The sequence below is a fragment of the Lampetra planeri genome, chromosome 1, assembly GCF_965212315.1.
Source record: "Lampetra planeri chromosome 1, kcLamPlan1.2.h2, whole genome shotgun sequence".
NCBI classification, from domain to species: domain Eukaryota; kingdom Metazoa; phylum Chordata; class Hyperoartia; order Petromyzontiformes; family Petromyzontidae; genus Lampetra; species Lampetra planeri.
The window spans coordinates 17,354,068-17,426,156 of NC_136107.1; the positions used below are offsets into that span (position 1 = coordinate 17,354,068).

The 72,089-nt window shown below is 50.7% G+C and overlaps 1 long non-coding RNA gene across 1 annotated transcript; it reads left to right on the forward strand.

Annotated features, from left to right (window-relative positions):
* Positions 1-10,179: 10,179 nt before the first annotated feature.
* LOC144719284 (uncharacterized) lies at positions 10,180-58,556 on the forward strand. The gene is made up of 2 exons (XR_013585578.1): positions 10,180-10,306; positions 58,209-58,556. It is a non-coding gene; the product is annotated as an uncharacterized LOC144719284 (long non-coding RNA).
* Positions 58,557-72,089: the final 13,533 nt, after the last annotated feature.

The window sequence follows — 72,089 nt, forward strand, 5'->3', positions numbered from 1 at the left end:
TACATGATCGAAGTGCACATTGATTCATCAACTTGAAGCGCCGGCTCAGTGGTCCCCGAGTGTTTTGTGACCGCTTGACCCCCCAGCCCTGCAATGAATCTTCCTCATCTGGGCATTCTCCCCTTGGAGCATCGCTCTCGCCTCCGGAAAGAGTTGATGGGTCACGGACGAGGGTGGTACAAGGGAAAGTGTCCGGGAATTACTTGAACCACCTTCGAGGTTGTTCGAGTTATGCCGTGGTGAAGAATTGAATTCAGGTCACTGAGTTCATCATCCAAATGTACAAAGCGTGGCGCCAACACTCTCCAAATTAATGATATGGCCTACAATACATCTGACCAGCGTGGTGACGAATTATGAAACAAACGATCACGTCCGGATACAACGTGAGATTAACAACGTGAGATTGAAAAAGCAGTAGATTGACAAAGGGCTGTACATGATTATTATTATTTTCAAACTCTTCTCAGCCCTGCAGATTTCCTCCAACTCAATGTCCACACGTCCGATATTTGGATGACATCTTGATTACATCTTGAGAGGTTTGCGGCTCGACTCCAGAAAGCCACCCTGGTTAACATTGCAGGCGTGTTTACAATAAGGTTCGCGATGTCTGCTTCACAGTGGACTTCAAAGATCCTGTGATGTTATTTGGAGTATAGTAGGCCTCTGTTCGCCAGCGTCATAGCGCAAATTTGAAGAAAGAAATGATCACAGAGCGATCGTTTTCCCCTATTGTGTAAATTTTGCAGGAACCTCCTGAAAAAAATCTATTGAGTCTTATTGAGAGGCTTCGCTGGCCAATCTATTGTAAGCATGTGTTGTGTTGTGTTGCGTGATGCTGAACGTTACACAGAGTAACCCAGGACCGCGTTCTCGTGTCCAGGGAAATGATTGCTGATTGAGGCTCCTCTGGTTGAATTTGGGACTCCCGCGATTCAGCACAGAGCACCTCCGATTGGCACGGTTGGCTACGTACAGTGCCAAAAAAGTTCCACATACATTTCATTGTTGATAGCTGCCCTTTCCGACGCAGTCACGGTCAACACTGCCACTGCTACGCATCAGCGGAGGCGCGCACATGCACGCGCTCGCTGACTTACACATAGCCAACAAGCTTCACACGCTGTTGACCTCCCATTAATAACGTTTTTTGTGGCGGGCATTTAAGCATACTTCAGCACGCTGGTCAGTGCGTGTTGGCGAATGTCGAAGCGTGGGCGTAAAGGCATAGAAGTAGATTACAACAATGGCTTTCACAGAGCGATGCATCATCCACACCTTTCATGTGCCCTGCAAAGAGTATGATAATAATAATAATTTACAGCCATTATTAAATACAGTACTGGATGAAAGTCTCCCTATGTCGTGCCAGTCTTTGTTTTTTTTTTATCATACTTCATTGGTCATCGCGGTGTGGTGAAGACAGCGTTCAGGATTAGTTCAGCATCACTTGCCACTGATGTTAGCTGTGGTCTGAAATCGAACTCAGGTGGGAGAGTGAAAAGCGCAAACCACTACACCAGCATTCCACCCCTTGAGTGGATATCAAATACACAAATACCAAATGTTTAAACAAATGATTAGGCTGATGAAAATGTTTTTGCAACAAATTAAATTAAACTCATGGGCTCTAACCACCGTTCTATGTTACTAATTTTGTTTGTGCCTACGGGTTAATCCCTGCAAGTAACGGCCAATACGACATTTTGGATCCAATGCACATTATCGTTGCATCAAAAAGAATACTATATAAAATATAAAACATCCAGTGTCATTCTTCTTGAATGTCAGCATATATAATAGGATTCCATTACGTTGAGTAGAACAGCACATGTATGATTGACTCTGTGGCATTTATTCACGTGACCATTATAACTTATCCAACAGGTTGATCTTCTGCTAAGCCCCATGATCGCATGGGGTCGGCAGCACGGATTTTCTTTCTCCGTGTACTTCTACTCTGCACCTCTACTCTAGTCATATCCACCGTCCTATTATCTCGTTCCACCTCGTCCTTCCATTTCAGCCTCGGTCTCTCTCTACTCCTTCTGGCCTGCACCGGTGGCATCTCCAGAGCCCTTCTAAATGCATCTTTTTTGTCTCGATTCAAGATACCCAATCCTACCAAGTCCAGCCTCCGTTGCCTTCTTGGAAATAGAATTGGGCGGGCATGTATTTTGCTGTGTCCCAACGCCCCGGGTACTGAAAGTGACTCAGACGGACCACTCGATGAAGGAGGCAGACGATTTTAATGGGGGCGGGGAAACGGGAATGTTGGCTCAGCGACGCAGTGGACCGCGCACCGCCGCGTCCCTTAGCTCATTTTTTATGGCCACGTCTATTCGAAATGTCACGCAGAGCCCACGCCAGGGGGCATTGCGTACACCGAACAGGCGCGTGATGGATGTCGAGACCGGAGGCATCTCCCCGGTATCAATTCAACGCTGGCTCATCATTGTCGGCGCGCGGCTTCATGAATCAGGGCTCAATTTATGTTTCGCAACGAGCGAGAACAAAATGCGAGTACCACGTTTGTCTTGTCGCTGTTCAGATCGTGTGCATCCGTGGGTTCATCTGGGACAAATAATTCAGCACACTTCGTTTTATAGACACCAGGTGGCAGCCCAATGGCAATACAGCGCTGCATAGTGAAGGAGACTTGGTACTCGAATGGGGTGAATCCGGAGAGAATTTAACGTGTGCAGATAGAGCTGTGGAGACCAGATGTGTATGACAATAGACATGAGGATGACTTTGGAGGCAGTCCAGCAGAAGCAGAGAACAACATTACTTTACCACCAAAGTCATTGATACTGTGCTCGTAAATATGTAGGCTATGGACCTGTGTCCATGTGTTTCGACAATGCTTCTGTTCATGCGATTATCGGCAAAAACGAACCGATGCCACCCCCTTTACAACCAATACTGTTCCCAATTAGTTTATTTTAAAACGTAATTCAGTTTTTATTTATTTTACAGTCACCTTGTCTAGAGGTTTTCTAGACAATGGGGCAGCAGAGATGGACAAACGACCTCCCACTGAGCGAACGTTGACTGGAGGATTCCATTGAAGCCTTGGTGGCTTGAGCGGAGAGTGCATGGAGAGAAGCAGAGTGAGATAATAGGAGAGAGTTGTTCTTCCCCACACCTCCGATTTGCACGGTTGGCTACGTGCGGTGCGAAAGAAGTTCAACATACTGTACATACATACGAGAGGTATGCAGAGTGGGAGTCCATAGAGGATCTTGAAGATCGAGAGTTCGAGTGAGAGTCCATAGAGGATCTTGAAGATCGAGAGTTCGACCTTGAATTTTATCCAAAATTGGATTGGAAGCCAGTGGAGGGATTGGAGTATTGGGTGATGTTTTTTTACGGGTGGCGTTAGAAGTAGTGGAATCTTAGTTCATCTGGAGTTTGGAAATTAGGAAATCAGAAAGGTCAGAGAAGAAAGTTGAAATAATAATAGAATTTGGATGTGATGAAGGCAGTCTTATACTTGCACACTCAACACACTTGTGCTCATTATTCAACATGCTGAGCTAGATTCATATCAGGACAAATAGCTGAAACACATTTGCTTGGCAATTTATGCCATTGCTGGTAAAGATGCCGGCATTAGTTTGGGGCTTGGAGCCACACAGGCTTTTCCGCTCAGCTTTGAAAATCTAATTTTCACCGATTCCTGAGAATCACAATAATTGGCACATTTTCCTCCAAAAATAAAAAAAATCAATAAACGATCGCTAACACTAAATGGTTGTCAATTTACCATTAACAACAACGCATTAAATGTGAATATGTACCACTACGCTCATTCCCTTCGTGTCCTTGCAATCAGTGCTCGTAGCGATCTTGATGGCATGCGCGCAAGGAAAATGCATCACGATACAAACTTCAAAACTGCAATCGCTGCATTAACCCACACGCCCACGCTCCCTCTAAACTTGACATGCCCCGCATCGTGCAAGGGCTGTCGCAGAAGGGGCACATAACAAATGCACGTGATACGCGGCCAAAATGATCGGCAGGCCAGCAGATGAAAAAAAGTAATGGTATGAATTCGCCATTTAATTCCGTTAAGTGTCGTGAATTAAATTAACGTAATTTCACCCCCCTCCCCCCCAAATCTACCTGCGACTTTGCGTCGTCGTGCTCTCTCTGGCCACGTTGCAGACGGCAGCGTTATTCTGGATTTGAGACCGGTTTTTGCCGCAGTTTTTTTCACTCTCTCTCCAGTTTGACGGTTTTTGTTTCGATGGCAGTGTTCGGTGCACTCGTTTGTTTTAAGATCACTGAAACAGTAATTTTTTATGAAGACATGATAAAATGTGTCGTGAGCCAACTTCCAGTGAGAGACGTGGACAATTTGTTGTGATACTTCGTTCCACAGTTCTGGCGATACAAATAATTAATAATGCAACATGCGATACATACAAAAAAGAAAACAATCAGGTTATATATAAGAATACGTTTTCCCCTTTTATCTGGAAACAAAACAGGTGTTAAATTGTTAAAACACTAAACTTAAACCTTTTACAAGGAATCATGTCTGCATTAACCACAATACTTGTGGTCAAAATGCAAACAAAAAACATACTCTGATAATATATCCATTGTCTTTGAAACTGATTGGTCCACACCAGAGACAGCTTTCTTTTGAGCCTCGTCTCAAACGGTGTTAGACCAGAGCTCTCCGATATGTTTGGTAAAAGTAGAAAACACATCAGAGGTTGTGTAACTGATTCATGGCTGTGAACGGGGTGTGTGGGAAAGTTTGCTCTGGTTTAATTTAGCAATGGGCCAGGCTGGCAGACTTAGCGTTGGTAGACCTGCATGCCAGCACATGGCTCTTGCAGAGTTCACAGGGTCACCCACCCCCCTCCGCTCCCAGGCAAAGGGAGAGAGTTGACCCACAATTTCGCAAAATGCCGTGTGCAGCGACAGTACATCCTGCGGCGACGCTTACTTTAAGCACACATGCCGACCGTGCCTCCGAAGAAACGTATTCTTGGCTTATTTAAAGGTATGCGGTTTATGAAATCGTCCACACGGTTTTCTGAAATCGTCATGTAGGCGCAAGCGCTCGTTTGTCCTAATCTGCGTTGTAAACATTAAAAACGGCATTCCACCATTTGTTTACAAGGAGACTGTGGTATCACAATTCATACTGAAATTTTGTTTAAATGTCAGAACAGTTGGGTTCATGTATTGTTCTGTGGTACTCAACATTTACCTGCTTTTGTGTACAAGTATATACATACTCTTTGGTTCTTTCGGTAAAGTCGCGTAGGTATAAAATAAAATAAATCACGAAGTTTCGGGCGCAACACAAGCGCCCATCATCAGGCGGGACAACCACAGCAAGAAACAATTGCTGAAGTGGGCAAATTGTTTCTTGCTGTGGTTGTCCCACCTGATGACGGGCAATTGTGTTGCGCCCGAAACGTCGTGATTTTATTTATTTTATTTTAAACCTACGTGACTTTACCGAAAGAACCAAAGAGTATGGATCCCTGCAGTCACGAAAACTTCAAATCTAGATTGAAGTATAAGCATCAATTAATTAATTAATTAATTAATTTTAAGGCCTTTGCAAATCCACTGTTGGATGAAGGCCTCCCTATGCCAAGTCCATCATGAGGAGTTGTTTGAGAAGAACTCATCACGCTGATTAGCACGGCTTGGTAAAGCGGGGGCCCAACACATTTATGCGGAGGGAGCTGGTAGGAACGTTGGGCTGCTCGGCCAATGGCCAGGGTCAACAGCGGCGTGGTGTATTCCTCAAATATGGCCGACTGTGAGGGCGGGCACAAGCCGGCGTGATTAGGTTAAATGTTGAGTTTTATAAGGGCACCACGGGGTGACCAGCCCCTCCCCATCCAGCCGCACCCCCCACCCAGCCCCACCCTCCCCACCCAGCCCCTCCCCACCCTCCCCACCCAGCCCCTCCCCACCCTCCCCACCCAGCCCCTCCCCACCCTCCCCACCCAGCCCCACCCTCCCCACCCAGCCCCTCCCCACCCTCCCCTCCCCACCCAGCCCCTCCCTCCCCACCCACCCAGCCCCTCCCCACCCTCCCCTCTCCACCCAGCCCCACCCCTCCCATTTTTGGATACACGACGGACGGACGGACACAATAATCCCCTGTGGGCTGGTGGAACCAGGAGGTTCCTACCAGTATAGCCGGTTCATATCTTGCTCGGCACTGATGTTAACCAAGGAGAGAAATCAAACTTGGGTCGCCGGGTTCATAATTAAACAGATCGAAATGTTGAATTATAATAAAAGGCTTTATCCTTTCTTGCATATACTAAACTATTTTGTTTAATCCAGATAAGGCCCACTGAGCTACATAGTTCTTTTTTCAGAAGTGACCTGGCTATCACAAATGATAGCTCAACGAAGTGGCTTATCAAGTGTAATTCTATAGCAATCGGTTTCAAGGACAGTACACACAATATCAAAGTATATGAGTTTGCTTGTTTTACCACGTGTATGTGTAGTCAATGCAGGCTTAATGATTTGTAATAGGTGTCTATTTGGTGTTTGAACATCTTAACACCTTCTGTATTTATGCTAGCAAGGGTAAAGCCTTTTTAATATACTGGCAAACGGGTCCCATCTACGTATATAAGTGATTATACTTTTATTGAAATGTGTTAAAATGCAATTGAGGTCAGAATGTGTTCGTACAGACCAGAGGGGGTCGTTTTCAGCTTTTGAAATGTAACCAGGCCCGCTGGAGACATACCTACCTGTTCATCATGCCCACAATAATTAAATTACAAGGTCAAACAAAAGAGGAACAATACGACTGCTGTACCACCTTGAAAGGTTTCACCGGTTGTAAAAAAAATTTCGTACACAAATGTCAATCCCCCTTGAGTGCAAGCCAACATACTACAATATCGTATTTATAGTGGGCGTCGCTATCAAACTAAACACTTATTTGGCCATCGCAATATAATGGTCTGGCGCATTTTACATTTCACTTGATAAATGTGATATGATTAATTGAACACTCTGTTATTCACATGTGGCAGTATCTCATACTGGTGGTAAATATTTGATTTTGAGTTTAACCCATTAATTTCAGGACGCATTAAACCCAGTAATGACTACTCTTCGGGTCTTTCGGTAAAGTCACGTAGATAGAAAAAAAAATCACGACGTTTCGATCGCAACACAAGCAATCGTCTTCAGGTGAAAAATACAGCAGGAGAACTGCTGAGGCAGGAGAAATATAGCGGGAGAGCAGCTGCAGCAAAAGGTTATGACTGCAAAATTACCACTTATCCACTGAATGAGGGACGAGCAATATAATTAACCGGAACGAAGTTTTGCACACACCCAGGTCCTGTTCAGAATAATTGTATAGGTGCCAAAGTCCAAATCACCTGGAAAGGGCTGTAACCACGCACATGACAGAAATCGCGAATGCAGTAAACGTGAAACATAGCGCACAATGCTCCCCACACAAGTAGACGAGGACGTAACTGCGCTGCAGTAGCACATGGTGAAGAGAGCACATGACGTTAAACAAAGCCGCGTGGAGACAAACTGTGCTGGCGTGACATCAGATCAAGTGTCTTTGACGCCCTGTCAAACACCAAAAATACCATCATGAGAACATGATCATGAAAAAAAAACTCACTGGGAAATGCTGACAGGGCCTCACACAGCACTGGGAATTATACAATTGGGCAGACATCTTAATGTTGAGGCTGCTGTTTATGGCTTGCCATCTGTCTGACTTGACCCTGACAGCCAGAGAGAATTGGCTCCGTGTTTGGGTGGCAGGAATTGATTTGTACCGACATCTGGTAATATTGTCTTGAAAATATTTACGGTAAACTGAACCAAGTCTTAATAGACTCAGGCTGACTGAGATATTTGTCCAGGGTTTGGTCAGTTGAGAAGTTGGCAGCCCTACCTATGGTATCTGATTAAGGTCATACGCAGTGTTTGATTGGCTAGTTAGTTAGTTTGCGAGTTGACTCGGGGTAGTGTTTGATTCATTAGCTGGTATGCTTAGGGCGAGCGTTCAGCTTACTAGTTATTTAGTAAGGAATGGCTCCATATCGTAAAGAAAGGTTCCTTGCCTGTAAGATTGGCAGTTCACCAGCATTGATTCGAGCAAGTCTGATTGCTGATGAGACACTATGTGTTCAAACCGGTCCAGAGTTTGCCTGTCTTGAATCACTGCTTAAAGTATGCACTCCCAGAAGACAGTGCTGTCGATGGATACCTGTAAGAAAAACTGTTTTTTTTCTTATGTGGTGAGGCGGATATGTGATGGAGACATTGTCAGCACGGGATGAGAGGTGACCTTTATGCACAGAGGCGGTCCGTCAGGGCCAGCAAGGCCTTCTCTGCTGGCCTAGAGATTGTTAGAATCACAAAATTATGTTTTTATAATTGAATACATATTTTCATTCATGCTATATGTATTTTACAAAGTACGTTTCCATCAGTCTATTAACGTCATTTAATTGCTACTCTCTCCCTCAGTCGTCCTGCTTCCAGTGTAGCTCATAAATTAGAGCTTTTATCCAATCAGATTTTCCACCTGTGCTGTCTCCACCTCTCCGGGTGAAAAATCTACCCTGAGGCCTTCAGAATGTCGAGTGTTGATTGTCATATTCTTTAACCAAACAGATTTCGAGTTTGCCATGTTGGGCGTATTTTTTAACACGCCAGAGCCTTCTAGCTGGCCTAACCACCTACGCCAGCATTTTTCGTGTGGCGTGATCAGAGGGCCAGTTAGCGAACTGAAGTAAAACTAGATAGCACGTAACGTAGCATCATCTAAGATTTATTTCAACTTTCTTTCGTGGTGTTTAGATTTTTAGATGTAGTGCTTTAGATTCTTTGTTTAGATTTTTACTTCGCCCTGTTGTTTTCCAACGCAAAATGGCTGTAGGAGAAGAAATGGATTTGGTGGCGGATTTACTGGCACAACCTTTTTTGAGAAGGACCTTTCAAGAAAAGCCGGGCCTGTTACTAGCTTTTTATTATTATGGCTAGCTTTAGATCGTTGCTGCTGGTGTGAATGATATTCAGTGGCTTGGCTGTGCCTTTGAGTGTGCGTGGTGGCATGTGCGTTTAGGCCCAGCAGCTTGGTTGGAATCTGTGGGGAAGCCTGTTGAATCCTGATCGTGTTATTTGTGTTTTGCGGCATTTTTGCTTGCTTAGTGGGCTTATGAGTAAATGTGACTGGTTGTTGTGAGTTTGTTCTTGTTTATTTGGTAATGACATTGATTTCGGCGATGCAATGTCTTTGTGATGCAGTATCATGTCATACTGCGTAATAGTGGTACATCCTTGACGGTTATAGTCACCATGTATTCATGTCTTTGCAATTAGTGTATTGTAACTCTCATAGGTGTTGAGCCTCGTGTTAAAATAATTTATTTCACTCGATAAAGGTTACTGTCACTGTGAATATGGGGTTGTTACGTCGAATGACAATAGCCTATAGCCCTCGTGTCATGGTGAGGTTATTCGAAGACGGTTTAATTGCGGGAGGATAGCACTGAAGGCCTAGGTGTAAAATACACGACCTGCCACTGTTTATGTATGGTATTGACAGTGCCCCTCTTAGAGTCCAGTCGCACAAAACACCTGAAGTGGATGTTGCCTCCCCTGAGTTTATCATTCATAACGGCAAGGAACATACAGCTGCTAGGTGTGTCAGGTTACGTGCAATCATCCGCAGGCGATACTGGAGATGGTGGCTCGTGACTAACAACATATACCAGAGCAGAGAGTTTACAGCACCGCTAGACCCAGACGTTGCCTCTGTAAATTGTTAACCAGACTGACCCGGTAGAATCCAACACGTTTGAGGCGACATTCCCTTTAGTTCGTTATTCAAGCCAACACAAGACCTGATATTGGGGTGGGGGGAAACATTTGGAGTGATTTAATTTACTCGAAAGTAAATCCAATCCATCTCGGTGGAACACTCAAGATTGTTTTGCCACCAGTGCCACCCAGTGGCTGTTTGGAAAACTAAAAATAAATAATAGCAGTTACGTACGTACAGTGAGGGAAAAAACGTATTTGATCCCCTGCTGATTTTGTACGTTTGTCCACTGACAAATAAATGATCAGTCTATAATTTTAATGGAAGGTTTATTTGAACAGTGAGGGACAGAATAACAACAACAAAAATCCAGAAAAACGCATGTCAAAATTGTTATAAATTGATTTGCATTTTAATGAGGGAAATAAGTATTTGACCCCTCTGCAAAACATGACTTAGTACTTTGTGGCAAAACCCTTGTTGGCAATCACAGAGGTCAGACGTTTCTTGTAGTTGGCCACCAGGTTTGCACACATCTCAGGAGGGATTTTGTCCCACTCATCTTTGCAGATCTTCTCCAAGTCATTAAGGTTTCGAGGCTGACGTTTGGCAACTCGAACCTTCAGCTCCCTCTGGAGACTGGCTAGGCCACTCCAGGACCGTAATGTGCTTCTTCTTGAGCCACTCCTTTGTTGCCTTGGCCGTGTGTTTTGGGTCATTGTCATGCTGGAATACCCATCCACGACCCATTTTCAATGCCCTGGCTGAGGGAAAGAGGTTCTCACCCAAGATTGGACGGTACATGGCCCCGTCCATCGTCCCTTTGATGCGGTGAAGTTGTCGTGTCCCCTTAGCAGAAAAACACCCCCAAAGCATAATGTTTCCACCTCCATGTTTGACGGTGGCGATGGTGTTCTTGGGGTCATAGGCAGCATTCCTCCTCCTCCAAACACGGCGAGTTGAGTTGCTGCCAAAGAGCTCAATTTTGGTCTCATCTGACCACAACACTTTCACCCAGTTGTCCTCTGAATCATTCAGATGTTCATTGGCAAACTTCATACGGGCATGTATATGTGCTTTCTTGAGCAGTGGGACCTTGCGGGCGCTGCAGGATTTCAGTCCTTCACGGCGTAGCGTGTTACCAACTGTTTTCTTGGTGACTATGGTCCCAGCTGCCTTGAGATCATTGACAAGATCCTCCCGTGTAGTTCTGGCCTGATTCCTCACCGTTCTCATGATCATTGAAACTCCACGAGGTGAGATCTTGCATGGAGCCCCAGGCCGAGGGAGATTGACAGTTCTTGTGTGTTTCTTCCATTTGCGAATAATCGCACCAACTGTTGTCACCTTCTCACTAAGCTTCTTGGCGATGGTCTTGTAGCTCATTCCAGCCTTGTGTAGGTCTACAATCTCGTCCCTGACATCTTTGGAGAGCTCTTTGGTCTTGGCCATGGTGGAGAGTTTGGAATCTGATTGATTGATTGCTTTTGTGAACAGGTGTCTTTTATACAGGTAACAAGCTGAGATTAGGAGCACTCCCTTTAAGAGTGTGCTCCTAATCTCAGCTCGTTACCTGTGTAATAAAGGACTCGATCCTGGGTCTGTCTCCGTTGTCCTTTATTCTGGTTCTTACACTTGTCCCACACGGCCCTCGCTCAGAGCTCTCCCCTTGGCAGCTCCATAGCTGCCCTCGCTCCCGTAGCCTCCACACCTCTGCAGCTCCGCTGCAGAATCCCCTGTGCAGTCTTCCGGCTGCCCTCACTGCAGCTCTACCGCTGCCCTCACTGCAGCTCCACCGCTGCCCGTCGTTCCTCCGTGCTTGGTCACTGCTGGCCGACGGTGCCAAGTCTTACTCTCCGTGTGTGTGGCGATCTCGCCACTCCCCGACCTCCACCCTGCGTGGCCTCACTCTAACTCTATCTCCCACACTCTCCCGTCTCTTCCGGTATCTCTCCCTTAAGACCTCACCCCTCTCTCACACGTGACCTAACTCCTCCCCCCCATGACGTCATATCCACGAAGCCGTTTACGCCCGCATTACACCACCCTCCCCCGTAGAGAAAATCCAGCCGACCTCGGCTGAACAATAACGAGACAAGTAATGCGAGCGAACACAACCATCACACATTCAAGGACAACGAAGCATACAATAATTATAACAACAACAACAAAACACAACAGTAAAAATCAACGAAATGTAAGGGACTTTGAGCGCGTTCGGGTCGCCGGTCCGTCCCGGACGGGCGGCGGCCCTCCAGCAGACCGGGAACGTGACGGGGTTTTAGGAGCGACAGGATGAAGTCCTCCTGTCGCTATTGGAGGCCCGTCAACGTCCCGGTCCCGTGTCCCTGAAGGCCCAGCGTCGGGGGTGCGTCGCGATCGTGTCTGCGACGGGGTCGGAAGGGCGGCGGGGCTTGGAGTCCCCGCAGCCGTGGTAGGCACACCCCGAGCAGAGTCTCCTGTCTCCAGCAATGTCACGGCCGGCTTGTCTGTCCTGGAGGATCCTTCCGTGGCACGTCCGCTGACGAGGCCTCCTGCTGGGGCGGACCCAGGACGCGGGCCCAGCAGTCCTTAGCGTAATGGACTTTACGACCGCAGCGGAAGTAGTCGATGTTGTTGCGCCACGCCGCAGGCACCCCGTCCCGACGCTCCCGTGGCGGCGGCGCAGATCGCGGCCCCGGCGTACTGCGGGCCGACCACTGAGCAGAGGCGGCTGTCAGCTCCTGCGGGCCCCCCCCCGTCAGGAACGTACACCGCCTTCTTGGGATCCCAACCCGCGGCACCTCCTTCGACGATGGGCCCCCCCGTCCATGCCGTGACTTGCTTCCAACGGCGCAGGTTGAACTGGGCATCAAGACATTTAGCGGCCGCCCGGGATGTGAGCTTTTCATGGCCACACACCGGCATAGGAATCCCCAAATCCCGGGACAGCTTGAGCATCTTACCCAAGATGAGAGGTTCGAGCAGGTCAGGCTCCGTCTCCGGGTATGCAGCCATGGCCAACTCCAATACTGCACCCCTGTATGCCACCGGCGACTCCTCGGGTGCTCGCTGACGTTGAACAAACGGGCGATGAGCATCATCCGGTGGCTCATATGCATCTGCCATCTCGTCGAAAACTCCTCTCAATGTTTTCTTCTTCTCGGCCTTTATAGAGCGGAAGAATCTCACCGACTCGTCATCGAGAAGAGTCGGTAAAACCTCCAATGCCTCAGCGTCCGTCCATCTTGCTGAGCGTACTGCCGCCAGAAATCTGCAGGCGAAAGCACTCCAATCGCCCCCGATGGAGAATTCTTTGACGGTCGTGAGATGACGACTGCGACTCCTTGTTGCACCGTCCTCAGCCGATGAGTCACCAGGCGGCATATTCAAAATGGCGTCGCATCGCAACGTGTTCAAGATGGCGGCCTCTCGCCGCGGAGAGCGCAAGATGGCGGCTTCCCGCCGTTCTTCTCCTGCCACGCCCAAGATGGCGTCTTCTTGCCGCGTGGCCAATGGCGCCGACAGCGGAGGCAAGGCAGCGACCTGCGGACCTCCATCGGCTCTCCCCAACGCCGTCCTCGGCGTGACGAGCTCGCACAATTGCGCGAGCACGATTTTCAGTGTCTCCAGCTGCGCCGCCATCTGCGTCCATCGCCAATCCGCGTCCTCTGGTGCAGACGGGTCCACCGACGCGGCGACATCTTGGACTCCCGGACCCGCACTTGTTCCCACATGGATCTCCTCCTCCATCGCAGGCAGGTCGACCGCCCGAGGAAGGTCGTCGTCGTCGGATGATGTAGCAGATGATGGCGCAGGAATATTCTTTCTTCTGAGCTGTTTTGACATGCCGTTTCACTTCTGACACCAGTGTAATAAAGGACTCGATCCTGGGTCTGTCTCTGTTGTCCTTTATTCGGGTTCTTACACTTGTCCCACACGGCCCTCGCTCAGAGCTCTCCCCTTGGCAGCTCCATAGCTGCCCTCGCTCCCGTAGCCTCCACACCTCTGCAGCTCCGCTGCAGAATCCCCTGTGCAGTCCTCCGGCTGCCCTCACTGCAGCTCCACCGCTGCCCTCACTGCAGCTCCACCGCTGCCCGTCGTTCCTCCGTGCTTGGTCACCGCTGGCCGATGGTGCCAAGTCTTACTCTCCGTGTGTGTGGCGATCTCGCCACTCCCCGACCTCCGCCCTGCGTGGCCTCACTCTAACTCTATCTCCCACACTCTCCCGTCTCTTCCGGTATCTCTCCCTTAAGACCTCACCCCTCTCTCACACGTGACCTAACTCCTCCCCCCCATGACGTCATATCCGCGAAGCCGTTTATGCCCGCATTACACCTGTATAAAAGACTCCTGGGAGCCAGAAATCTTTCTGATTGAGAGGGGGTCAAATACTTATTTCCCTCATTAAAATGCAAATCAATTTATAACATTTTTGACATGTTGTTGTTATTCTGTCTCTCACTGTTCAAATAAACCTACCATTCAAATTATAGACTGATCATTTCTTTGTCAGTGGGCAAACGTACAAAATCAGCAGGGATCAAATACTTTTTTCTCTCACTGTACCATTGAAAGTCCTAGATTTGACCTCGTGCCATGCTATAGCGGCGCAACACACACACACCTGTTGTACACCTTGACAAAAAAGTTCATCACATTTAAACACTAAGTTTTTAGGAACGAGCTGGATGAAAGCAAATAATGCGAAGTTTATTGAGAACGCCTTCATCCAGCGGTGGATAGATCAAGGATAATTGATGCTGATTTTGTGCACAAAGTCTCAAATCAAAGTTCCTCTCCTCTTGAACAAGAAATGACATGGCTCGTATCTTTGATGATAGCTCTCAGCCAGCAATAGACATTTGAAATTGGCACTGCATCATTCTCCCCACAGGGTTCATGCTCTAACTATATATTTTTACTATCTGGAAGTACCCGGCGTTGCCCGGTTGAAAAATATACTTTAAAACTCCTCTTAAAAACTTAACATATATGTAGTATCTTCAATAATGGCGGGAGACGACTTGACGGAGCAGCACTCTTTATTCACAACGGTTGCACACGTAACAGTCCCAACTGAGATAACACCTATGTCACACGTGCCTGACTCGGCCACGCACTCCGGCTTCCCCGTGGGGTATGCGCACCTAACTCTGCCTCGACTCAGGCTCTCCGGTTACGCTCTCCCCACGGGAAGCTCTCAGGCCCCTACGCACTCTCGGCTCGGGCCGCACTCAGTCTCTCCCGTAGGGTACGCGTGCCTATCTCTGCCTCGACTCAGGCTCTCCGGCTACGCTCTCCCCACGGGGAGCTATCAAACCCCTCTTGTCAGACCACGGGTCTCAACCACTGGGCTACACAGCCCGAGCCCTTACAAGGGCGTCGGACCGTGAATCCCAAGGCCTCGCCTCTGAGCCTGTCAGAACCCCGGCCCTGACAAGGGCAGCGGGGCTAGGGGTCCCAGGGCCTATCTCTTCCTCCGTCTTCTCTCTTCACTGGTTACCAACTCCCCGAGTGCCCGCGCGTATCGCCCTACATAGCCCTCCGCTCCCGAGGGGGCGGAGCCTATGCGGACCGCGATGCGAGCACCCACTCGATGTAACCAATCACCGCGCGCTGCCTCACGATCCCTCCTGCCAGCGCGTATCACCACTACATCACCCCCTCCCACATAGCACGCAGCCGGCCCGGCTGCTAAAAAAACCCCACTCCACATGTGCGCCCCGTAACATGAACACAACGTAACACAACACAACGCAACACAACACAATAACCGTGAACATTAACCAGTAATAACAAGGAACCTATGTACAAACCGACGAGTAACTCAATAAATTTTTTTTTTCTGTAAGACCGACGTGTCCAGAGTCTCCTTGACCCCCTGTCCCACCCCCCCCCCCCCGCTCGCCCCTTGAACGGAACAATAGAGCAGGCGGACGGACGGGGAACGCTGTGACGAGACGATCCGGCCGAACCGTCCCGCACCCCCCCCTCATTTATTCAGTCATAAAAAGTGGCGCGACCTAGCGCGAGTCCGCCTGGCTGGTCCGTCGTACGGGACGGGACGTTGTCGATTGTCCGGTGGCTCCGGCAGCCCCGGGAGGCATGCAGCAGGCCTGGAAGAGCCGCTCGTGACTTGGGGATCCGGTCACCGCCGGTCGGCAGCCGTCAGTTCCGAGACACCTGGGAGCGGATCAGGCGAAGACATGTGAGGATCAGGCGGAGACATTTCCCTCCCCGAGTCGCCGGTCACATGACATGCTCGGTCCTCATGACATAAAGGAAGGCCATATGGTGGCGAAAATGGTTTCAGCCGGGAGGGGTGAACGTACCAACGGCGCTTTCCCCATTTTATCTGAGCACACTGTGGTCGTGCAACCCGCACGACCTTCACGGGTCCCCGCCACGGCCTCAGTAATTTAGGAGACGTAGCCAACGGCGCATGAGGGCAGTGCAGCCAGGCCCTATCACCCGGTTTCCAATCGTGCACGTACACCTTCCGTGCACGCAAGCGCTCGTTAGCGATTTGGCGAGACCTCGAATTCAGCCGTGCAGCCTCCCGTGCCTCGGCCAGTTTCGCAATGTTAAATTTAATATAGTCGGCCAACTTGGAATTAGACCGCGGCACGGAAAGCCCCAGCTGGGTCTCCATGGGCGGATCGGCCTCCCGACCGTACATCAGATAAAATGGGGAAAATCCCGTAGCTGCATGGGGGGCCAACCTGTACGCGGCGAGGACACCCGGGACCTGCAAGGCCCAGTCAACCTGTGCCTCGCACACCTGCTGGCACAACATGGAAGTTATAGTTCTGTGGAGTCGCTCCACCATCCCATCAGTCTGTGGGTGGTACGGGGAGGTACGCACCTTTTTTGTACCCAAAAGGTCGCACACCTCATGCAGCAATTTGCTCGAAAAATTCTTCCCCTGGTCGGTCAGCAATCGTTCGGGAGCACCCTTGTCCAAGACGTAGCCCTGGACAAAGGCGTCCGCCACGGCCGCCGCCGACTGGTTGGCAAGTGGCCACGCCATAGGCCACCGAGTGAAGTATTCCACACCAACCAGTAGGTACTTGTTACCCCTAGGCATCACCAGAAAAGGCCCCAAGATATCTAGCGCAACGAGCTCGTTCATGCGCGAAACCTGAATGGACTGCAGCGGCGGATTAGGCGCAACGGGCGGTGGTTTCCGTTGAGCGCAGCCCACACACCCCTTCAGTATGTTGACCACATCGCTCCCCATCCCCGGCCAATAATAGTCCCGCTGGAGCAGAGCGAGCGTTTTGTTTACTCCCAGATGCAAGAGGCGTTCGTGTGCGGCCAGAACAACTTTGCCCCGCATAGCGGAGGGCACGACGAGTGCGTGCCGCCGGGACATATTGTCCCATCTCATTAGCAGGCCCTGTTTAAGCAGCCAGGAGCTGGCTCTCTTCTGACCCTCCTTGGGACCCCCCACCCTACGACGCAACGCAAGTAGGGAGCTGTCAGCCATCTGGAGTCGGCCCCACTCAACGAGAGACAGTGAAAGTAGCGAGTCCCCGCCCGCAAGAGTAGCGGGAACATCGACCAGCGGAGCATTTGCGGCTGCGACCAACTCACCCTCGGGGACAGCGACATGCGGTTTACAGCGCGCCGACCCCATAAAACACGCACATTCGGAACGAGGCGACAATCGCGACAGGGCATCCGCGTTGGTGTGGCGCAACCCCTTACGGTAAGTGGTCGTAAATTGATAGTCCTGGAGGACCTCCAACCACCTCTGGCCCGAGGGTTGGGCGACCCGCAATGCGTACTGAAGTGCCGCATGGTCAGTATGGACCGTAAAATGACGACCGTAGAGATACGGTCTAAATTGTTGTACAAAAAAAACAATAGCCAGTAACTCGCGACGGGTCACACAGTAGCGCTGTTCGGCTGGCGATAAAACCCTGCTACCGTAGGCGACCACCCGTTCGACTCCCCCGACCACCTGTGAGAGCACCCCCCCAATGCCTGTGTTACTGGCATCCGTATCCAGCAGGAAGGGTCTCGTAAAATCAGGGTAACACAAGGGCGGGGCACCCACCAAGGCGTCCCGAAGGGAGCAGAACGCGGCCTCCTCCTCTGGCCCCCAGCGAAACCTGACCCCTTTGGCCGTCAGAGCATGCAAGGGTTTGGCTATGGTGGCGAAATGCTCAACGAATCGACGGTAGTAGGAAGCAAACCCAATGAAACTGCGGACCTCAGTAACCGACATGGGCGTCGGCCATGAACTGACGCAGTTCGTCTTCGCAGGATCGGTGGAGATCCCCGAAGAGTCGACAATGTGGCCTAAGTACCGTACGGATTCCCGAAGCAGGTGGCATTTAGCCGGTTTAAACTTTAACTTAGCCGACCGCATCCTCAGAAACACCGCCCTTAATCGTTGGAGGTGTTCCTCGAAAGTCCTACTGAAAACGATGACGTCGTCAAGGTAAATTAAGCAGGTATCCCATTGCAGACCTGACAGAACCAATTCCATAAGGCGCGGAAACGTCGCGGGAGCAGAATGTAGTCCCATGGGCAACCGATTAAATTGGAACAGGCCCACAGGAGTCCGGAATGCGGTCTTAGGTTTTGACTCATCGTCGAGTGGCAATTGCCAGAATCCCGACAGTAAGTCTAGCGTCGAAAAATACCGCGCCCCAGCTAACGCATCCAGAGACTCATCCATTCTGCGGAGCGGATACGCATCAGCCACGGAGATCTTATTAAGGCGATGGAAATCAACGCAAAAGCGCAAGGACCCATCTTGTTTTTTAACCAGAACGATGGGTGCTCCCCACGGACTGGATGAGTGCGAAATGATGTCGGCGGTTAGCATGTCATTGACGGCCGATTGAACGTGTTCCTTTTCAGTTGGACTCAACCGGAAGGGATTCTGCCGAACTGGTGCCGCATCACCCATTTCAATGTGGTGGCGTAACAGGTCCGTGCACCCAATATCATATTTGTGCGTGCTGAACACATCAGAGAATTCGATCAGCAGAGCGCGCAGTGCACCCAACTGCACACTTGACAAATGACTGGAGCCCGCACACAGCGAGTCCAACCACTGCAGGTCATTCCCTGATTGAAGTTCCTGTGCCGGGACGGGATCAACATGCGCAATAAGCCGCTCGTCCGCAGGGAGCGGTGCCGCGTGAGCAAGCACGGTGCCCTGCGGAATAACGGCCGGCCGCGAACCCGCGTTCAAAACCATGACGAACGGGTCCCCGTCAGCCTGTACCAACATCTGAGCCACCGCCAAGTCCAGACCCCCTACAGCTCTGTTCGACGGACCCAAAAGCACGCCCTGCCCCGCAGTCTCCCCACCCAATGGCTTCCGCAACCGGAGGGGTATCAACATCTGCGAACCCGGGTGTACGTGCACCGTATGGGTCGCTAGCGCTTGGACCGTCGCACAAGCTGTCCGCAATTTAGTAGGGTTAGACAAAAAGGAAATACGGCGACCCGATGGCAGCTCGATACAACCTTGATCAACAAGAATTTTAATGGGCATTTTAGCCAAAAGTCTGTACCCAACAGACATGGAACCGCTAGGGAAGAAGAGACCAAAACAGGTCCCGATAATTTAAAATCCCCTATGCAAATGCTCGCCCGAATCTGGCTGACAATGCCCAACGAGCCCCCATTTGCCGCGTAACATGGCACGTCTACCAGGAGCAGAGGCCGACATTGGACGGGGAGAATGTTGTAAATAAGGTCAGAGATGATAGTCGCTGACGCGCCCGTGTCCACCAGCACCCTGACTTCGATACCGTCTATAAATCCCGTAACCACAGACGCCCCGGCCGACGCGGCCACCATCCTGTGGCCCAACTCGGACCATTCAATTTCTCCCGGCCCGCGTACGAACCCCCCTTTCCGAACCGAACCCCCGGCCCCCATGCGCACCTCCTCAGCCGCGAAGCGGCGGCCTATGTGTGACGTGTATGCGGACCGAGCATGTGTAGTGCCGCGACTTGCCGGGGGTAGTTGGGAGGACTTGGGCCCTTGGTCGTCGTCCGGTCGAGGTCCCGCGGCACGCTGACGTGGAGCGCGGCACCCGGACGCCACGTGGCCGCGAAGGCCGCAGTTGTAGCACGTGACGAGGGACGTCGCAGGTCTCGGTTGCTCCAGCTTGCGGGTCGATCGCAGAGGCGAACGACCCCCCGACCTCCAATCCCCCGGCCGCGCCGTAGCGAATGCCTCCTGCCATGGGCGGCTGACCTGAGGTTCGGTGTCCACCGGGGCAGGAGCTGAGACCGCGGCAGAAGCGCAGACGACCGCCTGTTTCCGTTTTAGGACCTCATGCGCCTGGATGCTCGTTGCAACCCGCAACGAACAAATGTCCACCTCGTCCGCCGTGTTGATGGGGACCCCCAGGTCCTGAGCCAGCATCAGCAGCTGTTCCAATACCATGGCGTCCTGCCCCTCCTCGTCCATGCGAGGGAAGGCGGCGTCCGCGAGAGCTAGCAGCGCTGTGCAGGATGCGAGCACCGTCTCCGTGTCCCCCTTCCATCGCCCGTAGAAATGGTGGCGGCAGGCGGAGGGTGGACCATACACCTTGGCCATGAGGCCCAGCGCGGCCTTGAGCGTGGAGCGGGCCGACCTCGGAGCGGACCTGAAGGCCGCGAGCGCGTTGTCGTCCAGCATCGCAGGCAGTGCCCGTAGCGCCGTAGCGTCGGACCACCCCGACATCTCCTGATGGGCAAGGAATCTCCGCTGGAAGGCGCCCCAGTCACCCCCTTCGGCTTTGAAGGCCGTCAGCGCGGGAAGTCGCTGCTGAAAAACCATGTCGTCCTCCGACAGGTGATTTTCCCGCGCCACGTCGTCGGTATGTGAAATGGCTGCCCCTATCACGGGCAGTTGATGGCCGCCCGTAGCGCATGCTGATGACGTGAGTGGCAGAGAGTGGAGGTCCCCGGCCATGTGTTGCTCGCGATTCCCGCCAAATGACGGCAGCTCGGTAAAAATGGCGCCATTTTGAAAGTCCTTGGCGCGCAGCACATTTTGGCGAGAATCTCCCACGCGGCCCCTCTCGGCGTCCGTCGACGTCCTTCCTCCTCCCGACGTGGTGATCTCCGCCAGGATGGACGCCACGGCAAGTAGCAGCTCCGCCAGACGAGAGTGTGCGTCGTGGAGTCCGGTGTCGGACCCCAGCGGATCGTCGGGCGCCCGTGAAGGGTCCTGCGGCGTCGGCATCTCCTCCTCCTCTTCTCCCGATGCTCGCTGTCCCGAATCGTCGTGGTCGTCCTCCCGGTCCCGCTCGTGAGTCCGATGAGTCTTCCTTGTATCCATGACTTGAAGACAGGTTCACTTCTGACGCCAGTTGTAGTATCTTCAATAATGGCGGGAGACGACTTGACGGGGCAGCACTCTTTTTTCACAACGGTTGCACACGTAACAGTCCCAACCGAGATAACACCTATATCACACGTGCCTGACTCGGCCACGCACTCCGTCTTCCCCGTGGGGTACACGCACCTAACTCTGCCTCGACTCAGGCTCTCCGGTTACGCTCTCCCCACGGGAAGCTCTCAAGCCCCTACACACTCTCGGCTCGGGCCGCACTCAGTCTCTCCCGTAGGGTACGCGTGCCTATCTCTGCCTCGACTCAGGCTCTCCGGCTACGCTCTCCCCACGGGGAGCTATCAGACCCCTCTTGTCAGACCATGGGTCTCGATCACTGGGCTACACAGCCCGAGCCCTTACAAGGGCGTCGGACCGTGAATCCCAAGGCCTCGCCTCTGAGCCTCTCAGTACCCCGGCCCTTACAAGGGCAGCGGGGCTCGGGGTCCCAGGGCCTATCTCTTCCTCCGTCTTCTTTCTTCACTGGTTACCAACTCCCCGAGTGCCCGCGCGCATCGCCCTACATAGCCCTGTGCTCCCGAGGGGGCGGAGCCTATGCAGACCGCGATGCGAGCACCCACTCGATGTAACCAATCACCGCGCGCTGCCTCATGATCCCTCCTGCCAGCGCGTATCACCACTACATATACATAAGGAAATACAAAAAAGTGTAATGTATGTAAAAAGTATTTGCCTATCAATTTTATGTGTTTTAGGAGAATACAACAGTGTAAGAAATTTATTTCTAGTCCCCGCTGGCGATGTTTACTACACATCGCAGCAGTTTCTCATTTGAAGCTGATTCGACGTAGGGGAGGCTCAGGACCAGTTCAGATAATCGTCACCAGTGTCGGCCGTGAGTGGAAATCGAACTCAAGTCGCCGGGTTCCTGGTGCAGCATGCTTACCGCTACACCAGCGTCACCCACACACATCAACTTACACACACACACACATCAACACACACACATCAACTTACACACACACGCACATCAACACACACACATCAACTTACACACACACGTATCGACTTTCACACACACACAGCGACTTACACACACACATGGACTCACACACAAACATCGACGTACACACACGCACATCAACACACACATCAACTTACACACACACGTATCGACTTACACACACACATAGCGACTTACACACACACATCGACTCACATATATATTGACCGACAGACATCGACTCACACACATCCACTGAGACACACACACATGGACTTACACACACACATCGACTCTCACACACACACACATTGACTCACACACACATACACATCGCCTCACACACACATACATTGACTCACACACACATCGACTCACACATATATCGACCGACACACATCGACTCACACACACACATCGACTTACATACACACATCGACTAACACACATACATACATCGACACACACACTTCGACTTACACAGGCACAAATCGACTCACACACACAGACATATCGACTCTAACACACACACGTGGACTTACACACACACAATTGTGAAGATCACACGTTAATTTATTTATTGCTTTTTATTAATTCAGGTAAACCTCACCGAGACTTCTCAGAAGTGTCCAGCATGAGTATATAGGGAAAGACCTACCACGGGTATATGGCTTCATTGGGAAAAAGCCCGAGAACCTGGAGAATATCCACCACACATACAAGGGGTAAATATTTACACCGAATAACAATGAAAGCTCTACTCTACGTGTTAGCACTAAGATGTGTTCATCCTTCAGTCACAGCTCCTGCAGCAACACTGCCAGGCTCAAGCAGGTACCCAACGTTGGGTCAACATTGGCATGTGTATATGTTGACCTTCTTTCGCACCGTACATAACCAATCGTGTTTACCTCCAATGAGATTGGACCCACTGGACCAATGTTGGCCCGACGTTGGCCCACCACTGGTCCAATGATCCATGTTTACTGGGTTAAAGATTAAACGTGATAAGGCTATCTCTGCATCCTGAGTGTTGTCTTGGGGGTTTGGGGGCAGGCGGAGTATCAGCTGGCGCGGGTTGAGGTGCGTGCCGAAGGAGAAGCAGTTCCCGCTGCCTCCCGCAATGAAGATGTGGCTCTCATGGTCCTTTCCGTCACCACCACCACAACCACAGCCGCCACCGCTATCCCACCGCTCCACAGCGCTGTGTCCGTGCAGTAGCGCGGGGCTCTCCACGCCGAAATGCAGTCGCAGGAATGGCATTTTAACGGGTGCCACCCCCGAAAAGAAACGGAATAAGCTTAGTGTTTGACGTAAAAAAAACATTTCTTAGCCAATTTTATTTTAAATTGTTATTTCATCACCCCCCACCCCATGTGAAAGAACGGCCTGCAGAAACAGATATCACAGAACTACCATTGAGATCCCTAGATTTGACCTCGTGCCATGCTATAGCGGCGCAACACACAGACACCTATTGTACACCTAGACACAAGAGTTCATCACATTTAAACACTAAGTTTTTAGGTACGAGCTGGATGAAAGCAAATAATGCGAAGTTTATTGAGAACGCCTTCATCCAGCGGTGGACAGATCAAGGATAATTGATGCTGATTTTCTGCCGAAAGTCTGAAATCAAAGTGCCTCTCCTCTTGAACAAGAAATGGAATGACGCGTATCTTTGATGATAGCTCTCAGCCAGCAATAGACATTTCAAATTGGCACTGCATCATTCTCCCCACAGGGATAATGCTCTAACTATATATTATTACTAGCTGGAAGTACCCGGCGTTGCCCGGGCGAAAACGATACTTTAAAACTCCTCTTAAAAACTTGACATATACATAAGGAATACAAAAAGTGTAATGTATGTAAAAAGTATTTGCGTATCAATTTTATGTGCTTAGGAGAATACAACAGTGTAACAATTATTTTTTGCGAGTCCCCGCTGGCGATGTTTACTACACATCGCAGCAGTTTCTCATTTGAAGGTGATTCGACGTAGGGGAGGCTCAGGACCAGTTCAGATAATAGTCATCGGTATCGGCCATGAGTGGAAATCTAACTTGGGTCGCCGGGTTCCTGGTGCAGCATGCTTACCGCTACACCAGCGTCACCCACACACATCATCTTACACACACACATCAACTTACACGCACATCAACTTACACACACACGCACATCAACACACACACTTCAACTTACACACACACGTATCGACTTACACACACACACACACAGCGAATTACAAACACACATGGACTCACACACAAACATCGACGTACACACACACACACATCGACTGAGACACACACACATGGACTTACACACACACATCGACCCTCACACACACACACATTGACTCACATACACATACACATCGACTCACACACACATACATTGACTCACACACACATCGACTCACACATATATCGACCGACGCACATCGACTCACACACACACACATCGACTTACACACACACATCGACTAATACACATACATACATCGACACACACACTTCGACTTACACAGGCACAAATCGACTCACACACACAGACACATCGACTCTAACACACACACGTGGACTTACACACACACAATTGTGAAGATCACACATTAATTTATTTATTGCTTTTTAATAATTCAGGAAAACTTCACCGAGACTTCTCAGAAGTGTCCAGCATGAGTATTTTGGGAAAGACCTACCACGGGTATATGGCTTCATTGGGAAAAAGCCCGAGTACCTCGAGAATATCCACCACACATACAAGGGGTAAATATTTACACCGAATAACAATGAAAGCTCTACTCTACGTGTTAGCACTAAGATGTGTTCATCCTTCAGTCACAGCTCCTGCAGCAACACTGCCAGGCTCAAGCAGGTACCCAACGTTGGGTCAACATTGGCATGTGTATATGTTGACCTTCTTTCGCACCGTACATAACCAATCGTGTTTACCTCCAATGAGATTGGACCCACTGGACCAATGTTGGCCCGACGTTGGCCCACCACTGGTCCAATGATCCATGTTTACTGGGTTAAAGATTAAAGGTGATAAGGCTATCTCTGCATCCTGAGTGTTGTCTTGGGGGTTTGGGGGCAGGCGGAGTATCAGCTGGCGCGGGTTGAGGTGCGTGCCGAAGGAGAAGCAGTTCCCGCTGCCTCCCACAATGAAGATGTGGCTCTCATGGTCCTTTCCGTCACCACCACCTCAACCACAGCCGCCACCGCTATCCCACCGCTCCACAGCGCTGTGTCCGTGCAGTAGCGCGGGGCTCTCCACGCCGAAATGCAGTCGCAGGAATGGCATTTTAACGGGTGCCACCCCCGAAAAGAAACGGAATAAGCTTAGTGTTTGACGTAAAAAAAACATTTCTTAGCCAATTTTATTTTAAATTGTGATTTCATCACCCCCCACCCCATGTGAAAGAACGGCCTGCAGAAACAGATATCACAGAACTACCATTGAGATCCCTAGATTTGACCTCGTGCCATGCTATAGCGGCGCAACACACAGACACCTGTTGTACACCTAGACACAAGAGTTCATCACATTTAAACACTAAGTTTTTAGGTACGAGCTGGATGAAAGCAAATAATGCGAAGTTTATTGAGAACGCCTTCATCCAGCGGTGGACAGATCAAGTATAATTGATGCTGATTTTCTGCCGAAAGTCTGAAATCAAAGTGCCTCTATTCTTGAACAAGAAATGGAATGATGCGTATCTTTGATGATAGCTCTCAGCCAGCAATAGACATTTCAAATTGGCACTGCATCATTCTCCCCACAGGGATAATGCTCTAACTATATATTATTACTAGTTGGAAGTACCCGGCGTTGCCCGGGCGAAAACGATACTTTAAAACTCCTCTTAAAAACTTAACATATACATAAGGAATACAAAAAGTGTAATGTATGTAAAAAGTATTTGCGTATCAATTTTATGTGTTTAGGAGAATACAACAGTGTAACAATTATTTTTTGCGAGTCCCCGCTGGCGATGTTTACTACACATCGCAGCAGTTTCTCATTTGAAGCTGATTCGACGTAGGGGAGGCTCAGGACCAGTTCATATAATAGTCACCGGTGTCGGCCATGAGTGGAAATCTAACTTGGGTCGCCGGGTTCCTGGTGCAGCATGCTTACCGCTACACCAGCGTCACCCACACACATCAACTTACACACACACATCAACTTACACGCACATCAACTTACACACACAACAACAACAACAACCGCCATTCGCCACTAAGTGGCGGTGACGTCACCACGACGCTTGTGCCAGGCCATGTGCACCCTGAGGCCACGTGAAGTGTCGAACGCCCGCTGGCAGGAGGTCACGGGGCAGACCCAGGTGCCACGGGTCGACTGACCGAGATGACCGAGATGACTGGCTGATCCACCACCTGTGCCCCCTACTGTGCCAACTTGCTGTGCTTTAGCCACCCGGCGCTCCGCTCGTTGTTGTGAGCGTCGCTCCTCCGCCCTCCGTTGTTGTTGGAGGGCGACTGCCTCCAACTGCCCAGTAGCGTCCTTCACGAGCCTCCTCCACTGAGGCCGATCTTGACACCGCTGGTACCAGTCATCGGCAAGTCCACTCAGCTCCACGTCCTCCTGTACCACATCACTCCATCTCTTCTCTAGCCCGTGCCGCGCCCGTTTAGCCCCCTCGATCCGGCCGAACAAAAGCTGTTTAGGCATGCGGTGGCTGGGCATGCGGGCTACATGACCCAGCCAACGCAGCCTTGCCTGCCGGAGGAGCTCACTGATGGGACTTTGCCCAGATCTTTCAAGGACTTGTGAGCTCCTCACACAATCCAGCCTGGTTAAACCCAGGATGGATCGTAGGCAGGCCAGCCTAAATGTTTCCAACCGGCGTAGATGCTCCACTAGGGGGGTCCACGTTTCGCAAGCGTAGAGAAGGGAGGGAATGACCGTGGCCGAGAAGACCTGAAGCTTCGTGCGGAGCGACAGACCAGGTAGCTTCCACACAGCGTTACGCAACCGATGAAAAGATATTGCCGCTCGACTGATTCGGAGTGAGACCTCTGCTGATAAACTGGAGCCGGTCATAAGCACACTGCCCAGGTATGGGAAACTCTCCACTCTCTCCACAACTGCCCCATCACCGATTGGGAGTTGTGGGGGTGGAGTGCCCGATGGTACAAAATACCCAGGCAGGTGCTTAGTTTTGGTGGGGCTGATGGTAAGGCCCCACCTCTTGGTGGCACACTCCAGTCTCAGCAGCAGCGTCTCCAACTCCTCTTCTGAATGAGCAGCTATTACCAAATCATCGGCATACATAACGTGGTTGACCAATAGGGAGCCATCCCTTGATCGCACCCGGGCGTCGATCAGCCTCCCATTATATCTGTACCAAATGGTAATTCCCCCGGTACAGCTTTTGAAGGCTTCACGAACTACGCAGTCGAAATAGATGTTAAATAATGTGGGAGCCAGAGGACATCCCTGTCGCACCCCAAGGTGTACAGGGAAAGGCTCCGACTCCCGGCCACGTAGTTTTACCCGGGCCCGCTCACCATCATGAAGGTCCTTAATGATCGTGAGCAGAGGGTCAGGGACTCCGAAAGCACGAAGAACAACCCAGAGCCCAGTCCTACTGATGGTATCATAGGCCTTGACCAGGTCAATAAAGCAGAGATGTAGGTCTTTTTGAAATTCCCTACACCTCTGCTGGAGCAGACGGACAGAAAATATGGCATCTGTGCAGGACCGCCCTTTCCTGAAACCGCATTGGGGCTCCGCAAGCCTCTCCTCAGCGTGCCTAGCAAGGCGATGTTGAATAATCCTTGCCAGGACCTTACCCGGCACACTGAGGAGTGAGATGCCCCTGTAGTTGTTACAGTCGGTACGGTCCCCCTTCTTAAAGAGGGGGACCACCAGGGCATCCTTCCAGTCCTGCGGAACCCGTCCAGTGGTCCAGACTGTTGTTATGATGTCATATAGGGCAGTCTGTGCACAAACGCCACCCTCCCTCAGCATTTCGCTTGGGAGATCATCTCTGCCCGGTGCCTTCCCTGGTCTCAGACTCCGGATCGCCCTCAGTACTTCCTCAACAGCTGGCACCTCAGCCAGCCACTCACAGGGGGTGACCTCTTCCAATATTTGAGGCACCGCAGCCTCAGCAGGGTTATCCCCACTTTGTGCCATGATGTTTTCCTGGCTGAGAGATTTTCCCTCCCCCAGGACCTCGCAGAAATGCTCAGCAAATCTGCAAACCTGTTCCTGGGGGTCGGAGATTGGATCACCGTTTTTTCCTCTAATGATGGTAATAGGTGTGGCGCTGCAGGTTACTTTTTTGATGGAATTAAATAGTGATTTGTGATCGCGGGCCACTGAGGCAGACTCCATCTCCTCAGCAACCCGCGACCACCACCCATCCTTACAGCGCCTTACGGCTCTCCGAACCTCCGAGCGAAGGCTGCGGTAAACCTCCTCATTCTCCGACGTGGGATGCTGTAGGCGATGAGAGTGGGCCTGTCGCTTTTTCTCAATTAACCTGAACACCTCCTCTGTCAGCCAGGGTTTCTGGGGAGGTCTGGACCGCGTACCCAAAGCAGCCATTGCAGCTGCATGAGTCACAGTCTTAAACCTCGCCCATTTACCCTCGACATCAGGTGGAGTGGGGGACGATGCCAACCCCAGCTGCAAGCAATGATGAAATTCTCGCTTGCAACTTTCATCAGCTAGCTGAGACCAGGCCACTTTTGGTTGGAATGGGGTCCTGGGTGTACACCCACCACCGGAGTGGAAGAATGGCAGGCGCATCTTACAGATGACTAGTCGATGGTCAGAGGTCAGATCAGCTCCACGGTAGGTCCTGGTGTCAAGGACATGGGCTCGCATCCGCTGGTCCGTCACTATGTAGTCCAGCAGATGTTCTTGCTTGGACCCGGCATGTATCCATGATGTTGTGTGGATGCGCCGATGCCGGAAGAGCGTGTTGGTAATTACAAGCCCATGGGCTGCACAAAAATCTAGCAGCCTTCTACCGTTATTATTGAGCTGATCTGGCCCATGCCTTCCAATCACTCCAGACCAGGTGCCAGCATCATGACCAACTCGGGCATTGAAGTCACCCAACAAGATGACTCTGTCCCGAGTGGCCACTTTAGCCAGCACCTGTGACAGGAGGTCATAGAAAGCGTCTGACTCATCGGCTTTGCCTGCATCCCTCCACGGATGTTCGTCTTCGGTGGGGGCATAAGTAACCACGACCACCACTCCTCGCCTCTGGTTGATGGGAAGGCGAGCCCAAAGTATCCTGGGGCTTACAGCTTCCCCCACCTCACCGCCACGCTCCCACACCCCCTTCATTCTTTTGTTCAGAAGAAGAGCCACACCCTGTTGTTTGGCATTCTCCTGCCCCGAGTAGAGGACTGTCCACCCCTCATGGTGGCAGGAGCCAGAACCGGTCCACCGGACCTCCTGAATGCCACAGAGATCCAGGCGGTACCGGTCCAGCTCCCGACAGAGGAGTGGCAGGCTCTCCTCCGCAGTGAGCGTTCGAACATTCCACGTGGCCATCCGCAATGGTTTTTCGTTGTTTCTGGAGGAGCCCCGAGGGTGAAAATTCAATCTCCTGGCTCCGCCAAATGGGGTTTGGCCAGGAGACGTCATAAAAGCCTGACCCCCCGGGGCCTCCGGCACAAGCTTATTAATTACAGGTTTATGTTTAATTCGTAGTTTAGTGGTGGTTAATTGAAGGTGGAGGGGTTACCAGCCCCTCGCACCCGTCCAGAGCCCCCGTTTAGCCACTGTGGTGGTCACAGACGCCATGAGGGGAGAGGCCAATGGGCATTGGCCCTCCCCCCACAGCACTGCCCACGACAGTGTTGCCCGTCCGGCACCGCGAGGAGGTAGGAAGTTGTTTTGCCTGACAAACACACACGCACATCAACACACACACTTCAACTTACACACACACGTATCGACTTACACACACACACACACACAGCGAATTACAAACACACATGGACTCACACACAAACATCGACGTACACACACACACACATCGACTGAGACACACACACATGGACTTACACACACACATCGACCCTCACACACACACACATTGACTCACATACACATACACATCGACTCACACACACATACATTGAATCACACACACATCGACTCACGCATATATCGACCGACACACATCGACTCACACACACACACATCGACTTACACACACACATCGACTAATACACATACATACATCGACACACACACTTCGACTTACACAGGCACAAATCGACTCACACACACAGACACATCGACTCTAACACACACACGTGGACTTACACACACACAATTGTGAAGATCACACGTTAATTTATTTATTGCTTTTTAATAATTCAGGAAAACTTCACCGAGACTTCTCAGAAGTTTCCAGCATGAGTATTTTGGGAAAGACCTACCACGGGTATATGGCTTCATTGGGAAAAAGCCCGAGTACCTCGAGAATATCCACCACACATACAAGGGGTAAATATTTACACCGAATAACAATGAAAGCTCTACTCTACGTGTTAGCACTAAGATGTGTTCATCCTTCAGTCACAGCTCCTGCAGCAACACTGCCAGGCTCAAGCAGGTACCCAACGTTGGGTCAACATTGGCATGTGTATATGTTGACCTTCTTTCGCACCGTACATAACCAATCGTGTTTACCTCCAATGAGATTGGACCCACTGGACCAATCTTGGCCCGACGTTGGCCCACCACTGGTCCAATGATCCATGTTTACTGGGTTAAAGATTAAAGGTGATAAGGCTATCTCTGCATCCTGAGTGTTGTCTTGGGGGTTTGGGGGCAGGCGGAGTATCAGCTGGCGCGGGTTGAGGTGCGTGCCGAAGGAGAAGCAGTTCCCGCTGCCTCCCACAATGAAGATGTGGCTCTCATGGTCCTTTCCGTCACCACCACCAAAACCACAGCCGCCACCGCTATCCCACCGCTCCACAGCGCTGTGTCCGTGCAGTAGCGCGGGGCTCTCCACGCCGAAATGCAGTCGCAGGAATGGCATTTTAACGGGTGCCACCCCCGAAAAGAAACGGAATAAGCTTAGTGTTTGACGTAAAAAAAACATTTCTTAGCCAATTTTATTTTAAATTGTGATTTCATCACCCCCCACCCCATGTGAAAGAACGGCCTGCAGAAACAGATATCACAGAACTACCATTGAGATCCCTAGATTTGACCTCGTGCCATGCTATAGCGGCGCAACACACAGACACCTGTTGTACACCTAGACACAAGAGTTCATCACATTTAAACACTAAGTTTTTAGGTACGAGCTTGATGAAAGCAAATAATGCGAAGTTTATTGAGAACGCCTTCATCCAGCGGTGGACAGATCAAGGATAATTGATGCTGATTTTCTGCCGAAAGTCTGAAATCAAAGTGCCTCTCCTCTTGAACAAGAAATGGAATGACGCGTATCTTTGATGATAGCTCTCAGCCAGCAATAGACATTTCAAATTGGCACTGCATCATTCTCCCCACAGGGATAATGCTCTAACTATATATTATTACTAGCTGGAAGTACCCGGCGTTGCCCGGGCGAAAACGATACTTTAAAACTCCTCTTAAAAACTTAACATATACATAAGGAATACAAAAAGTGTAATGTATGTAAAAAGTATTTGCGTATCAATTTTATGTGTTTAGGAGAATACAACAGTGTAACAATTATTTTTTGCGAGTCCCCGCTGGCGATGTTTACTACACATCGCAGCAGTTTCTCATTTGAAGCTTATTCGACGTAGGGGAGGCTCAGGACCAGTTCAGATAATAGTCACCGGTGTCGGCCATGAGTGGAAATCTAACTTGGGTCGCCGGGTTCCTGGTGCAGCATGCTTACCGCTACACCAGCGTCACCCACACACATCAACTTACACACACACATCAACTTACACGCACATCAACTTACACACACACGCACATCAACACACACACTTCAACTTACACACACACGTATCGACTTACACACACACACACACAGCGAATTACAAACACACATGGACTCACACACAAACATCGACGTACACACACACACACATCGACTGAGACACACACACATGGACTTACACACACACATCGACCCTCACACACACACACATTGACTCACATACACATACACATCGACTCACACGCACATACATTGACTCACACACACATCGACTCACACATATATCGACCGACACACATCGACTCACACACACACACATCGACTTACACACACACATCGACTAATACACATACATACATCGACACACACACTTCGACTTACACAGGCACAAATCGACTCACACACACAGACACATCGACTCTAACACACACACGTGGACTTACACACACACAATTGTGAAGATCACACGTTAATTTATTTATTGCTTTTTAATAATTCAGGAAAACCTCACCGAGACTTCTCAGAAGTGTCCAGCATGAGTATTTTGCGAAAGCCCTACCACGGGTATATGGCTTCATTGGGAAAAAGCCCGAGTACCTGGAGAATATCCACCACACATACAAGGGGTAAATATTTACACCGAATAACAATGAAAGCTCTACTCTACGTGTTAGCACTAAGATGTGTTCATCCTTCAGTCACAGCTCATGCAACAACACTGCCAGGCTCAAGCAGGTACCCAACGTTGGGTCAACATTGGCATGTGTATATGTTGACCTTCTTTCGCACCGTACATAACCAATCGTGTTTACCTCCAATGAGATTGAACCCACTGGACCAATGTTGGCCCGACGTTGGCCCACCACTGGTCCAATGATCCATGTTTACTGGGTTAAAGATTAAAGGTGATAAGGCTATCTCTGCATCCTGAGTGTTGTCTTGGGGGTTTGGGGGCAGGCGGAGTATCAGCTGGCGCGGGTTGAGGTGCGTGCCGAAGGAGAAGCAGTTCCCGCTGCCTCCCACAATGAAGATGTGGCTCTCATGGTCCTTTCCGTCACCACCACCACAACCACAGCCGCCACGGCTATCCCACCGCTCCACAGCGCTGTGTCCGTGCAGTAGCGCGGGGCTCTCCACGCCGAAATGCAGTCGCAGGAATGGCATTTTAACGGGTGCCACCCCCGAAAAGAAACGGAATAAGCTTAGTGTTTGACGTAAAAAAAACATTTCTTAGCCAATTTTATTTTAAATTGTGATTTCATCACCCCCCACCCCATGTGAAAGAACGGCCTGCAGAAACAGATATCACAGAACTACCATTGAGATCCCTAGATTTGACCTCGTGCCATGCTATAGCGGCGCAACACACAGACACCTGTTGTACACCTAGACACAAGAGTTCATCACATTTAAACACTACGTTTTTAGGTACGAGCTGGATGAAAGCAAATAATGCGAAGTTTATTGAGAACGCCTTCATCCAGCGGTGGACAGATCAAGGATAATTGATGCTGATTTTCTGCCGAAAGTCTGAAATCAAAGTGCCTCTCCTCTTGAACAAGAAATGGAATGACGCGTGTCTTTGATGATAGCTCTCAGCCAGCAATAGACATTTCAAATTGGCACTGCATCATTCTCCCCACAGGGATAATGCTCTAACTATATATTATTACTAGCTGGAAGTACCCGGCGTTGCCCGGGCGAAAACGATACTTTAAAACTCCTCTTAAAAACTTAACATATACATAAGGAATACAAAAAGTGTAATGTATGTAAAAAGTATTTGCGTATCAATTTTATGTGTTTAGGAGAATACAACAGTGTAACAATTATTTTTTGCGAGTCCCCGCTGGCGATGTTTACTACACATCGCAGCAGTTTCTCATTTGAAGCTGATTCGACGTAGGGGAGGCTCAGGACCAGTTCAGATAATAGTCACCGGTGTCGGCCATGAGTGGAAATCTAACTTGGGTCGCCGGGTTCCTGGTGCAGCATGCTTACCGCTACACCAGCGTCACCCACACACATCAACTTACACACACACATCAACTTACACGCACATCAACTTACACACACACGCACATCAACACACACACTTCAACTTACACACACACTTATCGACTTACACACACACACACACACAGCGAATTACAAACACACATGGACTCACACACAAACATCGACGTACACACACACACACATCGACTGAGACACACACACATGGACTGACACACACACATCGACCCTCACACACACACACACTGACTCACATACACATACACATCGACTCACACACACATACATTGACTCACACACATCGACTCACACATATATCGACCGACACACATCGACTCACACACACACACATCGACTTACACACACACATCGACTAATACACATACATACATCGACACACACACTTCGACTTACACAGGCACAAATCGAATCACACACACATGCACATCGACTCTAACACACACACGTGGACTTACACACACACAATTGTGAAGATCACACATTAATTTATTTATTGCATTTAAATAATTCAGGAAAGCCTCACCGAGACTTCTCAGAAGTGTCCAGCATGAGTATTTTGCGAAAGACCTACCACGGGTATATGGCTTCATTGGGAAAAAGCCCGAGTACCTCGAGAATATCCACCACACATACAAGGGGTAAATATTTACACCGAATAACAATGAAAGCTCTACTCTACGTGTTAGCACTAAGATGTGTTCATCCTTCAGTCACAGCTCCTGCAGCAACACTGCCAGGCTCAAGCAGGTACCCAACGTTGGGTCAACATTGGCATGTGTATATGTTGACCTTCTTTCGCACCGTACATAACCAATCGTGTTTACCTCCAATGAGATTGGACCCACTGGACCAATGTTGGCCCGACGTTGACCCACCACTGGTCCAATGATCCATGTCTACTGGGTTAAAGATTAAAGGTGATAAGGCTATCTCTGCATCCTGAGTGTTGTCTTGGGAGTTTGGGGGCAGGCGGAGTATCAGCTGGCGCGGGTTGAGGTGCGTGCCGAAGGAGAAGCAGTTCCCGCTGCCTCCCACAATGAAGATGTGGCTCTCATGGTCCTTTCCGTCACCAATACCACAACCACAGCCGCCACCGCTATCCCACCGCTCCACAGCGCTGTGTCCGTGCAGTAGCGCGGGGCTCCCCACGCTGAAATGCAGTCGCAGGAATGGCATTTTAACGGGTGCCACCTCCGAAAAGAAAATGAATAAGCTTAATGTTTGACGTTAAAAAACATTTTTAAGCCAATTTTATTTTAAATTGTGATTTCATCACCCCCCCCCCCCATGTGAAAGAACGGCCTGCAGAAACAGATATCACAGAACTACCATTGAGATCCCTAGATTTGACCTCGTGCCATGCTAGAGCGGCGCAACCACACACACCTGTTGTACACCTTGACACATGAGTTCATCACATTTAAACACTAAGTTTTTAGGTACGAGCTGGATGAAAGCAAATAATGCGAAGTTTATTGAGAACGCCTTCATCCAGCGGTGGATAGATCAAGGATAATTGAAGCTGATTTTGTGCCCAAAGTCTCAAATCAAATTGCCTCTCCTCGAGAACAAGAAATGGAATGACGTGTATCATTGATGATAGCTCTCAGCCAGCAATAGACATTTCAAATTGGCACTGCATCATTCTCCCCACATGGATAATGTTTTAACTCAGGGGCAAGGAACTTTTTTTCTGCCAAGGGAAATTTGGACATTTATAACATCACTAGCGGTAAGTACCCGGCGTTGCCCGGGTGAAAAAGGCAAACACACACATGTAGTTACACACACAAATCGACTGACCCACACACATAAAGTTACACACTCATATCGACTCACATATACATACATAGACTGAACAACAACAACCGTCATTCGCCAGTAACTGGTGGTGACTTGACCACAACGCTTGTGCCAGGCTATGTGCACCTTGAGGCCACGTGAAGTGTCGAACGCCCGCTAGCGGGAGGTCACGGGGCAGACCCAGATGGCACAGGTCGACTGACTGAGACAGGTGGGCTGATGCACCACCTGTGGCCCCTACTGTGGCAACTTGCTGTGCTTTAGCCACCCGGCGCTCCGCTCGTTGTTGTGAGCGTCGCTCCTTCGCCCTCCATTGTTGTTGGAGGGCGACTGCCTCCAACTGCCCAGTAGCGTCCTTCAGGAGCCTCCTCCACAGAGGCCGATCTTGACACGGCTGGTACCAGTCACCGTCAAGTCGACTCAGCTACACGTCCTCCTTGTACCACATTACTCCATGTCTTCTCTAGCCCGTGCCGCGCCCGTTTAACCCCCTCGATCCGACCGAACAAAAGCTGTTTAGGCATGCGGTGGCTGGCTATGCGGGCTACATGACTGAAGCAACGCAGCCTTGCCTGCTGGAGGAGCTCACGGATGGGACGTTGTCCACACCTTTCAAGGATTTGTGAGCTCCTCACACAATGCAGCCTGGTTAAACCCAGGATGGATCGTAGGCAGTTTATCCTAAATGTTTCTAACCGGCGAAGACATTCCATTAGGGGGGGTCCAAGTGTCGCAAGTGTAATAAAGGACTCGTTCACTGGGTCTGTCTCCGTTGTCCTTTATTTGGGTTATTTACACTTGTCCCACACGGCCCTCGCTCAGAGCCTCCCCGCTTGGCAGCTCCATAGCTGCCTTCGCTCCCGTAGCCTTTCTCGCTCCTGCAGCTCCGCTGCAGGTCCCCTGTGCAGTCCTCCGGCTGCTTTCACTGCAGCTCCACCGCTGCTCCCCGTTCCTCCGTGCTCGGTCACCGCTGTCCGACGGTGCCGAGTCTTACTGTGTGTGTGGCGATCTCGCCACTCTCCAACCTCCGCCCTGCGTGGCCTCACTCTGTCTCTATCTCCCACACTCTCCCGTCTCTTCCGGTATCTCTCCCTTAAGACCTCACCCCTCTCTCTCACGTGACCTAACTCCTCTCCCCCGTGACGTCATATCCGCGAGGCCGTTTACGCCCGCATTACACCACCCTCCCCCGTAGAGAAAATCCAGCCGACCTCGGCTGAACAATAACGACAACAAGTAATGCGAGTGAACACAGCCATCACACATGCAAGGACAACGAAGCATACAATAAATATAACAATAACAACAAGAACACAATAGTAAAATTCAACGAAATGTAAGGGACTTCGACCGCGTGCAGGTCGCGGGTCCGTCCCGGACGGGCGGCGGCCCTCCTGCAGACCGGGAACGTGACGGGGTTTTAGGAGCGACAGGATGAAATCCTCCCGTCGCTATTGGAGGCCCGTCAACGTCCCGGTCCCATATCCCTGAAGGCCCAGCGTCGGGGGGTGTCCCGCGATCGTGTCTGCGGCGGGGTCGGAAGGGCGGCGGGGCTTGGAGTCCCCTCAGCCGTGGTAGGCACACCCCGAGCAGAGTCCCCTGTCTCCTGTAGTGTCACGGCCGGCTTGTCTGTAAAAGGCACGACAGGCGCTCTTGCAAGGTCAACAGGCACAGGCAAGGATGAGTCGGCAGCAACAGACCCCGGCAAGGCAACATCAGGAGATGACGCATCAGTTCGAGGGGCCACATATGGTTTCAAGCGCGACGTGTGAACGAACCAACGCCGAGATCCAAACCGAACACGCGCAGACTGTGGGTTGGGAACCTCGATGAGGCGAACCGGCCCTTGCCATGGTTTATGTAATTTAGGAGAGGTACCTGGCCGCACCTGCGGGCAATGAAGCCAGGCCATGTCCCCCACCTTCCAGGGGCACTCCCCCTTGGAGCGTCGAGCACACCGCTCATTCCGTGCCTGGGCTTTGGCCGTAGCCATACGGGCCCCTTCCAGCGCCTCAGTAACACGGCGAACGGAATCCTGAATGTAATCAGGAAGAGGCTTAGCAGGTCCCCTCACTCCAGTTCCCAACTGCACATCCATCGGCGGCACGTTTTCGCGACCGAACATAAGGAAAAACGGCGAATATCCTGTAGCCGCATGCGGCGTCATCCGGTATTCCGAAAGTACCGCAGGGATATGCAAATCCCAATCCGATTGTTTTTCACTCATCGTGTGACACAACATGGCGGACAAAGTCCGATTTAGCCGTTCGACCATACCATCCGTTTGTGGGTGGTAGGGAGATGTCCGTATCTTTTTAGTTCCAAGAGCCGCACACACTTCCCCCAACAATTTAAAAGAAAAATTCCGGCCTTGGTCTGTGAGGAGCCTCTCCGGCGCCCCCTTGTCCATAACGTACCCAAATAGAAAGGCGTCTGTGATAGACGCCGCTGACTGGTCAGGCAAAGGCCAGGCCATCGGCCAGCGGGAGAGGTACTCCACCCCAACCAGCAAGTATTTATTACCTTTAGCGGATGGCGGGAAGGGTCCCAAAATATCCAACGCCACCAATTCATTAACTCGAGACACCTGAATAGACTGTATCGGCGGCAAATATGGTTGTTTAGGTGGCTTTCGCTGGGCACAATCGGGACACGCGCGAACGTGACCGACGACATCTGTTGTCATGCCGTGCCAAAAGTAATCTCGCTGCAACGTCAATAGGGTCTTCTGCACCCCCAGATGTAAGAGCGTGTCGCAATGCAGAGTCCTAATCAATTCGTACCGCAAGGATGCCGGTACAACCAGACGCCAGCGTTCCTGTAACCCTTCCCTCCACATCAGCAGACCATCGCGGAGAGCAGTTTCCGGCACACCCCCCGTATCCGGTCCCCCACTCTTCTTCGCAGGCCGATTCCGTAAAGTCACCAATGAATCGTCCAACATTTGTTCCCGAATCCACACAGCCCTTGGAAGATTCAAAATTCCATCAGCCGGTCCCGGCTCCCTTGGAGCTTCAGGCACCTCGACCGCCAACGCAACAGGCTGAGGGGGATGCTGAATCGGTGCACATCTATGCGTCCCAGACGCGCACGCTCAAGGGGATCGCTGCGGCAACCTAGAAAGGGCGTCCGCGTTCGCGTGACGCACCCCCTTCCGATGGTGAATTTGGAAGGAAAATTCTTGCAGCGTGTCCAACCACCGCGCCAACTGGCCGGATGGTTGGTCCATCTTAAGAGCATACTGCAAGGCCGCATGATCCGGGCGTACAATAAACGAATGACCGTAGAGATATGGTCGAAATTGGCGGAGAAAGAAAACAATAGCCAAAAGTTCCCTGCAAGTGACGCAGTAGCAGGTTTCTGCGGGAGACAAAACCCGGCTACCGTATGCCACCACGCGCTCCACACCACCTTTGGACTGCGACAACACGGCCCCAATGCCCGTGTCACTCGCGTCCGTATCCAGAATGAAGGGGTGATCGAAATCAGGATAATCCAACGTCGGTGCCATAGCCAATCGATTGCGCAGGCCCTGAAACGCCGCCTCTTCTGGCGGTCCCCAAGCAAATTTCCGTCCTTTACCCGTAAGGAGGTGCAAGGGCCTCGCGATCGTCGCAAAATTCGGAACAAACCTCCGATAATATGAGGCAAACCCCAAAAACCGACGTACATCCCCCACCATGGCCGGGGTTGGCCAGTCACGGACGCACGCTGTCTTGTCCGGATCCGTGGCCACCCCGTCCGCACTGACGATATGCCCCAAATAGCGCATGGACCGTTGCAGTAGGTGACATTTCTTAGGCTTAAATTTCAAATTAGCAGAACGCATCCTGGCGAACACAGCCTCCAACCGCAGTAAATGCTCATCAAATGTGCGGCTGAAGACGATAATATCGTCTAAATATATCAGACATGTCTCCCACTGCAACCCCGTTAACACCAACTCCATCAACCTTTGAAATGTGGCAGGGGCAGCATTCAACCCCATCGGAAGACAATTAAATTGGAATAACCCCTGCGGCGTACGGAAAGCAGTCTTCTCCCGCGAGGGCTCGTCAAGGGGAAGCTGCCAGAATCCCGAAGAGAGATCTAGCGTTGAAAAGAACATCGCCCCCGACAAGGCATCGAGGGAGTCGTCCATACGCGGCAGGGGGTACGCATCTGCCACAGACACTTTATTTAATTTCCGAAAATCCACACAAAATCGCAATTTGCCGTCCTTCTTTTTAACCAAAACAACAGGCGCGCCCCATGGGCTGTTAGATGGAGATATTATGTCCGCAGCCAACATGTCATCCACTGCCCCTCGAACCTGATCTCGCTCCGCCGGACTCATCCGATGCGAGTTTAACCGAATAGGGGCAGCGTCTCCTGTGTCAATATGATGGTAAATCAACGAGGTGCGTCCCAAGTCCAAATCGTCGGAGCTAAACACATCAGAATAACTCAATAATAATTTACGAAGCGCGCAACGTTGTTCCCCGGAAAGGGAAGGATTTTCCCCACACAATTCGGCGATCCAGCGATTATCTGCGGCCCCAGGGCCTGAAACACCACCAACCATGACCTGGCTGCCCAGATGATCCTGTGCCGTAAACGCCGTAGTGGCATGTGCCACAACCGTACCAGCCGGCACACACACATTTTCGGTACTTGCATTAAGCACCTGCAGAAACGGCTGCTGGTCCGGCCGGACAATAGTTTGCGCCCCAACGAGCGCCGATCCGCCCGTTATGGTGGCGGACGGTGACAACAAAACCCCAATTGCACCTTGACGACCAGGCACAGGCTTCCGATATCGCAAAGGGATAAGCATCTGTGAGCCAGGTGGAATATCAACAGATACCTCGGACAGCGCCTGCACCTGGGTGACCGGAGCAGGTCACCCCCAGGGCGACGGTAGAAATGTAATTTTTCGCCCACCCGGTAATTCAATGCAGTTTTCATTAATTCTGATTAGAATGGGCATCTTGGCCAGAAAGTTCCCAACAAACAAGGAACCGCAAGGGACCTCGAAATTAACACAATTCCCGAGGCCTACACTCCCCCGATAGATATTTTAGCGTCCACTTGGCCCACAATGCCCATGCTACCCCCGTTCGCAGCGACGCAGGAATCGTAAACCGGACGCACGGCCTCTGGTGGGATGCCCAACAGATGGAAAATTACATCCGATATAATGGTCGCGGACGCCCCGGAATCCACTAAAATACGCACGTCCACCCATTGTATAGAACCAGGTACAGTGGACGAACCAGTAGCGGCCGCGACGACCCGCCATGCCAATTTACGCCACTGCGTTACCGAGCGACGTGGCCCAGTCGATGGCCTCCCCCCGTTATTAACAACACCTGGATCGCACGACAACGGTGATGCGTGAGGTGTCAAGCCTTGCCGGGTGTCTGGTGCGCACCGACTTGCCTGTCCTGGAGGATCCTTCCGCGGCACGTCCACTGTCGAGGCCTCCTGCTGGGGCGGACCTGGGACACGGGCCCAGCAGTCCCTGGCGTAATGGCCCTTACGGCCGCAGCGGAAGCAGTCGATGTCGTTGCGCCGCGCCGCAGGCCCCCCGTCCCGACGCTCCCGTGTCGGTGGCGCAGATCGCGGCCCCGGCCTACTGCGGGCCGACCACTGAGCAGAGGCGGCTGTCAGCTCCTGCGGGCCCCCCCCCGTCAGGAACGTACACCGCCTTCTTGGGATCCCAACCCACGGCACCTCCTTCGACGATGGGCTCCCCCGTCCACGCCGTGACTTGCTTCCAACGGCGCAGGTTGAACTGGGCATCAAGACATTTAGCGCCCGCCCGGGATGTCAGCTTTTCGTGGCCACACACCGGCATAGGAATCCCCAAATCCCGGGACAGCTCGAGTATCTTACCCAAGATGAGAAGTTCGAGCAGGTCAGGCTCCGTCTCCGGGTATGCGGCCATGGCCAACTCCAATACCACACCCCTGTATGCCACCGGCGACTCCTCGGGTGCTCGCTGGCGTTGAACAAACTGGCGATGAGCATCATCCGGTGGCTCATATGCATCTGCCATCTCGTCGAAAACTCCTCTCAATGTTTTCTTCTTCTTCGGCCTTCATAGAACGGAAGAATCTCACCGACTCGTCATTGAGAAGAGTCGTTAAAATCTCCAATGCCTCAGCATCCATCCACCTTGCTGAGCGTACCGCCGCCAAAAATCTGCAGGCGAAAGCACTCCAATTGCCACCGATGGAGAATTATTTAACAGTCGTGAGATGACGACTGCGACTTCTTGTTGCGCCGTCCTCAGCCGATGACTCATCAGGCGGCATATTCAAAATGGCGTCGCATCGCAACGTGTTGAAGATGGCGGCAGGGGCGGTTTCTTCATTAGGGCGATTGGGCGACGCACCACCAATGTCATTCAACCACAGAGTCACGCTAGCCGTCACTGTCAGCCTCTGGATATAGTCCAATCAGCGTCATGTCACGTTCTGTGGAGTTCCGCCTCTTTTTGGGCGATTTCACTACGGCTTAGAATCGCCCCGAGTGGCCCCATAAACTTACATTCAAAGATGTTTTTTTTCGAACGGGGGCGCTGCAATGCATTCTCTATGGCTTCCGGGAGGGCATGCACTAACGTGCTTACGTCATCATACGTGCTAACGTCATCATACGTAAGCACGTTTCATCCAACAATATAATTTATCGCCACCTAGTGGAATCTTTAATAAAATAAACTTGAGTGGTTTGTTTTAATAGTGAGTATATAAACAAACAAGATGTATTGTAAGAGTCACTTTATTTTTCATTAATATTAAAGAAGTGAAGTTGCCTTTACATGCTTAAGCTGTTAATTTATTCATTGCATGGGTGGACCTTATCCTTATCAATCATCCAGACATTTGCCCCCCCTGAGAGATTTTGCAGGAGCCGCCACTGGATGGCGGCCTCCTGTCGCAAAGAGCGCAAGATGACGGCTTCCCGCCGTTCTTCTCCTGCCACACCCAAGATGGCGTCTTCGTGCCGCGTGGCCGATGGCGCCGACAGCGGAGGCAAGGCGGCGACCTGCGGACCTCCATCGGCTCTCCCCAACGCCATCCTCGGCGTGACGAGCTCGTACAATTGCGCGAGCACGATTTTCAGTGTCTCCAGCTGCGCCGCCATCTGTCTCCATCGCAAGTCCGCGTCCTCCGGCGCAGACGGGTCCACCAACGCGGCGACGTCTTGGACTCCCGGACCCGTACTCGTTCCCGCACGGATCTCCTCCTCCATCGCAGGCAGGTCCACCGCCTGAGGAAGGTCGTCATCGTCGGATGATGTAGCAGATGATGGCGCAGGAATATTCTTTCTTCTGAGCTGTTTTGACATGCCGTTTCACTTCTGACACCAGTGTAATAAAGGACTCGTTCACTGGGTCTGTCTCCGTTGTCCTTTATTTGGGTTCTTTACACTTATCCCACACGGGCCTCGCTCAGAGCCTCCCCGCTTGGCAGCTCCACAGCTGCCTTCGCTCCCGTAGCCTTTCTCGCTCCTGCAGCTCTGCTGGAGGTCCCCTGTGCAGTCTTCCGGCTGCTCTCACTGCAGCTCCACCGCTGCTCCCCGTTCCTCCGTGCACGGTCACCGCTGGCCGACGGTGCCGAGTCTTACTGTGTGTGTGGCGATCTCGCCACTCTCCAACCTCTGCCCTGCAAGGCCTCACTCTGTCTCTATCTCCAACACTCTCCCGTCTCTTCCAGTATCTCTCCCTTAAGACCTCAACCCTCTCTCTCACGTGACCTAACTCCTCCCCCCCGTGACGTCATATCCGCGAGGCCGTTTACGCCCGCATTACACAAGTGTAGAGAAGGGCCGAGAATACTTGAAGTTTCGTGCGAGTGATAGACCAGGTAGCTTCCACACAGTGTTACGCAACCAATGAAAAGATAATGTGGCTCGAATGATTCGGAGTGAGACCTCTGCTGTTAAACCGGAGCCGGTCATTGGCACACTGGCAAGGTATGGGAAACTCTCCACTGTCTCCACAACTGCCCCATCACCAATTGGGAGTTGTGGGGGTGGAGTGTCCGATGGTACAAAATACCCAGGCAGGTGCTTAGTTTTGGTGGGGCTGATGGTAAGGCCCCACGTCTTGGTGGCAGCACCTCGAACTCCTCCTCCGAGTAAGCAGCAATTAGCAGATCGTCGGCATATACAACGTGGTTGAGCAATAGGGAGCCATCCCTTGACCGAACCTGGGCATCGATCAGCTTCCCATTGTATCTGTAGCAGATGGTAATTCCTCCGAAGTACGTGGTAAAAATATATGTAAAATAATGTGGGAGCCAGACATCCCTGTTGCACCCGAAGGTGTATAGGAAATGGCTCTGACTCACGGCCACGTAGTTTGACGCGGGGCCGCTCATCATCATGAAGGTCCTTAAGGATCGTGAGCAGAGGGTCAGGGACTCCAAAAGCACGAAGAACAACCCAGAGGCCAAGCCTACTGATGGTATAATAGGCCTTGACCAGGTCAATAAAGCACACACATGGACTCAGACACACAAGGACCAACAGACATGCAAAGAAATAGACTTATACTAACTAACATGGAACCACGCACACACAGCGACTAACACACAAGCACATGGACTGACACACACACACACACATCGACACACAAACACATCGACTTACACACACACATATGGACTCACACATACATACACATCCAATTGAGATACACACACATGGAGGGACAAACACACATATCGACGTACACACATACAGCGACTCACACACACACATAGACTCACACACATACATTGACTCACACATAGACATACGTCGAGTCACACACACATTAACGTAAACACATATATGTACTTACACACACACATATGGACTAAGACACACACACATGGACTTAGACACACATGCATACATAGACTGACACACACATAGCCCTACACACATATACATATGGACTGTGACACACAGACATCTACTTCAGATACACAGACATAGATTAACACACACATATCGACTCACACACACGCATTGACTTACACACACACATCGAGTGACACACACATGTATAGACTTATACACACATGTGGACTAACACACACACACACACACATATGGACTAACACACACATACACATCGACGTACACGCACATATCGACTGACACACATAGACACACAAACGCACATTGACTTACACACTCAGATAGAGCCATGCACACACATCGACTAACACACACACATGGACTAACAAACACGCAGCGAATGACACGCACACTTGGACTGACACACACACATAAACACTTTGACGTACACACACATTGGGCGTTGTCCGTTCGAAAAAGACACACACACACATGGACTTAAAGACACGCATGGATCTACACGCACACACATATGGACTCAAAGACACACACATCGACTCACACACACACATCGACGGGCACAGCAATCCCCGATGATGGCACAGCTATCGGTATCGCAGTACTACGTGTGAGTAAATAGCGTGACGTGAGCGATGGAAAAAATAGAAATGCATTCAAGAAATAAGCAGAAATAAGTGTAAATGAAAGAGCAGCAGTACGCACAGGTAAGTTGAGAAGCAGGCTACAGTCGAGATTATAGACTGCCAGTACGCCGACTCAATGGCATAAGCATTGCTACAGTCGACATGAAAGGCTGGCAGTACACTGAGTGAGGTAAAGAAGCAGGCAACAGATTATAGACTGGCATACACCCATAATGGTGAAAATGAAAATTAGCAGTGTAGATAATAGGTTGGCAGTGGACTGACGTTAATTAATCAGAAGGGCAGCAGGCCACATCACAGACTGGCAGTAGACCGTTGCAGCGTCACAAAAGTGCAGCAAAAAAAGGGAAATTTTAGCAACCTAAAAATCAAAAAAGAGTTTTGTGCACACAAACATTATTATTGTAACATGTGGCAACTTGTTTCATAATAGTAAACAATGAATCTGAGTTGTTATCTGCACACAAACAATAATTGAAATATCTGCCAACTTATTTGTTTCATAATCGTAAGCAATGAACGTGAGTTTTTATCTGCACACAAACATTATTATTGTAATGTTTGTCAACGAATGTGTTTAATAATAGTAAACAATGGAGCGTAACATACAAGGACATTTGTACTTACCATAGCCATGTTGAGGCCTTGTCCCATGCGTAACATTGGCAAGGCGGCAGAGTTGGCACGTTGCCAGGCTAGGGGCTGGGCCGCTACCCCCCCCCAGCATCCCCCGCCCGTGCAAGAATAATGCTATGTAAGTGTAGTGCTGAACTTCACGCTTCTTACTTTTCCTTCGTCAATTTATTTCACCATCATCATTTAACATTGCCCCACATGCTCTCCGCTCGCTCGCCGCGTTCTGCCGGCCTCGCTCGTTCCGCGTCTCCGTCGACTCTCCTATCCGCTTCCCCCCGTCACAGTTCAGCCGCTCTCCCGGAGTGATGGTGGCCGATGATAGAGCAGAGAGTACGGTAACGGTGATAGATAGAGCAGAGAGTACGGTAACAGTGATAGAGAGAGGAGAGAGTACGGTAACGGTGATAGAGAGAGCAGAGAGTATGGTAACGGTGATAGATAGAGCAGAGAGTACGGTAACGGTAATAGAGAGAGCAGAGAGTATGGTAACAGTGATAGAGAGAGCAGAGAGTATGGTAACGGTGATAGAGAGAGCAGAGAGTACGGTAACAGTGATAGAGAGAGAAGAGAGTAGGGTCGAAGAGGAGTGTACGGACCTTGGGAGAGACGGAGAGAGAGCGGAGCGGGATCGCGGAGCGCAGCGAGCGAACGGGGAGACAGGGAGTGTCGTTAATGACGGACGGTGGAACGGAGCGAACGGGGAGACACGGAGCGGTGACGATGAGGAGGTGAACTCTAAGTGTGAATAAAGCGAACGGAAAGACAACCCGAGTACGAGTCCTACACATTTAAACACCAAGTTTGTAGGTACGAGCTGGATGAAAGCCAATAATGCGAAGTTTATTGAGAACACCTTCATCCAGCGGTGGATAGATCAAGGATAATTTATGCTGATTTTTTGCCCAAAGTCTGAAATCAAAGTGCCTCTCCTCTTGAACAAGAAATGGAATGACGCGTATCTTTGATGATAGCTCTCAGCCAGCAATAGACATTTCAAATTGGCACTGCATCATTCTCCCCACAGGGATAATGCTCTAAATATATATTATTACTAGCTGGAAGTACCCGGCGTTGTCCGGGCGAAAAAGATACTTTAAAACTCCTCTTTAAAACTTAACATATACATAAGGAATACAAAAAGTGTAATGTTTGTAAAAAGTATTTGCGTATCAATTTTATGTGTATAGGAGAATTCAACAGTGTAACAATTATTTTTTGCGAGTCCCCGCAGGCGATGTTTACTACACATCGCAGCAGTTTCTCATTTGAAGCTGATTCGACGTAGGGGAGGCTCAGGAGCAGTTCAGATAATAGTCACCGGTGTCGACCATGAGTGGAAATCGAACTCGGGTCGCCGGGTTCCTGGTGCAGCATGCTTACCGCTACACCAGCGTCACCCACACACATCAACTTACACACACACATCAACTTACACGCACACGCACATCAACTTACACACACACGCACATCAACACACACACTTCAACTTACACACACATGTATCGACTTTCACACACACACAGCGAATTACAAACACACATGGACTCACACACAAACATCGACGTACACACACACATACATCGACTGAGACACACACACATGGACTTACACACACACATCGACCCTCACACACACACACATTGACTCACATACACATACACATCGACTCACACACACATACATTGACTCACACACACATCGACTCACACATATATCGACCGACACACATCGACTCACACACACACATCGACTTACACACACACACATCGACTAATACACATACATACATCGACATACACACTTCGACTTACACAGGCACAAATCGACTCACACACACAGACACATCTACTCTAACACACACACGTGGACTTACACACACACAATTGTGAATATCACACGTTAATTTATTTATTGCTTTTTAATAATTCAGGAAAACCTCACTGAGACTTCTCAGAAGTGTCCAGCATGAGTATTTTGGGAAAGACCTACTACGGGTATATGGCTTCATTGGGAAAAAGCCCGAGTACCTGGAGAATATCCACCACACATACAAGGGGTAAATATTTACACCGAATAACAATGAAAGCTCTACTCTACGTGTTAGCACTAAGATGTGTTCATCCTTCAGTCACAGCTCCTGCAGCAACACTGCCAGGCTCAAGCAGGTACCCAACGTTGGGTCAACATTGGCATGTGTATATGTTGACCTTAAATTTTGATTTAAAGCTTTCGTGACTGCAGGGATTCATCTTCTTGGTTCTTTCGGTAAAGTCACGTAGAAGGGAAGTAATAAAATAATAAAAATAAAACATAATAAAATTATTATCACGACGTTTCGGCTACAACGCAAGCAGCCGTCTTCAGGTGAAGAATGAGACACTACCAAGCTAGGAGCTTATATATAAGCTGGGTTGGAGGTGGAAGAGCGCCTCAACAAAAATAATGTGCATATGAAGAGGAATTTAGCATATTCATGGGAAATGCGTAGGTGGTGGGCGGGGGAGTTTCAAAGTCATATTATGGCCATGCATTATACAGGATCAGCAGCACCAAGGGAGGGTGCAGGGAGTAGCATTAACAAAGGAAAGGAATGTTAATAGTATGTAGCTGCAGTTACTAAACAACCACGTAGAAAACTAAAGTATAAACTGCATAGCACCATCAGTATACTTACTATACTCTACAATAAGCTGAGTTATTAACAGCAAGTAATACATTACAATTCTACGTCGTAAAAATTATATAATATGCTTCCATCTAAACTTTATTCTCTTACATCACACGAGCATACACCGTACTATATACTGCCATAGATAAACCCAACATTAAATTATATACTGTATTGCTATAAACTACATTTTAATAAAACACTATGTATTATTCTACCCACCCTAATGTGTATCATACTGCTATATGTTTACTATACAATTACGATACTATATATTACTTTGTACATTGTATTAAGCATATAAATGTTATACTGTTTGTTATTATACACTGTACCATTGACCGTCGTGTCAATGGGTGAGTCGTGGCGGGAAAACTTGCAGCGGAGCAAAGAATCCATTCCCTGCGGAGAATACAATGCCAGTGAGTGGAACGCAGTCTGAAAGTCATCGTAAACGTGAACACAATCAGTTAAGATCCGAAATGGTTTATTACGTCCTTCCAATGATTGCTAAGCCAGAATCCATCTTCTCGGTTAAAATTGTCTCTGTGTTTGTATATGTGGATCGCCTCATAAACGAATCTCTCATGATAGCCAGATGGCTTGCAGAGAACCTCTGTCTTGGAGAAGTCAATGTCATGTGAGCCCACTGAGTTGTAACAGTGATCTGCCACGGCTGAGGTGTTTGTCCTACCGTGTTTCAGGTCTGCTTTATGTTCACGGATGCGGTCCGAGACATGTCGTTTGGTTTTCCCAATGTAACTGCTACCACAGAGGCAACTTAGTTTGTAGACGCCAGGGTACTGTATGTCTGGAACCATATATTTTACAGACGGGACCAGATCACGGATTTTATGTACTGTGTTGAATCGGACCTGGATCTTGTGTTTAATCAGGATTTTGGAGATCTTCTTTGTGACCCCAGCAATGTAGGGTAAGATGATGGTCTTGAAAGGCTCCTCAACAGGATTCTTCTTGATGGTTGGAGTGATGGCTTTGCGGATTGTGTAGTCGGAGTAACCATTAGCCTTAAGAGCTTGGCGTACGTGTTTGAGTTCACTGGCAATGTGTTCCTGGTCGGAGATGCATTGGGCTCTATGGTATAGAGTCTTGATGAGGGAATTCTTCTGGGATGGATGGTGGTGGGAATCCGGTTTTAGGTAAGCATCCGTATGGGTGGCTTTCCTGTAGACAGAGTGGCTCATTGAACCATCAGGTCTCCTTTTAATTAGGGCATCCAAAAGGGTTGCTTGCCATCTTTTTCGACTTCCATGGTGAATCTGATGGCTGGGTGTATGGAATTGATGTGGTCGAGAAATTGGTCTAGAGCAGGTCGGCCATGTGGCCAGATGACAAAAGTGTCGTCTACGTACCTGTTCCATAAGGTCGGGCGTAGAGTGGCAGTCTGGATGGCGTCAGTCTCAAATTTCTCCATGAAGATGTTGGCTACAACCGGAGATAGGGGGGAGCCCATTGGGGTGCCCTCAGTTTGCTTGTAGAAAGTTCCATTCCAGGTGAAGTATGTATTGGTTAAGCAGTGTCTCATCAGGGGGGGTACCCCAGCATTCAGTCCTTGATGAACCAAGTCTTCAATGATTGCGATGGTGTCAGGTACAGGAACCTTGGTGAATAAGGAAACCACATCAAAACTGACAAGCAGGTCGTCTGGGGACAGGGCAATCCCCTTGATTGTCGATACCAGGTCAGTAGAGTTTAGTACCGCAGAGGTGGTTTTTCCAGTGAAAGGCCGTAGGATTTCAGACAAAAAACGAGCCAATTTATAGGTGGGGGAGTTGATAGTAGAGACAATGGGACGAAGAGGTGTATCTTCTTTATGTATCTTTGGCAAGCCGTATAATCTTGGTGGCCTGGCTGCAGAAGGTTTCAATGAGAACTGTTTGGTCTGATCAATTAATGCGGTTGAATCAGAAATGATTTGCTTGGTTTTTGAGACGAGGCTGTTGGTGGGGTCTCTTTTTATTTTTGTATAGCTGCCATCGTTGAGTAGTTCTTGGATTTTGTTGTTGTATTCTGTTTTGTCCATGATGACAGTGGCATTGCCTTTGTCGGCTGAGAGGATGACAATGTCATCCCTATTTTTTAATTGAGCTTATTCAAAACGCTCATCTTTGCTGATGTTGCTAGCTGGCATCTTAGCGTTTTTGAGGGTTGCAGAGATTTCAGATCTTGCTACGTCTGCAGCGATGTGACTCAAGCCCTTGAGAGCTACATCTACTCAAGCAATTATATCATTAACTGGTATGTGTCTAGTTGTGACTGCAAAGTTTAGTCCTTTAGCTAAAACGGATTTCAGACCTTCAGAAATAGAACTGTTACTGCGATTAATTGCGACTTTTTTAACATCAAGTTTTTCAATGTGTGGGTCCGGTTTCTTGTTTGAGAGGCGGTTGATTTTGGAAATCAAATTTTCCTTACATTTAGTCGACATAGCGGCAGCTGAAGAGGCAGTCATTTTTTCTACATGTTCCCAATCCGATGTGGACATTGTTGCACTCAAAGATAAGTGTGATTTGTAGAGTGTCTTGTCTAACTGATCTAGTTCGGTGCGCGTAAGTCTGATTTTCTCTGAGATAAGAGCTAAGCTAGTTCTAGACAGAATTCGTTTCGCATTAGAAGAAGTTACAGCAGCAGATGTTAGTGTAAATGCGTTTGGTATTACCTTAGAGTCGCGGCATCTCTTCAGAAAGGTGAGAGACTCGATTAGCTGAGCCTTCTCATCACGGAGCTTGTTGAAGGATCTCAAAGTTATGTGGAAACCCTCCCCGTAGAGGCGGTTAAATTTCGATTTAAAGCTTTCGTGACTGCAGGGATTCATCTTCTTGGTTCTTTCGGTAAAGTCACGTAGAAGGGAAGTAATGAAATAATAAAAATAAAACATAATAAAATAATTCTCACGACGTTTCGGCTACAACGCAAGCAGCCGTCTTCAGGTGAAGAATGAGACACTACCAAGCTAGGAGCTTATATATAAGCTGGGTTGGAGGTGGAAGAGCGCCTTAACAAAAAGAATGTGCGGGTTGAGGTGCGTGCCGAAGGAGAAGCAGTTCCCGCTGTCTCCCACAATGAAGATGTGGCTCTCATGGTCCTTTCCGTCACCACCACCACAACCACAGCCGCCACCGCTATCCCACCGCTCCACAGCGCTGTGTCCGTGCAGTAGCGCGGGGCTCTCCACGCCGAAATGCAGTCGCAGGAATGGCATTTTAACGGGTGCCACCCCCGAAAAGAAACGGAATAAGCTTAGTGTTTGACGTAAAAAAAACATTTCTTAGCCAATTTTATTTTAAATTGTGATTTCATCACCCCCCACCCCATGTGAAAGAACGGCCTGCAGAAACAGATATCACAGAACTACCATTGAGATCCCTAGATTTGACCTCGTGCCATGCTATAGCGGCGCAACACACAGACACCTGTTGTACACCTAGACACAAGAGTTCATCACATTTAAACACTAAGTTTTTAGGTACGAGCTGGATGAAAGCAAATAATGCGAAGTTTATTGAGAACGCCTTCATCCAGCGGTGGACAGATCAAGGATAATTGATGCTGATTTTCTGCCGAAAGTCTGAAATCAAAGTGCCTCTCCTCTTGAACAAGAAATGGAATGACGCGTATCTTTGATGATAGCTCTCAGCCAGCAATAGACATTTCAAATTGGCACTGCATCATTCTCCCCACAGGGATAATGCTCTAACAATATATTATTACTAGCTGGAAGTACCCGGCGTTGCCCGGGCGAAAACGATACTTTAAAACTCCTCTTAAAAACTTAACATGTACATAAGGAATACAAAAAGTATAATGTATGTAAAAAGTATTTGCGTATCAATTTTATGTGTTTAGGAGAATACAACAGTGTAACAATTATTTTTTGCGAGTCCCCGCTGGCGATGTTTACTACACATCGCAGCAGTTTCTCATTTGAAGCTGATTCGACGTAGGGGAGGCTCAGGACCAGTTCAGATAATAGTCACCGGTGTCGGCCATGAGTGGAAATCTAACTTGGGTCGCCGGGTTCCTGGTGCAGCATGCTTACCGCTACACCAGCGTCACCCACACACATCAACTTACACACACACATCAACTTACACGCACATCAACTTACACACACACTCACATCAACACACACACTTCAACTTACACACACACGTATCGACTTACACACACACACACAGCGAATTACAAACACACATGGACTCACACACAAACATCGACGTACACACACACACACATCGACTGAGACACACACACATGGACTTACACACACACATCGACCCTCACACACACACACATTGACTCACATACACATACACATCGACTCACACACACATACATTGACTCACACACACATCGACTCACACATATATCGACCGACACACATCGACTCACACACACACACATCGACTTACACACACACATCGACTAATACACATACATACATCGACACACACACTTCGACTTACACAGGCACAAATCGACTCACACACACAGACACATCGACTCTAACACACACACGTGGACTTACACACACACAATTGTGAAGATCACACGTTAATTTATTTATTGCTTTTTAATAATTCAGGAAAACCTCACCGAGACTTCTCAGAAGTATTTTGGGAAAGACCTACCACGGGTATATGGCTTCATTGGGAAAAAGCCCGAGTACCTGGAGAATATCCACCACACATACAAGGGGTAAATATTTACACCGAATAACAATGAAAGCTCTACTCTACGTGTTAGCACTAAGATGTGTTCATCCTTCAGTCACAGCTCCTGCAGCAACACTGCCAGGCTCAAGCAGGTACCCAACGTTGGGTCAACATTGGCATGTGTATATGTTGACCTTCTTTCGCACCGTACATAACCAATCGTGTTTACCTCCAATGAGATTGGACCCACTGGACCAATGTTGGCCCGACGTTGAACCACCACTGGTCCAATGATCCATGTTTACTGGGTTAAAGATTAAAGGTGATAAGGCTATCTCTGCATCCTGAGTGTTGTCTTGGGGGTTTGGGGGCAGGCGGAGTATCAGCTGGCGCGGGTTGAGGTGCATGCCGAAGGAGAAGCAGTTCCCGCTGCCTCCCACAATGAAGATGTGGCTCTCATGGTCCTTTCCGTCACCACCACCAAAACCACAGCCGCCACCGCTATCCCACCGCTCCACAGCGCTGTGTCCGTGCAGTAGCGCGGGGCTCTCCACGCCGAAATGCAGTCGCAGGAATGGCATTTTAACGGGTGCCACCTCCGAAAAGAAAATGAATAAGCTTAGTGTTTGACGTAAAAAAACATTTTTAAGCCAATTTTATTTTAAAATGTGATTTCATCACCCCCCCCCCATGTGAAAGAACGGCCTGCAGAAACAGATATCACAGAACTACCATTGAGATCCCTAGATTTGACCTCGTGCCATGCTATAGCGGCGCAACCACACACACCTGTTGTACACCTTGACACATGAGTTCATCACATTTAAACACCAAGTTTTTAGGTACGAGCTGGATGAAAGCAAATAATGCGAAGTTTATTGAGAACGCCTTCATCCAGCGGTGGATAGATCAAGGATAATTGAAGCTGATTTTGTGCCCAAAGTCTCAAATCAAATTGCCTCTCCTCTTGAACAAGAAATGGAATGACGTGTATCTTTTGATGATAGCTCTCAGCCAGCAATAGACATTTCAAATTGGCACTGCATCATTCTCCCCACATGGATAATGTTTTAACTCAGGAGCAAGGAACTTTTTTTCTGCCAAGGGAAATTTGGACATTTATAACATTTACTAGCGGTAAGTACCCGGCATTGCCCGGGTGAAAAAGGCAGACACACACATGTAGTTACACACACAAATCGACTGACCCACACACATAAAGTTACACACTCATATCGACTCACATATACATACATAGACTGAACAACAACAACCGCCATTCGCCAGTAACTGGTGGTGACTTGACCACAACGCTTGTGCCAGGCTATGTGCACCTTGAGGCCACGTGAAGTGTCGAACGCCCGCTAGCGGGAGGTCACGGGGCAGACCCAGATGGCACAGGTCGACTGACTGAGACGACTGGCTGATGCACCACCTGTGGCCCCTACTGTGGCAACTTGCTGTGCTTTAGCCACCCGGCGCTCCGCTCGTTGTTGTGAGCGTCGCTCCTTCGCCCTCCATTGTTGTTGGAGGGCGACTGCCTCCAACTGCCCAGTAGCGTCCTTCAGGAGCCTCCTCCACAGAGGCCGATCTTGACACGGCTGGTACCAGTCACCGTCAAGTCGACTCAGCTACACGTCCTCCTTGTACCACATTACTCCATGTCTTCTCTAGCCCGTGCCGCGCCCGTTTAACCCCCTCGATCCGACCGAACAAAAGCTGTTTAGGCATGCGGTGGCTAGCTATGCAGGCTGCATGACTGAAGCAACGCAGCCTTGCCTGCTGGAGGAGCTCACGGATGGGACGTTGTCCACACCTTTCAAGGATTTGTGAGCTCCTCACACAATGCAGCCTGGTTAAACCCAGGATGGATCGTAGGCAGTTTATCCTAAATGTTTCTAACCGGCGAAGACATTCCATTAGGGGGGGTCCAAGTTTCGCAAGTGTAGAGAAGGGAGGGAATGACCGTGGCCGAGAATACTTGAAGTTTCGTGCGAGTGATAGACAAGGTAGCTTCCACACAGTGTTATGCAACCAATGAAAAGATAATGTGGCTCGAATGATTCGGAGTGAGACCTCTGCTGTTAAACCGGAGCCGGTCATTGGCACACTGGCAAGGTATGGGAAACTCTCCACTGTCTCCACAACTGCCCCATCACCAATTGGGAGTTGTGGGGGTGGAGTGTCCGATGGTACAAAATACCCAGGCAGGTGCTTGGTTTTGGTGGGGCTGATGGTAAGGCCCCACCTCTTGGTGGCAGCACCTCGAACTCCTCCTCCGAGTGAGCAGCAATTAGCAGATCATCGGCATACATAACGTGGTTGAGCAATAGGGAGCCATCCCTTGACCGAACCTGGGCATCGATCAGCTTCCCATTGTATCTGTAGCAGATAGTAATTCCTCCGAAGTACGTGGTAAAAATATATGTAAAATAATGTGGGAGCCAGACATCCCTGTTGCACCCGAAGGTGTAAAGGAAATGGCTCTGACTCACGGCCACGTAGTTTGACGCGGGGCCGCTCACCATCATGAAGGTCCTTAAGGATCGTGAGCAGAGGGTCAGGGACTCCGAAAGCACGAAGAATAACCCAGAGGCCAAGACTACTGATGGTATAATAGGCCTTGACCAGGTCAATAAAGCACACACATGGACTCAGACACACACAAGTACCAACAGACATGCAAATAAATGGACTTATACTAACTAACATGGAACCACGCACACACAGCGACTAACACACACGCACATGGACTGACACACACACACATATCGACACACAAACACATCGACTTACACACACACATATGGACTCACACATACATACACATCCAATTGAGATACACACACATGGAGTCACACACACACATATCGACGTACACACATACAGCGACTCACACACACACATAGACTCACACACACACATAGACTCACACACAGAGAAAGATCAGCTGACAACAGGGGAAGGTCCTTGTGGCGGCATGGAGAGACGGCTGACAGGAGGGAATAGAACCCACTGGGACAGTCATGGGTTAGCTTCCCATTTCTGTAGTTTCCCATGCTTCGCAGTATGTTGGAAACACCCGCTTCAGCTACAGAAAGTCAACATACGAGAATACCCCTAGAGTCTGCGAGAGCGGGGGCGGAAGATGACTCATCGGCTGACAACATGGTAACGACTGGACCGGAAACGACTACGAGTAATGAGAGCACAGCACAAGAGAACACCACAGCAACTGTCACAAGTTCAGCTGCAACAGCGGGCCACAAACAGATGCAGGTATGTGTCTGTGGTTGGAGGAAAGTTGCATCACACCATGGGTTGAGGATCCACCAGGGGAAGAAGGGGTGTTTGGGTAAAGAGAGACAGAGGCCTCGCATTGATTACTTTCTGCGAAAGCAATCAAATCAGTCGAATGAAGCACAGCAACTGGACGCAAACCATAGTTTGCAGTGCATCAGTACCACTGTCATGGAGGACGTAAACTGAAGCACCGAAGTAACAACTGAGGTGGAACCAACAACAGGAGTGGAACTCACCCAGCCTCCCAGACCTGCAGTCGAGAGGAGACTACCAGGGCACAGACCGTATGTGAAGTGGCCTAGCGCCAGTGACAAGAAGTTGTGGGAAACAGTGAATACTGACCTTACCTTTACCCTCGAGAAACTTCGAGGCACAGTGGAGAAGAAGTTGGAGAGGATGGGGGACATCATCTATGAGTACAGGGCAGAAAGCTTTGGAGTGCAAAAGGCAAAAGGCGGGATAAAGGTTCCAACCCAACCAGTTTCCAGGAGGCAACAATAAATCAAGCGCCTCGTTCAAGAAAGGAGACAGCTTAAGAAACAGTGGAAGAAAGCCTCGGAAGTGGAAAAGGAGGGTATAGAGGCACTTCAGGCTGACATCAAAACCCGGTTGGCATCCCTCCGTAGAGCAGAGAACCTACGGAAACGCAGAAGGAAGAAAGAACAAACTAGAACTCGATTCTATAAAGATCCCTTCAAGTTCCTTAAAAGTCTCTTCACGAAGGAAAAAAGTAGAGTTCTAAAAACAACAAAGAAAGACCTAGAAGAGCACCTGAGAACAACAAACTTTGACTCAAAGCAACATGAACATCTGGCCATCCCATCAGATATCCCACCCATTGAACCCCCGGAACATCATATTGAGACCAGCCCTCCGACATGGAAAGAGGTGGAAAACACAGTTCGAAGGGCAAGAACAGCATCAGCCCCGGGGCCAAATGGAGTCCCGTACAAAGTGTATAAGAACGCACCAGACGTCCTGAGGTTCCTCTGGAGGCTTATGAGAACAGCTTGGCAAAAGAAGATAATACCCAAAGTGTGGCGTAGGGCAGGCGGGGTCCTGATCCCTAAGGAGAAGGATGCAGTGAACATCAGCCAATTCCGCCCAATCTCCTTACTGAATGTCGAGGGTAAAATCTTCTTTAGGGTCATTGCCCAGAGGATGGCCGAGTACCTGCAAAGGAATGCGTACGTCGATACATCTGTACAGAAGGCAGGAATATCAGGGTTCTCTGGCTGCTTGGAACATTCCAGCATGATCTGGCACCAGATCCAAATGGCCAAGGTGGAGAAAAGGGACCTCCATGTAGTCTTCCTCGACCTCGCCAATGCATTTGGCTCTGTGCCCCATGAACTCCTGTGGTCTGCCTTCAGATTTTTCCACATACCGGACACCATCACAACCCTGGTGAAGTCGTACTTTCAGGATCTGCAGTTCTGCTTCACCACCTCAGAGTTCACCACCTCATGGCAATGCCTGAATGTAGGTATAATGGCTGGATGTACCATTTCTCCATTGGCATTCATAATGGCAATGGAGGTTATCATCAGATCTTCAAAATGGGTTGCTGGTGGACAGCGAGTCGACTCTGGTTTTCGCCTCCCTCCACTCAGAGCCTACATGGACGACATTACAACATTGACCACCACTGTCCCATGCACCAGGAGACTGCTCAGAAAACTCGAGGAGAACATCAGCTGGGCCCGTATGAAGATTAAACCATCCAATTCACGCAGCATCTCGATTGTGAAGGGAGTACTCTGTGACCTGAAATTCTTCATCGGAGATGACCAAATCCCAACAGTGTCTGAGCAGCCGGTAAAAAGCCTTGGAAGGTGGTATGATGCAAGCCTGAAGGACAAAGACCAGGTGCAACAGCTGCGCAAAGACATCAGTAGTAGCCTACAGTCCATCGACAACACCCAGCTACCTGGAAAGTTAAAGGCCTGGTATCTGCAGTTTGGTCTCCTACCCCGGGTGTTGTGGCCCCTAGCAGTGTATGAGATTCCAATCTCAACAGTGGAGAAGATGGAAAGAGGAGTCACGAGCTACTTAAAGAAGTGGCTCGGAGTTCCACGATGCCTTACCACCATAGGCCTCTATGGAGATGGTGTCCTCAAGCTGCCCCTCACCAGTCTAACAGAGGAATTCAAGTGTGCAAAAACCAGGCTCCAGATGACACTGAATGAATCTCGAGACCCAGTGGTGAGCAACAACGCGCCGACCTTGGCAACTGGGCGCAAATGGAGGCCAGGAAAAGCAGTCCAGGAGGCAACAGCAGCCCTCAGACATGCTGACATTGTGGGTCATGTTCAGCCAGGGAGAGGAGGCCTTGGGCTAACTAGCCGTGCTGCTTGGAGTAAGGCCACTGCACCAGAGCGGCGGAAGATGGTAGTGCAGGAAGTACGCCATCAGGAGGAGGCTGCAAGGTGGGCCAAGGCAGTCTCTCTTGCCAAACAGGGACAGTGGACTCGATGGGACAGTGTGGAGAAGAGGAAGATCAGCTGGAAGGATCTGTGAGCCATGGAAGCGAGACGGTTGAGCTTTTCCATCAGAGCAACATATGACGTCCTTCCAACACCAGTTAATCTTCACCAATGGTATGGTGAAGATCCGGACTGTGCCCTCTGTTCCATGCCAGCCAACCTCAGGCACATTCTCACAGGGTGTAAAACAAGCCTCACCCAAGGACGCTACACTTGGCGTCACAACCAAGTCCTTAAAAACCTTGCGTCCGCCCTGGAGGACAAGCGAGCTGCCACCAACTCCCTACCACCCCCAGCAGCATCACACCTCTTACGGACGACCTTTGTCCGCGAAGGGGCTAAACCACCGAAGAGCGGCTCTACACAATTAGAGCGAGACCAGCTGCGCTTGGCCCGCGACTGGAAAATGCTAGCTGACATTGGCCGGCAACTTGTGTTTCCTCCGGAGATCGCAACCACCACCCTAAGACCTGACATGGTGCTCTGGTCCCGTTCGCTCAAGAAGGTCTTCATCATTGAGCTCACAGTACCCTGGGAGGACTCAGTAGATGAGGCTTATGAGCGAAAACATCTGCGCTATGCCGATCTAGCTGCCGAAGCACGGCATCATGACTGGAACACAGAAGTCCGACCAGTGGAGGTGGGCTGCAGAGGTTTTGTGGCAACATCTACAACCAGACTGCTTAGAGACCTGGGAATTAAGGGCCAGAGCCAGCGTTTGGCAATCAGAGCTGTATCGGAGGCGGCAGAAGGCAACAGTCAGTGGCTCTGGATGAAGAGGAAAGACCCCAGCTGGGCCCCAAAGTGAGAGGGCCAGGAGGAATGCAGTCAACAATGCTTGACTCAGGGAGGAGGACGCCCCTGCCATGCATAGTCCCATGGGATGTTGGCTATCAACAACAAGGCAACTCCTATGACTAATTGGGAATGGGACGCAAGCGTAAGATTGATCACCCTGTCGCTGGCCGCCTTTGGGGAGGGTGTATAGTATGAAAGGCCGAAACACCCTAGGAACCAAATGTTCACTACTGACGATGCGCTCCCCAAATTTCACCATGCTCACTGTTCATGACCTCTTGGAAGTGCTTGCACAAAGGATAGTAACATCTCATCCTGTGTTCTTGGAATCTGAATCAGCGACTCACACACACACATAGACTCACACACATACATTGACTCACACATAGACATACGTCGAGTCACACACACATTAACGTAAACACATATATGTACTTACACACACACATATGGACTAAGACACACACACATGGACTTACACACACACACATACATAGACTGACACACACATAGCCCTACACACATATACATATGGACTGTGACACACAGACATCTACTTTAGATACACAGACATAGATTAACACACACATATCGACTCACACACACGCATTGACTTACACACACACATCGAGTGACACACACATGTATAGACTTATACACACATGTGGACTAACACACACACACATATGGACTAACACACACATACACATCGACGTACACGCACATATCGACTGACACACATAGACACACAAACGCACATTGACTTACACACTCAGATAGAGCCATGCACACACATCGACTAACACATACACATGGACTAACAAACACGCAGCGACTGACACGCACACTTGGAATGACACACACACTAGGAAACACTTTGACGTACACACACATTGGGCGTTGTCCGTTCGAAAAAGACAGACACACACATGGACTTAAAGACACGCATGGATCTACACGCACACACATATGGACTCAAAGACACACACATCGACTCACACACACACATCGACGGGCACAGCAATCCCCGATGATGGCACAGCTATCGGTATCGCAGTACTACGTGTGAGTAAATTGCGTGACGTGAGCGATGGAAAGAATAGAAATGCATTCAAGAAATAACCAGATATAAGTGTAAATGAAAGAGCAGCAGTACGCACAGGTAAGTTGAGAAGCAGGCTACAGTCTATATTATAGACTGCCAGTACGCCAACTCAATGGCATAAGCATTGCTACAGTCGACATGAAAGGCTGGCAGTACACTGAGTGAGGTAAAGAAGCAGGCAACACATTATAGACTGGCATACACTCATAATGGTGAAAATGAAAATTAGCAGTGTAGATAATAGGTTGGCAGTGGACTGACATTAATTAAACAGCAGGCAGCAGGCCACATCACAGACTGGCAGTAGACCGTCGCAGCGTCACAAAAGTGCAGGAAAAAAGGCAAATTTTAGCAACCTAAAAATCAAAAAAGAGTTTTGTGCACACAAACATTATTATTGTAACATGTGCCAACTTGTTTCATAATAGTAAACAATGAATCTGAGTTGTTATCTGCACACAAACAATAATTGTAATATCTGCCAACTTATTTGTTTCATAATAGTGTGGGGGTGTTAGAGAGAGAGCCGTTATGCATGGCAGCTTATGGGAAACAAACACAGTGGGCGGGGCTACGTGAGTGCACGGGGGGGGTGCTCTCAACGACGTCTGCACCAGGCAGCCCGGGGCCCCACCCCTCAGCGGGGGTTGAGTATAAAGGGGGATGTGTCAGAGGGCTCGGGGCAGAATATTAAAGCTAAACCAGTGAAGACCGAAGATCGTCTAGCTAGAGCCCTGGACTCCCCTGGGACTCCGCCCTTGTCAGGGCCGCGCAGGACCGAGCCAGCGGCGTGGTCCCGAGAACCAGAGCTAGTGCTCTGGGACTCCGGGTACCGTAGCCCGACTTACCAGTGTCGGGCCAGACAGCCTCCCCTAGCCCGTTAGTGGAGGACTAGGAGGTAGGTCAGAGATAGCTAGCAGTGTATTCCCAGCTAGCCGGGTGAGGGGGCCGATACCCCCTCCAGTGTTGTATGTCCGCGGTTGTGACAACTGTTGCGGAATAAATACGTGTGCCTCAACCCCGGCGTCCAAGAGTCCTCAACGGTATTACATCTGGTGTCAGAAGTAAATATCTATGAACATGGACACGCGCCGGTCAGCTCGGGTGAGGATACCGGGGGCGGAGGACACCGCTGCAGTCGGAGAGCCCGGGACGGGTGAAGAGAGCACGGAGCAGTCGGGGCCAGTTACGGCTACGCCGCAGCAACAGGAGGGTGGAGAGGTGTCGGCAGAGGGGCTGAGGCAGGCGCACGCCAAGCTGATGGAGCTGCTGCACGCCGCTGCCAGCATGCTGGACCACATCACTCAGCTGGGGGCTGCTGGACCGCCACGGGGCGACGAAAGCCGACGACCACAGCGCCTTCCCGCCATTTTGGCGGAACACCAATTTGAAAATCCCGCCATCACCGCAGCTGCAGTTGAGGGCGTGGCCGGCCTGAGCATCGCGTCCAACGGCGGGCATACAGTACCTGCCGCGTCATCGCCAATGGACGGGACATCACCACGGGTGCGACCGGCGATGCCATCGGTCGTGCGCGCCGAAGCAGAGCCGGGTGAGGGGGACGAGGAAGGGCGACCTTCTGCGGCAGCCGCTGCGCTACATCAGCGACTGCCTCCACTCAAAGAATTTGTGGGCGAGGAAGGCGACTGGGGCGGCTTCCAGCGGCGCTTCCTCGCTCACCAGGAGGTGGCGAAGTGGACGGACGCCGAGGCTCTCCGCGCGCTGCCAGCACTCCTCGACAGCGACGCCCTCGCCACTTTAACATCGGCACCGAAGGAGAGGCGCTCTACGCTGCAGACGGCGATGCAGGTGCTGGCTGCAGTTTACGGTCCGCCGTCAGACTGTCGCCAACTCTTCTATGATCGCCAGCGGGGGGCAAAGGAGTCGCCTCTGGCGTACCGCACAAGCCTCCTGGCACTGGCAAAGGCGGCCTTTCCACGGATGGACAACGAAGGTGTCGACGCCATGGTTACAGAGAAGATACTCCTGCTGGCGGAGATTTGGAGATCGTCATCGTCGCACAGGACGACGCGGAGATGTGCTCCCTCCAAGCAGCACGACTCCTCCACGAAAACCTGCTCGTGCAACGACGCAAGGCCAGCAAGGCGGCGAGCGGGCGTACCGTGGCCGCAGCCACCCTCCCGGCGGAGGAGATCTGCGCCATCGACCATCAACGGCGGCAGGGAGCGGGAGTACGGGCGGACCGGTGCGGCTCGAGCCATCCCGATCATCCGTCGTCGTCACCAGCGCTCCCACGCTGCTACAACTGCGGCATCTGGGGCCATGTCGCCTCGGGGTGCCGCTCTCCTCGGCAGCGCGGGACGACACCTCGACGGGACGCCGGCCCTCTTCCCAAGCTCCATCATCATAACCCGGCGAGTCGCGGCACCTCACATGTTTGGCCCATGCACACACCCGCCACACACTCATACACCGCACCGATTGGGGGGCCAATATCGCTCACCATCGCACCAACACGCACCGCTCTGGGTACTCAGATTGAACCCAGCCAGTGGTCCGTGTTGGCCCATCGTGTTGTAGCCGCGTCGTCGGGGTCGTCGGCCGTTGTGGGGCACATCGACGGGGTCGAGGTGCGCATCCTGGTCGATACGGGAGCATCGGCGACCATTATTTCGGAGTTAATTTACAATATTCTCCCTGCCCAGAGCCGTCCTTTGATGCCTGTTAACGTGCCATTCTTTGCTGCTAACGGGGGCTCACTTGGCATCATCGGACAGATTTGAGCCATAATTTGTATCGGGGATATTAAATTTTCTGGGCCGATTTTTGTTTCCTCCTCGCTGGCGGTTCCGTGCCTGCTGGGGACGGACTTCCTGGCCAAAATGCCGATTAGGATATTAATCGACCAGGGATGCATTGAGCTCCCGTCGGGCCGACGCATGACGTTTCTGCCATCCCCCGGTACGAGTCGGACGGCGTTCGCAACGGTGCCGGCGTTTGTAGATAGAACGGTGCGCGTTCCTCCGGGGGCACAAATGTTGGTTCCTTTGAAACTTTGGCGGCCCTTCGCTAAGGGCATTGGGGCCCAAGGGGTTCTGCTGGGGCCATCTAGGGCCGGGGTTAGTGGACCTCATTTACTTCCGGCCCAGACCATAGTAAGAGGGGACGGAGACCCCTTCATCGCGGTCCTCAATGTGGGCTCGCAGACGGTGGTGGTCCCGCAGGGGACCGTGCTTGCTCACGCGACGCCGGTGCCCTGTGAGGAACCCGTCGCGAATCACGTGAGTGCTGTCCCTGCGCCGCGACCACATTCTGACAGCGATGAAGGGTGGCTCGAGGCGCTTTGTGCGGGATCGACGGACCTGTCAAATTGAGAGCGTCAACAGCTTAAAACGCTACTGCGGGAATTTTCCGACGTTTTCAGTCGGGACAAATACGATATGGGTTGCACTCATCTGCTGCGTCACCATATTGATACGGGTGACAGCGCGCCAATACGCCAGAATCCGTTTCGGTTAAGTCCCGCCGAAAAGGACCATGTCAAATTGGCTATTGATGACATGTTAGCCGCCGACATCATTTCTCCTTCTACCAGCCCTTGGGGAGCGCCGATCGTCCTGGTTAAAAAGCAGGACGGCTCATTGCGGTTTTGCGTTGATTTTCGGCGCCTTAACAAAATTTCGGTTGCTGACGCATACCCGCTCCCACGGATGGACGAATCGCTGGACGCCTTGGCGGGAGCGCGATTCTTCTCCACATTGGATTTACTTTCGGGATTCTGGCAGCTTCCTCTGGACGATCATTCAAAGCCTAAAACTGCTTTCCGTACACCGCACGGCCTGTTCCAATTCAACCGGTTGCCGATGGGACTCCACTCAGCACCGGCAACTTTCCAGCGTTTGATGGAATTGGTTTTGGCTGGATTGCAATGGGATTCGTGCCTGATTTATTTGGATGACGTTATCGTCTTTAGTAAAACTTTTGACGAACATCTCCAGAGGTTGCGGGTGGTTTTCCTAAAGATGCGGGCTGCTAATTTGAAATTCAAACCCCAAAAATGTCATCTGTTACGCGATTCGGTGCGTTATTTGGGACACATTGTGGGGCGCTCAGGTATTGCTACCGATCCCGCCAAAACGCAGTGCGTCAGCTCCTGGCCTACTCCCACCTCGGTGGGAGAGGTCAGGAGTTTTATTGGCTTCGCGTCGTATTACCGACGTTTCGTCGCAGATTTTGCGACAATTGCGAAACCCCTACACGCTTTAACATCAAAAGGGGTTCGGTTCCACTGGGGTCAGGAGGAGGAGGCTGCTTTCTGCTCCCTTCGGGACGCCCTGGTAAAAGCTCCTCCCTTGAGTTACCCCGATTTTTCTAAGCCTTTTTTGCTCGACACCGATGTGAGCAACACAGGTATTAGGGGCGTGCTTTCCCAGGTGGTTGACGGCATGGAACGGGTGGTTGCGTACGGCAGTCGGGTGTTGTCTCCGGCGGAGCAAAGATATTGTGTCACCCGTCGGGAACTGTTGGCAATTGTCTATTTCATCCAACAGTATCGCCCATATCTGTACGGTCGGCATTTCACCGTCCGCACAGATCATGCGGCACTGCAGTACGCCCTGCGAGTTCAACAGCCATCGGGACAATTGTCCCGATGGTTGGAGATCCTCCAGGATTTTGATTTTGAAACCACCTACCGTAAGGGCGTTCGCCACACAAATGCTGACGCTCTGTCGCGCATGCCAACCACCTCCGAATGTGCATGCCTCCTGGGGTCGGGACGTTGCAGGCCAGCAGGGGACATACCGGTTCCGGTCCTGGCGGCCGCCGGCCACGACGAAACATTGGTTCCAAATTCAATCGCACAACAGGGAAAAGATTCCCTGTTGGGGATGCCCGTCAATGAATGAGGGCGCCTCCAGATGGAGGATACCTCTCTCCTCGGGTTGCGTCGTCGCGTCGGCTGTGCTGGGCAGGGCAGGGGTGATGCCGACGCATGGGAATTGGTGCATGGTCTGCTGATGCACTGGGACGGAAAATCCCATCGACATCGGCTGGTGGTCCCTTCGGGGTTGCGGGGCAAGGCGGTGTGGGCCGCACATGAGCGCCTCCTACACCTGGGGACCCAAAAGACCCTCGCCTTACTCCAACTCGATTATTTTTGGCCAGGCATGACGAAGGATGTCGGGGATTTACTGGGGTCATGCCCTCGGTGCGCGCAACGAAAACCGCCAGCACGTGTGTCTAACCCACCCTTGCAGTCAATCAAAATGTCCAGAGTTAACGAACTCGTCGCGCTGGATATTTTGGGCCCATTCCCCGCCACACCCAGGGGCAATAGATATTTGTTAACTGGTGTGGAGTATTTTACACGCTGGCCTATGGCCTGGCCCCTTGCCAACCAGTCGGCAGCAGCCATCGTGGAGGCCTTTGTTCAGGGTTATGTCCTGGACAAAGGTGCTCCGGAGTGGCTGCTGACTGACCAGGGCAAAACATTTTCCAGTAAATTGCTCAAAGAAGTCTGTGAGCTCCTGGGCACGAAGAAAATTCGTACCTCCCCGTATCACCCGCAGACTGACGGGATGGTCGAGCGTCTGCATCGGACCATCGCGTCAATGTTGTCACAGCAGGTGTCGGACTCACAGACCGATTGGGACTTGCAAATTCAAGGGGTATTGGCGGCGTTCCGGATGGCCCCCCACGCAGCTATGGGATTTTCACCCTTCTACCTCATGTACGGCCGCGAACCTGACCCGCCTGTTCGTGCCCAGCTGCAGATCCCCGCGCCTCAGGGAAAAACTAAATTGGCTGACCATGTAAAATTTAATTTGGCCAAATTGACAGAGGCACGGGATGCTGCCATGCAAAACTCTGACCTCCGTCAGAAAGCGAATGAGCGGCTCAGACTGGGTCGGGCGCACATGCTGCAGTGGAAGCCGAGGGACAAGGCATGGCTGCACTTTCCCCAGGTGCCACTCGCAACCTCCTCTAAGCTGGTGCGGCCGTGGCGGGGCCCTGTGGAGGTGGTCGAGGTTTTGCGACCGCAGTGCGTGTGCATCAAATGGGGGAAGCGGCGGTGGTTCGTCCACCCCTCTAGATTAAAACTCTTCATTGCGGTACACATCCCCACTTCACACACGCGTGGCCAAACATGTGGGGGGTCGACCGACTCACTGGGTCCGTCTCCGTCGCGCTCACCTAATGCCACCTCCAGGTGCATCAGGTATGACGGGCTCACGCCCGATCACCCCTCCTGGGGATGCCAAGGGTCACGCGGCGTCGGATGAGGACTCACTCCGAGACGGACAGTTGCCACCTGACGGTCCACCACCCGGGGTTACCCCGTGTGAGGGGCCCGCTGCACGGACACGCACTAAAATGCGCAGACTGTTGTGAGGCCGGAAGATGTGTACATAGGTTGTGTTCATTGCGTGTTGTGTGTGTGGTGGGTTCCCTGCAAATTGTGTATAGACTGTTTTTACGGAATTCGTATTTAATCGGGGGGGGTGCGTCGGGTTGTTTTCTCTTCTTGCTGTTGCGTTCTTGTTGTGTTGTTCTTGTTATTGTTGAAAAATAGTGAGGCACACGCGCGGTCAGGGGGTAAATGCGCTTTTATTGTCGTTTTTTTTTGTATGTTGGCAGCCGGGACGGCTGCAAGCTATGCGGGGGGGGGGGGGGGGGTGATGTAGGGGTGTTAGAGAGAGAGCCGTTATGCATGGCAGCTTATGGGAAACAAACACAGTGGGCGGGGCTACGTGAGTGCACGGGGGGGGTGCTCTCAACGACGTCCGCACTAGGCAGCCCAGGGCCCCACCCCTCAGCGGGGGTTGAGTATAAAGGGGGATGTGTCAGAGGGCTCGGGGCAGAATATTAAAGCTAAACCAGTGAAGACCGAAGATCGTCTAGCTAGAGCCCTGGACTCCCCTGGGACGCCGCCCTTGTCAGGGCCGCGCAGGACCGAGCCAGCGGCGTGGTCCCGAGAACCAGAGCTAGTGCTCTGGGACTCCTGGTACCGTAGCCGACTTACCAGTGTCGGGCCAGACAGCCTCCCCTAGCCCGTTAGTGGAGGACTAGGAGGTAGGTCAGAGATAGCTAGCAGTGTATTCCCAGCTAGCCGGGTGAGGGGGCCGATACCCCCTCCAGTGTTGTATGTCCGCGGTTGTGACAACTGTTGCGGAATAAATACGTGTGCCTCAACCCCGGCGTCCAAGAGTCCTCAACGGTATTACAATAGTAAGCAATGAACGTGAGTTTTTATATGCACACAAACATTATTATTGTAATGTTTGTCAACGAATGTGTTTAATAATAGTAAACAATGGAGCGTAAAAGCAAGGACATTTGTACTTACCATAGCCATGTTGAGGCCTTGTCCCATGTGTAGCCCTCCGTCCTGGCCTACATTGGCGAGGCGGCAGAGTTGGCACGTTGCCAGGCTAGGGGCTGGGTCGCTACCCCCCCCCCCCCCCAGCATCCCCCGCCCGTGCAAGAATAATGCTATGTAAGTGTAGTGCTGAACTTTACGCGACAGCTTCTTACTTTTCCTTCGTCAATTTATTTCCCCATCATCATTTAACATTGCCCCACATGCTCTCCGCTCGCTCGCCGCGTTCTGCCGGCCTCGCTTGCTCCGCGTCTCCGTTTCCGTCGACTCTCCTCTCCGCTTCCCCCCATCACAGTTCAGCCGCTCTCCTGCAGCTCCCCGTCACACTCCAGCCGCTTCTCTATCGGCTTCTCCGTCACACTCCAGCCGCTTTCTGCTGGCCTCGCCGTCACACTCTAGCCGTTTTCTGCTGGCTTCGCCGTCACACTCTACGCTACTCTACGCGTCGCTCACTCCACTGTTACCTTGTACTTCTCCACTGCTACCCTATACTTCTCCACTGCTACCCTATACTTCTCCACTGCTACCCTATACTTCTCCACTGCTACCCTATACTTCTCCACTGCTACCCTATACTTCTCCACTGCTACCCTATACTTCTCCACTGCTACCCTATACTTCTCCACCGCTTCAGCTCCAACCGTCTTCTCCTCTCCCCAGGCACAAACTCCCATCAGCTCCAATTCCCCTGCATTTTATGCCCGACCCAATTATCTTCCAATTGATTAAACAGCGTCCCTCCGACGCCCCCCGCTCCTAGCCCCCCCTCCGCCACCTGTTGTTTTTACAGACAACGTGGTGCCAGACCCCGACAACAACACCCACCAACCAATCACCGTCTTGCATCCTTAATTACCCTCAACCCGTCTCTGGCCTACCCTTCCGAGCCTTGACAACAACACCCGTCCTCACATGCCCCCACTGTACTGCGCTCGCACGTGCGTGCAATCTCCCGCACGTGGCGCATATTTAAACCACTACATAAGCACTAAAATATTATTATCTATGGAGTCTGTAGTATAAACTGGACGCATCGTGTTGGGGGGGGGGGGGGGGCGAAGAGGACATGACACTGTGAAGAAATATCCGCAGCGTTATGTGTGTATGTATTGCCTGTAAAACGCGTAAAAGGAAATGTCCCCTGTGAGCTCGAGCGAACGCGCATCACTTGGCAGGGTCCGCCCCCCCACGCAATTGTCGTGAGTTGGTACGGTCGATGTCGCACAATAAGTAAATAAATAATAATTGAAACGGCACAAATGTTCGCTTGCCATTCTTCAGCTCGCCAAAGAAGACTTGTTTTGGCAGTCTCGCGCAAGGCATTCTGGTCACGTGGCCAGTCCATCTAAGCCCATTCACAAAGATGGTGGTCTCAGTGTAGGGTTTCCCAGGAGCAGGTTGGTATAGGACTTCAGTCTTCTTTGTGCTGATTGTTTGGCCGAAGTTGTTACAAGCTGAGGAGAAGTGGTCCATACTGTCCTGTAGATCTTTACTTGAGCCAGCAGCCAGAGCACAGTCATCAGCAAACAAAAGTTCTCGAACAGTGACTTTCTCCGCTCTAGTTTTGGCTTGTATCCTCCGCTGATTGAATAGCTCACCATCAAAACGGTAGATGACGCTAATCCCAGTATTGTGGTTCTGGAATGAGTCTTGCAGCATGGCAGAAAACACCATGTTGAAGAGCGTTGGTGCCAAAACGCAGCCTTGCTTCACCCCGTTTGTGATTGGGAACGGATCAGAGAGTTATTGCCGGTCTCTGACGCTGGCCATCATGCCATCATGGAGTTTGCGCACAATGCCAATGAACTTGTCTGGACACCCATACTTGGCCATGATCTTCCATAGGCCCTCCCGGCTGACTGTGTCGAATGGTTTTGTTAGATCAACGAAAGCCATATATAGATCACCATCTTGTTCTTGGCATTTCTCCTGTAACTGCTGGGCAGTAAATACCATGTCAGTGGTTCCACGGTCTTTTCTGAAACTACACTGCCTCTCAGGTAGCAGACCCTGGTCTAGGTGGACAATTAGGCGGTTAAGAAGGATTCTTGCCAATATTTTGCCAGCGATTGATAGTATGGAGATGCCTCTATGGTTGTCGCAGGCCTGCCGATTGCCTTTCCTCTTACAGAGATGTATTATAGAGGCATCCTTGAACTCCTGGGGAACAGCTTCTAATTTCCACAGAGACTGGAAGATGTCAGCCAGTTTCTCGACTAAGCGAGGCCCTCCAGCCTTGTAGATTTCTTCTGGAATGGCATCGGACCCTGGAGCTTTGCCTGATGAGAGGAGGCTTATGGCTTTGCTGGTTTCCTCAATGGATGGTAGAACAGCAAGGGACTGGTTTATTTCAACTTGAGGCAGTCTCGCAATTGCCTCCTTATTTATGCATGATGGCTGGTTGAGGACTGCGCTGAAGTGTTCAGCCCACCTTGCAAGTATTTTGTCCTTCTCTGTGAGGAGTGTTGTTCCATCTGCATTTAGGAGAGGTGAAGTTCCTGAGTGTTGCTGACCATAGACCTGCTTGAGTGCATCATAGAGACACTTGGTGTTGTTACTGTCAGTGTAGGACTGAATCTCTTCAGCTTTTATGCACAGCCAGGTGTCTTGCTTGACTCTGAGTCTCCGCTGGACAAACCTGTGAATGTTGAGGAAGGCAGTTTATTTAAGCTTGAGCTTCTGTCATTCAGATACGCTTCATGCAGGCGATGTTTTTCGTCAAGGAATGCTCGGATTTCTGCATCGTTCTCATCAAACCAATCTTGATGTGTACGTATGGGAACACCAAGTGATTCAAGGGCTGTAGAATGCAACACGGTCTTGACAGCAGTCCAGTCTGCCTCAGCGTCTGTATGCTCGAAGCGTAGAGACTCCAGGTGATGGTCTAGAGCAGTGGTCCTCAAACTACGGCCCGCGGGCCACATGCGGCCCGCCGAGGACATTTATCCGGCCCATGGTCACTAATTGGGCTGCGCTTGTGAGCACTAATTGGGCTGCGCTGGTGAGCACTCATTGGGCTGCGGTGGTGGGCACTGATTGGGCTGCGGTGGCGAGCACTGATTTGGCTGCGCTGGTGAGCACTGATTGAGCTGCGGCGGTGGGCACTGATTGAGCTGCGGCGGTGGGCACTCATTGGGCTGCGCTGGTGAATGGTTCAATAGGCCAATTGACTGGACTTGCTCCCCAGGCCTAAGGCTGCCAGCCCTCCCCTGGCTGCGCTTGACTGGCTCTCCCTCTCTCAGCTCCCTCACTTGCCCCTCGGCTCCACTCCCAGTGATATTCCTGTGTGCTGGGGATGTACTGCGATCTGTGAACAAAACTGCAGGTGTAATTAACTTTTTAATGGCACCCGCACCAGTGTGAGCCTGGGGTAAAAGCGGAGTTCCCCCAATCAGACTGCATTGATGAGCAGTGCAGTCTGTATGTCTCTGTGTGGGCAAAGTTATTGCTGGTATATTGTTTTTGTAGCGCTGTATATATATTGGTATTTTACTAATAGCAATTTTGACTCTCTAGGAAACTGATGTCAAGAAAGAGAAACATTGACTCGGAGTGTAGGATATTCAAAGAACAGTGGACTTATGATTACTTTTTCATGCAGTACAAGGAAAGAGCTGTGTGTCTGATATTCCAGAATATAGTGTCTGTGTTCAAAGAATACAATTTACGTCGACACTATGAAACTCAAC